General features: G+C 45.8%; 7 protein-coding genes across 11 annotated transcripts in view; 4 read left to right on the forward strand and 3 right to left on the reverse strand.

Moving 5' to 3' along the window:
• The window catches only part of YPEL4 (yippee like 4), a 17,558-nt gene extending 14,403 nt beyond the window's left edge, over positions 1 to 3,155 (reverse strand). For both annotated transcript variants that reach the window (XM_045858358.1, XM_045858357.1), the window contains exons 1-3: positions 2,960 to 3,155; positions 278 to 602; positions 70 to 113 (exon numbers count right to left, since the gene is read on the reverse strand). In XM_045858358.1, coding sequence (XP_045714314.1) covers positions 70 to 113; positions 278 to 418 — 185 coding nt within the window. In that variant the 5' untranslated portion in view covers positions 419 to 602; positions 2,960 to 3,155. The remainder of the gene's footprint in view (positions 1 to 69; positions 114 to 277; positions 603 to 2,959) is intronic.
• A 4,411-nt stretch (positions 3,156 to 7,566) lies between these two features.
• On the forward strand, positions 7,567 to 10,556 carry CLP1 (cleavage factor polyribonucleotide kinase subunit 1). Of its 2 annotated transcripts, none has more exons than XM_045858322.1 (3): positions 7,567 to 7,692; positions 8,428 to 9,055; positions 9,447 to 10,556. In XM_045858322.1, the coding sequence occupies exons 2-3, from the start codon at positions 8,450 to 8,452 to the stop codon at positions 10,116 to 10,118; spliced, it is 1,278 nt and encodes a 425-aa protein (XP_045714278.1). In that variant the 5' UTR covers positions 7,567 to 7,692; positions 8,428 to 8,449; the 3' UTR covers positions 10,119 to 10,556. The 2 variants fall into 2 exon arrangements, with proteins under 2 accessions (XP_045714278.1, XP_045714279.1); XM_045858323.1 differs by having other exon boundaries at positions 7,594 to 7,697.
• Positions 10,557 to 16,438: 5,882 nt separating this feature from the next.
• On the forward strand, positions 16,439 to 38,933 carry ZDHHC5 (zinc finger DHHC-type palmitoyltransferase 5). Of its 2 annotated transcripts, none has more exons than XM_045858283.1 (12): positions 16,439 to 16,751; positions 19,810 to 20,977; positions 27,994 to 28,115; positions 31,511 to 31,668; positions 32,627 to 32,799; positions 32,954 to 33,056; positions 33,679 to 33,770; positions 34,191 to 34,323; positions 34,771 to 34,894; positions 35,693 to 35,805; positions 36,261 to 37,120; positions 37,627 to 38,933. In XM_045858283.1, the coding sequence occupies exons 2-12, from the start codon at positions 20,874 to 20,876 to the stop codon at positions 37,790 to 37,792; spliced, it is 2,148 nt and encodes a 715-aa protein (XP_045714239.1). In that variant the 5' UTR covers positions 16,439 to 16,751; positions 19,810 to 20,873; the 3' UTR covers positions 37,793 to 38,933. The 2 variants fall into 2 exon arrangements, with proteins under 2 accessions (XP_045714239.1, XP_045714240.1); XM_045858284.1 differs by lacking the exon at positions 16,439 to 16,751 and adding an exon at positions 16,825 to 16,969.
• A 132-nt stretch (positions 38,934 to 39,065) lies between these two features.
• Positions 39,066 to 45,390, reverse strand: MED19 (mediator complex subunit 19). The gene is made up of 5 exons (XM_045858285.1): positions 45,128 to 45,390; positions 41,392 to 41,648; positions 41,129 to 41,225; positions 40,702 to 40,796; positions 39,066 to 40,524 (listed from the first exon to the last, which is right to left on the reverse strand). The coding sequence occupies exons 1-5, from the start codon at positions 45,342 to 45,344 to the stop codon at positions 40,456 to 40,458; spliced, it is 735 nt and encodes a 244-aa protein (XP_045714241.1). The 5' UTR covers positions 45,345 to 45,390; the 3' UTR covers positions 39,066 to 40,455.
• A 345-nt stretch (positions 45,391 to 45,735) lies between these two features.
• Positions 45,736 to 51,673, forward strand: TMX2 (thioredoxin related transmembrane protein 2). 2 transcript variants are annotated; one of them, XM_045858368.1, is made up of 8 exons: positions 45,736 to 45,970; positions 48,503 to 48,563; positions 48,806 to 48,919; positions 49,171 to 49,247; positions 49,487 to 49,593; positions 49,771 to 49,836; positions 49,929 to 50,058; positions 50,803 to 51,673. In XM_045858368.1, the coding sequence occupies exons 1-8, from the start codon at positions 45,782 to 45,784 to the stop codon at positions 50,947 to 50,949; spliced, it is 891 nt and encodes a 296-aa protein (XP_045714324.1). In that variant the 5' UTR covers positions 45,736 to 45,781; the 3' UTR covers positions 50,950 to 51,673. The 2 variants fall into 2 exon arrangements, with proteins under 2 accessions (XP_045714324.1, XP_045714325.1); XM_045858369.1 differs by lacking the exon at positions 50,803 to 51,673 and having other exon boundaries at positions 49,771 to 49,825; positions 49,929 to 50,021.
• Positions 51,674 to 52,107: 434 nt separating this feature from the next.
• Positions 52,108 to 53,879, forward strand: SELENOH (selenoprotein H). Its single transcript, XM_045858370.1, has 4 exons — positions 52,108 to 52,398; positions 52,486 to 52,631; positions 52,740 to 52,870; positions 53,688 to 53,879. The coding sequence occupies exons 1-3, from the start codon at positions 52,277 to 52,279 to the stop codon at positions 52,838 to 52,840; spliced, it is 369 nt and encodes a 122-aa protein (XP_045714326.1). The 5' UTR covers positions 52,108 to 52,276; the 3' UTR covers positions 52,841 to 52,870; positions 53,688 to 53,879.
• A 765-nt stretch (positions 53,880 to 54,644) lies between these two features.
• Positions 54,645 to 60,359, reverse strand: BTBD18 (BTB domain containing 18). The gene is made up of 2 exons (XM_045858367.1): positions 60,194 to 60,359; positions 54,645 to 56,653 (listed from the first exon to the last, which is right to left on the reverse strand). Exons 1-2 carry the CDS (start codon positions 60,315 to 60,317, stop codon positions 54,645 to 54,647), a joined length of 2,133 nt encoding a protein of 710 aa, XP_045714323.1. The 5' UTR covers positions 60,318 to 60,359.
• Between the last annotated feature and the right edge of the window lie 2,703 nt (positions 60,360 to 63,062).

Here is a 63,062-nt window from a genome sequence, read left to right on the forward strand (position 1 = left end):
CTCATTCTCCACAGAGGAAGATTATGCACACACGCAAGCACACTCACGCAAGAAGAGAGGTGGACTCACACGGAGTTAAACAGGTAGGCTCGGCCATGGCTCCCTTGGAAGGACTGCGGAGACACAGGACAGACAGTGACTACTGGGTGGCCCTTGCCCCCACTGCCTGAATCCCCAGGGCGTGGAGGAGGGAGGGCAGGCAGCCTTTGCCTCACCCCAGGTGAGCTCAAGCCTGGAGGAGGGGAGGAGGGGAGTGGTAGGCCCCCACGTGGCGTACCTTGGAAATAAGCTCGTCGTGTTTGGCCAAGTGAGCACGGCAGTGGACGCAGCTGTAGGTGCGGTGGCAGCGAGGCAGGTAGCTACGGAACGTCTTGGTGGGGAGGCAGGCGGGGCCAGGGCCGGGGTCACAGCTGGGCATGACGGGCTGGAGGACGATGCCCTGGCGGGCTGGAGGGGCTGGCGCGGTACAGCCCCCACACAGGCGGTCGCAGGTGAAGCAGCGGAGCAGGTTGGCTAGAGCCGTGTTTCAGGGCAGGAGAAATGTGGGGGGGCTGCCCGGCCAGGGCCCCCCCAAACGTGAACCAGGTAGAAATGGAAGTCACCTGGGAAGAAGAGAAGGTGCGTTAGGAGAGCCGTGATCTCGTGCGGAGTCCCTCCTGAGGGAATGGAGAACACGGGGCTCAACTGTCCCGGGTCCTCCGTCACCATCGACTCGGCATTCAGGCGCTCGGAGCATCCCTGTCCACGGGTCCCCATAGTCTCTGGCAGGCCTGGAAGCAGCTCCAGGCCTCCGGTGCCCTAGCTGGGGAGGCGGTCTCTCCTCCCTACCCCCGGGGCGGGAGCAGCCTCCCCCATTTCCACGGGGAGCAGCCTGCTGGCTCCCTGCTGCCATGGGAGCAATGTCACGTGCCAGCGCTCTCCTTGATTTCGGTGCTTCAGTGAGGACCTGCCTCCCACAGGCTCCGATAGGTGCTAAGGCTCAACGCCTTTTAAAAGCTGGGGATGCCTGGCAGTTTTTCTGTTTCATCGCCTCTATTTACAGCACTTGGTCCTTCAAACAGTTCGTGTGGCAGGAGGGGAAGATGAGACGGGAGGAGGGAGAGCAAGCAGCCAGGCGCACACACCCCGCTTCAGCGCTTTCCCGCAGCCGGGGGCCCGTTCCCTAGGGACTAGAACTTCACGGGTGTCTCCTTCTGTACCAAGATCGATCCTGCCCCTTGGCCCACTTGTTTTGGCACAGAAACAGTCCCTGGCTGTCTTCTCAGCCTCGGAGCCCCTTGGTCTCTTCCTGCTGCTCTTTGCTGTTGCCTTAGCCCTCAGTCAAGGACTTGGGCCCCGGGCTGCAGGGGAGAAACGCTCCCTCAGGCAGATCTGACAGCTGGAATCAATGGGGAAAGGGGCCCGCAGTAGGGAAGGCAGAGCTCCTGGGCCGAGCAGGGCTGAGTGGTGTAGTGTGGGGGCAACGTCCTCAATGGGCAGCAAAAGGGGGACTTGCATTTTCAAAACCTGTGCTTTGGGGCAGAAGGCAGAGAATGTTTCCATCTCTCCCAGGGGCAGGGACACACAGCAGTGCCCCTGTGGGTGACAGAAGATAAAATAATCGCTGGATTCTGACCAGGAGTCTTGAGGAAGATGTTGACATCTGTCCCAACTCCAGCCCCCAAGTGGCCGAGGGTGCTGGAGGCAGAGGATAAGAAGGGAGGTGTCCTCGGTTGGCCCTGATAAGCAGGTGAAGTGCTGCCCTCTCCTTCGTGGGGCCTTGAGGTCTGTTGTGGGTGGTTAGCCCGTCTGGTTCAGAGGTGCCAGCTGGGTGCTCTGGCAATGACAGGCCGAGAAGCAGAGCAGGGCTAACAGGCTGTCATCCTGTCCTCTGTGGTGGCCGCTAGTGCCCCAGCTGTTCCAGTCCTTACTGGGGCCGCTGGGCCGTCTCTCCGCAAACCTCCCGACAGAGACCAGTTTCAGTCTGGGGTCCTGCCCTCCTGGCTGGGCCCCAGAGAGACACCTTGGGCTGAGTTCAGGGTGACATTGGGCTCTGGCCACAGGAAATGGGCCCTCCTCACCGGCACGACACTCGTCGGCGTCCACTTCACAGGTCTGCCTCCAACTTTGCCTGCTGTGCCCCTCGGCCGCTCCGCCTGGAACACCTTCTTCAAGGGCTCAGAGGGGCTGCTGGGCCAGGCTCCGGCTCGGCCCCCTTCCCAACCTCCGGCACGCCTCTCGCCCTCTCTCGCCCTCTCTCGCCCTCTCTCTCCCTGCTTCCCCATCAAGCCAAGCAGAGGCTGCACAGAAGGCCAGAGAATCACTCACGGGAGGGGGAATAGGGGTCATTTCTTCACCTCAGATTACGGGGAGAAGCAAGTTGGGCAAATGATGGGAAAAAACAAAGGCAAGCTGAGTACTGGGGAAAGGATGTTCCCCAAGTGAGCCAGGGCTGGACCGTGGGAGGCAGGGGAGAGGGAGGGTTGGGGGGGGGGGCGGTGCTGAGCAACCATCACTGACAGCAGAGGCCCCAAGGCAGAGGCTCCAGGAACCAGGTGCGAATTCCATGCCTCTCAGGGGGGAAAAAACGGGAGGGGGCCACCTGCTCACAATGGATTTTCTCATCTGCTCTGAGGCTTCGGCCCCCTCTGGGTTGGCATTCTCGGCATGGTATGGTCCAAAATCGTTAGCAGCGCAGCCAGCTCCCAGGGCGGGCTTTGGGGGGTCTGCACCAGCAGCAAAACAATAAACAGTGATGCCTGATGCTGCAGCCAAAGTTACCGGGAAATAAGTGTGGGGAACCATCAGAGCTTGGAGAGGGATGGAGGAGCTGAGAGAGGAGCGGAGGCAGCGGGGAGGGGGAAGGGAGGACAAAGGGTGGATGAATAATGCTTTTTGCAAAGGGGAGAAAGCAACCCGCAGCAGGAGGAGGAAATTTGCAAAGGGGAAAAATTCGTTTGGAGAAGGGCTGCCCCCTCACCTTGAGGTCTGCTCCAGAGATCTCCGGCTATCTCTCTCTCTCTCTCTCTCTCAATCTGTCTGCTCACTCTTCTCTCTTCTCTTTCCGCTCCTTCAACGGGGAAGGGGATGGGGACGGGGTAGGGGAGTTAGGGGCTCAGGACTGAGGTTGCAAAGCTGGCCAGCTGCTTGGGGGCCAGAGGTTGTCTCTCGTCTGTACCTCGGTCTGTGGGTGAATGTAGCTGTGTGTTGTGGAACTGCATCATAACACTGTGAGTCATCCATCCCCCCACCCCCTCACCTCCCACGTCAGAGCAGGGCTGGGAGACACAGGAGGCGGGTTGGGAGGGAGGGAGGGGGCAGGCATCGAGGGATGGGGCTGGGGGAATAAGGCTAGGGTGGGGACCTAGGGGCAGGACCGGGAGGATCGCAAAAGAGGAAAGGCTAGTAGCTGAGAAGGAAGGCAGTGTGGCTAAGGAGATGGAACCTGAGGTGAGGACAGGGCTGGGCAAGGATGGAGTACGAGTGAGGGCTGGAGGAAAGGAGGTGGCAAGGTGGGGGTCGGTGAGATGGATGCAGAGCATCAGGTATGTGCACACCCATTCAAGATAACAGTTCCCATTTCAGCTCTGACCCCAGCCTGATGGAGAGAAAAGAAAGACATAGTAATGGTCACGTAGGGCAAATTGTGTCCCCAAGCTCATGCCAGTCGCTTCTATGCCTCAAAGCCTCAGCTTAATACCCCTGAAGGTGTCATAGACCAAATATGACATCTCACATGCAGGAGCCTCTTATCAACTACCTCCAACTTCCTTGTGCTTTGTGAATGGAGAGACATCCACATTATATAATGTTCTCTTTTGGGCAGCAAACTTTCTGAGGCAGGTCCTCTGGCCAACTTCTCTGCATCCCAGGGCTGCAGTGCCTAGCACAGAGCCGATGCTCCCAAATCAGCAAATGAGTTGCATCTTTACACAAGTGTCTGGCTTTGGTCTCAGAGATCCGAGTTGGCAACCCAGATCTGCCAATACACTTGCCAGCAACCACTGGGCAAGTTACTGATGCTCTTCGTGCCCCCTTTCCCCTCACTAGCTAAATGAAGCTAACAATATTTACCCCGTGGAGATGTGAAGTAAAGTGTTCTCCACTTAATATCCTGAAACCCCAAAGGATTTACTATTAAAAATTCTGATAGCTCAAGAGACATGTGCCAAGTTTGTGTCTTATTAAGAACTTGTATCTTTCTTTCAAATTCCAGTTATATTTCATTTGACTCAGAATATTTCTCATGGGGTGCTGCCCTGTGCACCTCACTAAAGTATGTGGTCACAGAACACATCCTCTAAGATGGAAAAAAAAAGCCAGTTTCTACCAGGCTAACATGCAGAACATGACGTGTGATAAAGGTAGGGGCTTACAGAAAGGGCTGCTTGTGGGGAGCTGTTTTTCTTTTCCTATGGAAGGAGGGGACAGAGTTAAGGTAGGGAAATATAGTGGGAGGCATTGCTAGCTGGGTATGAAGAAAGGAATTCTGGATATTTAATCAAAAGATTCTGGAGTTTCAGGTAAATTCTGAAAGCACAATGTGGGTATCTCAAGTGATAGTACCACAGGTTGTCGTTGAGAGGGAGAACTCAGTAGAGAAAGAAGAAGAAGCCCTGGCTGTTGTGGCTCAGTGGACTGAGCACCTGCCTGTGAACCAAAGGGTGAGTGAGCAGTTTGATTCTCAGTCAGGGCACATGCCTGGGTTGCAGGCCAGGTCCCCAGTTGGGGGCGTGCGAGAGGCAACCACACGTTGATAGTTTTCCTCTCTTTCTCCTTCACTTCCCCTCTCTCTAAAAATAAATAAATACATAAAAAGAAAGAAGAGGGAAGTATTCTTGTCTGGGCAGCTGATGAGAAAAGGAAATGGAAGTGCAGGAGGAATACAAGGAACCATTTTTCTTTCTTCCTTTTTTTTGAAGAAAACAGTGGGATGTGGGGAAAAAAGAAGGTGAGTAGTTTTGGGGCAAGGATTAAGAGTTTGGAAGCAAAAAAGGGGTATCAAATATACTCAGGTAGATAATGACCAAGGATTTGGCTGGAGAGGAGACCGAAAAAGACTCCTGAGGACAGTGTTATTTGGGGGTGGGGTGGAGATGACTAGAGGGCTCGATGAAAGTGAGAAAGGGGCGTGTAGGCAAGCACTGATGCTTGACATATTGTGCTCTGACTCCCCGAGTGTGAGAAGCAGAATAGAGAGCAGCCTAAAGGGGGTGGGGTGGGTTGTCCCTAAATTCAGCTTTGGATAGCGATACAGTATCCAAATAAAGATGACCTTCAGATAATTGGAAGACATTGCCTCTAGGGAAAGTGAGTGGAGGCAAAGAAATTCATCTTGAAGTAGCATGCATGGAAACAGGAGAGGATGAGCTCACTTGGGGAGAAATTTTGCGAATGGAAGACCGGAATCCAATATTTGAAGAATGGTGAAAGATTAGGGGCTACCTAATAGCTGACTGAAGAGCTAATACATGCATGGTGAATGAATGAAATAATTAAAGCAAACCATCAAAGAAAGAAACTGAAAAGTGAGGAGTGAGAATGGCATTCTTAGAAAGTGGGTGCTCAGGTAGGGCCAGTGGGGGAAAAAGGCAACCCAGAAAAATCTCCCCGGGTTTCTCAGTCTGGATTAACCATGTGAGCGGGACTGAAAAAAGTACTCATCTGTAAAATGAGGATGACAGTGGCAGTGTGTACTTCACAGGATTCTTGTGAGGATTAAGTGACTCGACACCTGTGAAGCCCAGAGGACAGCACCTGGCACTACAAACGTGGTTGCTGTTATTATAACTGGACTCAGACTCCAAAATCCTGGGTCTGAGTCCTAGCTGGGGCTACTTCCTTCACCCATCTCTCCTCCCTCATCTGGAGCTAATAAAACTGACTTGACTGGGTGGCTGTGAAAGAAGGTACCTGAAAGGGCTTTGAAAAAATGTAAGGCACTGTAAAAATGAAGGGCATTGTCATAGCTTCTCCTCCTCAAACTGTAATAAAAACTTGAAAGCTAACATCAGATGCTTTCTATGAATTACAGGCATTGTGCTTAGTACTTTATGTGTATCATCCCATTCAATCTTCAAAACGGCTTTAAGACGTCAGGTACTGTTATTATCCCTATTTTACAGACAAGAAACTGGGTCTCAGGGGGTGTAAGCCTGTCATTTGTCCAAATTCACACAGTGAGCCAGTGGCACAGCGAAGAATACAAGAGTCCAAAGCACAAGTTCGCGACGAGAGGCTTCTAGTCGTGGCTCAACCTGTTGCCTGCAGGGTCAATGATTGGTTTTGTGTAACTGCCAGGGATTGTGGGAAGGAGCAAGTCCTCAACAACACTCCCTGCTCGGTAAGAGAGAGGTCATTGGGTAATGACCGACTGACTTATAGAACGCCTGGAAGAACTTCTTGAATTTCTATTCTTTTTTGTATTTATTTATTTACTTGCTTACTTTCTTACTTATTTATTTTTGCCCTGGCCGTCGTAGCTCAGTTGTTTAGAGCATTGTCCCCATAGTCAAGGTTGTGGTTCACTCTCTGGTCAGGGAACATACATGCATCAACCAGTGAATGCATAAATAAGTGGAACAAGAAATAGCTGTTTCTCTTTCTCTATATAAAATCAATAAATTCATAAAAAAACTTTTTTTTTTTTAGCCCTGGCTGGTATGGCTCAGTGGATTGAGCGCTGGCCTGAGAACCGAAGGGTCACCAGTTCAATTCCCAGTTGGGGGTGTATACCTAGGTTGGTCCAGGTCCCCAGTTCAGGGCACGTGAGAGGCAACCGACTGATGTATCTCTCACACATTGATGTTTCTTTCTCTTTCTCCCTCCCTTCCCCTCTTTCTAAAAATAAACACATAAAATCTTAAAAAAAAAAACCAAAAAACTTTTTTTAACATCCTCTAGGTGCCAAGCACTGGTCAGGTAGGGGATGACAGTCAAGGTGGGCCTCTGAGAGGCTGTCAACTTTCCCTGCCACTAGGTTTCCTGTCTACAAAGAATTTGCTGCCCTGGCTGGTGTGGCTCAGTGGACTGAGCACCTGCCCTGAACCAAAAGGTCGGCTCCATTCCCAGTCAGGGCACACGCCTGGCTTGCAGGCCAGGTCCCCAGTAGGAAGCACACAGAGGCAGCTAATCGAAGTTTCTCTCACACATTGATATTTTTCTCCCTCCCTAAAAAAATAAATATTTAAAAAGGTGTTTGCTAATTTCCTCACTTCCTGGCTTGTGGTCCAGGCAAGCAGGTTATCGTGGGTACTAGCTAGGGAGTCTCCAACCCTTCCTGCCGCCCTTCCCCTGCCAGGGTAACAGGTGAACTGAACGGGGTGGGCAGTCCGTAACCGCCGCCTGGCAACCCTTGGTCCCTGGAGCCTCCCCGCCCGGAGCCCGGGGCGTAACCTCCACGCCCACTGAGGAACGGGTACGGTTGGCGAACGTAGATCACCGTCACCCCGCCCACTTTTGGCGTCACAATCAAAACAATCCTTTAACTACAACTCCCAGAAGGCGCAGCGGCTGCGCGAGCTCAACTGCTCACGGCTGTTCTCTCACAACTACACATCCCAAGGGGTATCGCGCGAGCACCGCTTCTCTACTGCGCAAGTGCGGAACCTCGCGTGTTTCCGGCGTGGGTCCGGACCCCAGTGGCTGCAGTTGGCTTTGGGTCCTGCCTGGCGGGGCTTTTCGGTTTACCACTTGGAGGTTTGGGCTGTGCAGGTGAGGTAATGAGCTCAAAAAAGCAACTGTCGTCTCCTTGGGACTTGGGAGGATTTCGTGTCTAGGTTTGCTGGGTCAAAGGCCACGCCTAAAGCTGCTGTCTTTTATAGGAAAAAACTTAATTATTTTTTGGCGCTTTCTAGTTTACGAAGTGATGTTTTCCTCTAACAGTCCCTTCTAATCCCCATATCAACACTTTGTGTGAGGAAGTGTGAGTGCCTCCTGATGACATCTGAGGGAAAGGTTCAGAGAGGTTAAGTGATTCGCCTAAGGACAATATTTGTCGTTGCTGAGCGGGGCCTTGAAATGTTTTCTAAGTCCAAACCAAGTTTTCTCTGTTTTGTATCGAATTGCAGACGCCCTTTCTTGTTAACTAAGAGGGTAGAGGAGAGGGCGTTTTTTGTCTTCTCAAGTCTAGAGTATTCCAATAGAGTGAAGAAGGGAGCAATGAGATGATGTAATCAAGCCTTCTGTCATCCTGTAGATAGAATTTTATTCTAATGTCTGAGTTGTTTACTCACTCGGTGTACTTATTAAGGTGCTTGTGGGTTATCAAGGCCGGTTCAAGACACTAGATAGAGATAAAGCAGCAAACAAAAATACCCAACCTCAGTGGGCTAGACAGATGGTCATTAGAGATAAGGAGAAATAGCAGGGTCTGGGAAAACATTCATTGGGGGATTTTCAACAGAGTTTTAACCTGTATTTAGATCTGATATTTAATTTGTGTCCTAGGCACAGCAGCTACACAGAAAAGATGGGAGAGGAGGCCAATGATGACAAGAAGCCAACAACTAAATTTGAACTAGAGCGAGAAACAGAACTTCGCTTTGAGGTGGAAGCATCTCAGTCAGTTCAGTTGGAGCTGCTGGCTGGCATGGCAGAAATCTTTGGCACAGAACTGACCCGAAACAAGAAATTCACCTTTGATGCTGGTGCCAAGGTGGCTGTTTTCACATGGCATGGCTGTTCTCTACAGCTGAGTGGCCGCACTGAGGTGGCTTATGTCTCTAAGGACACCCCTATGTTGCTTTACCTCAACACTCATACAGCTTTGGAGCAGATGCGGAGGCAGGCAGAGAAAGAAGAAGAGCGAGGCCCCCGGGTGATGGTAGTGGGTCCCACTGACGTGGGCAAGTCCACAGTGTGCCGTCTGTTGCTCAACTACGCAGTGCGTTTGGGTCGCCGTCCCACTTACGTGGAGCTGGATGTGGGCCAGGGCTCTGTGTCCATCCCTGGTACCATGGGGGCCCTCTACATTGAGCGACCAGCAGACGTTGAAGAGGGATTCTCCATCCAGGCCCCTCTGGTGTATCATTTTGGGTCCACCACTCCTGGCACCAACATCAAGCTTTATAATAAGGTCAGAACCAGAGCCAAGGTGGGATGGAGGGTAGGGTTGCTATCAGGGTAGGAAGCTGTGCAGAAGTTTGCTAGTTAAAACTGTCTATTGCCATTCCTTTGCTCCCTCTGAGCTGATATTAATTGCCACGTGATTTCGGAAAAGATAGTTTCAAATATAAGTCAACATCAGATTGTTAAATGTTTCTGTGGGCCTATTAAGTTATTAAATTTCCACTTAGGAGACAGAGAAGAAGCAACATAAAAATTAAATCCATGTTATGGTGTTAAAACCACAGCCATTTAAAATGTTTTTCTTGTCTGTGATACTGCTTATTCTAAGGGACAAAATAGCTATGGGTTTTCTTTGTTTGTTTTTGTGTTTTTTTCCTCATCTTCATTGTCTTTTGCAGATTACATCTCGCTTAGCGGACGTGTTCAACCAAAGGTGTGAAGTGAACCGAAGGGCCTCTGTGAGTGGCTGTGTCATTAACACCTGTGGCTGGGTCAAGGGCTCTGGTTACCATGCCCTGGTGCATGCAGCCTCAGCCTTTGAGGTAGACGTAGTTGTGGTTCTGGATCAAGAACGACTGTACAATGAACTGAAACGGGACCTGCCTCACTTTGTACGCACTGTGCTGCTCCCTAAATCAGGGGGTGTGGTTGAGCGCTCCAAGGACTTTCGGCGAGAATGTAGGGATGAGCGTATCCGTGAGTATTTCTATGGATTCCGGGGCTGTTTTTATCCCCATGCCTTCAATGTCAAATTTTCAGATGTGAAAATCTACAAAGTTGGGGCACCCACCATCCCAGACTCCTGTTTGCCTTTGGGCATGTCTCAGGAGGACAATCAGCTCAAACTAGTACCTGTCACTCCTGGCCGAGACATGGTGCACCACCTGCTGAGTGTTAGCACTGCCGAGGGTACAGAAGAGAACCTTTCTGAGACCAGCGTGGCTGGCTTCATCGTGGTGACCAGTGTGGATGTGGAGCATCAGGTGTTTACCGTTCTCTCTCCAGCCCCCCGCCCACTGCCTAAGAACTTCCTTCTCATCATGGATATCCGGTTCATGGATCTTAAATAGAGAGCAGGAAGCCTTGCTGCACGGGGCATGGAGATGTGGCTGTCACCAGAAGCAGATGGGCTGAAATGTGAGAGCCCGGGCAGACCAGTGAATGGTGGACTAGTAATAATGGACAATTCTACCTCTTCAAACGGGTGGTGGTAACCTAACTCTTCTGATCTCGAACTGATTGGAAAACCATGAGAATATAATTGGTTTCTTAGATCACCTAAGGTGCCACTTCGAATTCTCTCAGGCCCTGGCGATTCCCGTTTCTTTCACTGTGCTAGTATGTGGACTAATTTTTAGGAGAGGTTTTTTTTTTTAACTCATTACTTTGTATTCTATATATAGTATTTGTTATTTCATTTATCCAGGATGAAAAGTGCTTTAGAAGAACTTCTTACAATAAAGTTCAAAGTTGGAAGTTCAAATATTTATTTTAATAAATATTTTTGCCATATCACAGACGTTGGTATATTTTTTAAAATTTTGTTTCTTCCTCTAAGAATTAATAGAAACATGATTGGAATGATCCATTGCTAAGTGCTTAGAAAAGAGGAAGAGCCCACTTGTAAGCCAAGCAGGTGAATTTTTATGATGATGGTTCCCCTCTCTTCTGCACCTAGGTAAATAGATGCTGAATCTGTTCTCAGTGCAGGAGCTATGAGGAGCCAGAGAGGCCAGTGATAAAGTTGGGGGTGAGATTTAAGATCTAATCCCTTCCCAGAGATAGGTATATTTCTCCCAGCTGCAACTCTTTCCTATTGTCTATTTGCTTAGAATCACAACCTAAGTCAAAGTGTAAATTGAGCTTTCAGGTGGTAAGAAGCCACGACAGCCCATTCTCTGATCTCGTGCAAATGATTGGTGTTCCTAGTTTGGACCTGGATTATTGAATAAGCATCTGACACCCTTTGTTCATTCTTTCCACAAGTGCTTATTGAGCTCCTACTGTTTGCTAGAAACTATTATAGATGGAAGACCAAGGTAAAGTTTTATCGGAGCTTGTATTACAGAACAAAGGCAAAAAAGAACATTGCTGTTCAGGGACTTTGGTTGATACGGGACAGTGACTGAGAGGCTACTTTAGATTGGATGGTCAGGAAAAACCTCTCCTGAATTAAGACCCAAATGTCTGTAGAATTTGGCCAAAATCTTCCTGGTAGAGGAAACTGCAAAAACATAAGGAGAAAGCTCAATGTGTTTGGTGAAGGAAAGGCCTATGTGGCTGGAGTGTAGTGAATCAAGGGAAGCATGGTAAAAATTCAGGTGGGAAGGAGCAGCAAAAGTAAGATACTGTAGGGCTTTTGCAATCCCAGAGCAGTGGGAAACTGGGTGTGGGGGTGTATCTTAGTCCTTTAGGAATTCTGTAACATGCTATTATCTGGGTAGCCTATAAACATCAGAAATCAGAATTCTGGAGGCTGAAAAGTCCGAGGCACCAGCATGGGCATGTTCTGATAAAGGCTGCCTTCCAGGTTGTTAACTGCCACCTTCTAGCTATGTCCTCGTAGTAGAAGGGACAAGGGAGCTCTATGGAGGCTCTTTATTCCTGACCTCAATACCTCTTAGAGGCCCCACCTCCTAATCCCATCATCTTTGGGGATTAGGATTTCAGTATATCAATTTTGGGGGACACAAATTCAAAAAATTTGATTTACATTTTGAAAAGATCATTGCTGTATGGAAATGGGTTAAAGAGGCAAGAGTAGCTCTGGCTGGGTAGTTCAGTTGGTTCGAGTGTCCCAGTACACCAAGGTTGCCAGTTTGATCCCCAGTCAGGGCACATACAAGAATCAACCAATGAATGCATAAATAAATAGAACAACAAATTGGTATTCCTCCCTCTCTCTCCCTAAAATAAATAAAATAAAAGCAAGAGTAGAAGCAAGGACACAAGTAAGATTCAATGTGAGAATCAGTGGGGAATTAGAGTAGGGCAGCAAAGGTGGAGTTGGTGAGTAGATTGCCTTGGGATATCTTGGATGTACAGTTGAAGGGACTTGCTGATGGGAGCAGTGAGGAAAAGCAAATGGAATCAAAGATGATTCCTACATGTTTTACTTGAACAACTTATTTGGCTATGAGATGGGGGAAACTCAGGGAGGGGATAAGGGAATATTGTATCCTATTTTGGCGCTAAGATTGAGCTATTACTCATCCATTCAGAGTTGCCATCCATATCAACGGCTGGAAACATGTATCTGGAGAGTTAGGGCTGAAGGTTTGTGGGAGCTGTTGGCCTATTGAAGGCATTTAAAGCAGCGATATTAGATAAAGTCACTTAAAGACTGGAAATCAGAAAGCAGAAGATTGACTTTCAGAGCACTCCAAACATAAGAGGTGAGGTATAATTGGAGCTAGCAAAGGAGACTTGACTGTGGATCTGGAAGCATGGATGTTGGTATTGACCTTGAGGCGTGAAGACTACACTTGGAATGGTGGGTATAAAAGTCCTGTTGGAATATATTGAGATAATATATATTGAAGAAGTAAGGATTATAATAGACAATTCTTTGAAGAAGTTTTGCTAAGAAAGAGAGTAGTGGGGGATATGGAGCCAAGGTAGTGTTGTTAGTTTTTTAGATAGAATACTCACCCTAGTGGATTCGAGAGGGAGAGAAATTTAATGATGGACATGGTATGTTCTTGACACTATCCTATTTTTTTCTGTATGTTTTTCATTTTCAAGTAAAACGTCAAAGGGAAAATTCAGAATATGCAGGAATGAAGGGAATGGGATCCAGAGCACAAGGGAAGAAACTGTCTTTTAACACAAGCAGAGACATTTTGTAAGGACAGTAGGGAAGGCAGCCATTGTTGGGATCTGCCCTGCCTGGTATCAGAAGCTGTAACCCCCACCAAGGCTAAGGCTGAGGGAATGACCTTGGACTGTAAGCCAGCAAGGAGACAAAAGCTTATCTCTCTGGCAGGAGCACTGCTTCTGCTCCTTTTACTTCACCCTGCCTGGCCCCCAATGCTTGGTCGGTTAGCCAATGACGGGTAAGATTCCCCAAGGGGGGAACGATCTAAGACAGGCACGATCACGTGGGAGGCCCCCAAGAAAGGACTTTGAGGGGTACAGCAAAAGGGGGTGATGGACCCTCACCCCTCGGCTTTGACATAGCCTGAGTCCTCATTGCCTGCCAGAAAAATCTCCTAATCTCTTGGCTGCCTTACTTCCCTTGCTCCACCTAAGCCTGAAACAATGACAGGGTGGTGCAGCTCTGTGCTGAAAAAGTCGGTTCCCCGGGTGATCAGGCCTAAGAAAGAACATGTAAAATCCTGTGAAACCTGCTTTGTTTAGAATGCTCTCAGTTGAATGATAAGGGTCCAAGGAAGAAGTAAGTTTGTTCCTCAAAGTTTTACAGCTTTTTGACCTTGACTCAAAATAGGCCCTCAGACTTCCTTGTTATCTGTTGTTTGATCTTTACTTCCTAAAAATGAGTAATGAGCTTTACCTGAATTCTTATGCAAACGAAACCAATAAAAAGCCTCTCTGGCGGGGGAACAGGGCGCTCCCCACTAGAGAGAGTGGCCATTCTGTTCCTACTTCCCCACAGGACCTGGTTGTCTCTGTGTTTTTCTCGAGTGTTGACGAGCCATCCGCAGCATTCCGTGGTCACTGTCGGTCAGTGATCGCGTCAAGCCATATTTAAACATAAAGAGGTGTTGGTGCTGAAAGACAGGTCATTCTTTTCTAATTGAGTCTAAATCCAAGGGTAACATTTTGTTCTTGTCTGCCTGTTTATTAGTGAGTTGGACTAAAAAGTGCCCCTGTGGTTTGCCATCCATAGGCATGAGGAAATACAAGTGAAGAGGATTAGAAAAAAGTATAGGTAAACTACATTAGAAAAACCATAAGGTATTTTTTGATTATATATATATAAAATTAAAAAAATATATGTATCTCAAGTAATTATTTGAAGCCTGATGGTCTGGATATCATTGTTTTAGCCTAGATTTTACTGTGCAATACTTTTCAGACGTGGCTTGTAGTTTAAACCTTGTGGTCTATTAAAAATTCTTTCCAGGAAATATCTTGTGTGATCCTAAGGAAAACTGGATCTAAGAAACTGGAATCTCTAAACCTTGGGATAGTGATTATGCTGCTGTTAGTGCTCATCCATCCAGCTAAGAGTTTGGCATCCAGTAGTTGAGTGTCCCAGGGGACTTCAGAATGTGTGCTTGGATGGTAAAAGATCCAATTTCTATTCGCATTTAGCACTGTAGGTTCTTAGACTGTCACAGGGGAAAGAAAAAGTTTCATCTGTGAAGCTGGGGAAATGAGGAAGTCTTAAAATCCAAGAAAAACATGCAATAGAAAAAAATAAAATTCAACTTCTTCCTAAGGAAACAACCTGATGGAAAAGTCTCTGTAAATAAAAGAAATATTCTGTCTCCAGTAATACCTTAACTTTACCTTTCATAAGGTCAAAGGTGTTTAGAAGATACCATTTTTTCTTTTTTTAAAAAGATTTATTTATTTATTTTTAGAGAGGGAGAAAGAGAGAAACATCAATGTGCAGTTGCTGGGGGCCGTGGCCTGCAACCCAGGCATGTGCCCTGGCTGGGAATCAAACCTACGACACTTTGGTTTGCAGCCCACGCTCAATCCACTGAGCTATACGCCAGCCAGGAGATATCATTTTTAAAAAATACACACAGTCACTAAATAGAACTCTCGAGTGTTTTTTTATTATTTTATTTTAATCATTGTTCAAGTACAGTTTTCTCCCTTTTACTCCCAATTCAGCCTGAGTGTGTTTCAATAAATGGTAGATTGGAGGCCTTAGCAAGAATAAACTAGAACCTGATGTATATGCCATCTCAGATAAGAAACTAGACTAGATCCCAGAAAACAGAAAGTAGACCTTTCTCCATCTTGCTGCCTGGCGCTGAAGTATCAAACAGCAGTGAAACTAGCAACATTTGATACCAAACCCAAGGACAGACCACAGGATTTAGAATTACACTTTGCAAGTGAGGAACCTTGGCTTCGGAGAAGTGGCTGGTGGAGCACTTTTGGGAGACAATTACGTAATAGCAGGAGCGGCTTTCAAAAGAATAATGGCCTCGAGCTAAATGAGGAGTGAACACCTGGCTTTGCTTTTGAGTTAACAGCAGTGTGGGGCTAATTAGGGCAAAGTGTGGCGCTGTGATCTACCTAGAGTGGGCCCATACCTTGCTAGGGACACGAGCTTCTAGAGAACCTTTTCCTTACAGCGAGGTTAGGGATGTGGCGCCCACTCTTTGGGTTGCAGTGAGAAACTAAGGGAATTAATGGTATCCTAGAACGGGATCGCATGCTGGGGTGGCGGGCGGGGGGTGGGAGGGCTACCACTGCTTCAGACGGCGCGCACTCCAAGCGCCTCCTTCCATCGATAGCACTGCTGCCTCAAGGCTCGGGCCGCTCTCCTTCCTCTTTATCCCCCGCCTTTGGCAGGAGCGTCGCCCCACACGGCCTCTTCTAGTCCTGTCACCTTCTCCATGCAGGACCCCCAGCCCCAGCCCATTTCATTCTCCTGTGATTCTGCTGGTACCACGAAACGCATTGGACTGACTACTTCACCAAAGCTGGTTTTCATCTTTGGTTGGTATGGCTCAGTGGATTGAACGTCGGTTTGTGAACCAATAGAACAGAAAGCTCATCGTTCGATTCCCAATCAGGGTACATGCCTGGGTTGCAGGCCAGGTCCTCAGATGGGGGCGTGCGAGAGGGAATCAATCGATGTATCTCTTGCACATTGCTGTTTCTCTCCTCTTTCTCTCTCCCTTCCCCTCTCTCCAAAAGTGAAGTAAATAAAATCTTTTTAAAAATTGTTTTAAATAAAGTTTTCGCCCCAATTAAAAAAAAAGTAGTGCTGGAGGGGAGGGATAGTTAGTCGTCAAAAGCTTGGCCAATGAATGAAGGAGCTGAAGCAGGAAGACGGCGGGGCCTCTACAGGTGATTGGTTACACTAGAAGCCTGTCTTGACTGTACCACATTTATGTGGAGGGGGTTTGCGAATTCGAGACGGTAGCTGCTTGCTTTTGAGTTCTTTCAGTACACACATATAACTGCTTTTTAGTTCCAAAGATTTATGCTTGGCTACAGTAGAAATAGGAAGTAACGCGCAGGAAAAAGGAAGGCTCACTCAGTCATTTCCCCATTTCTGACTCCTGCGCAGTATACGAACCCCCCCTCCCAATCTTCTGCTGAACCCCACGGCCTTGCGGGCGCGTTCTCGCTCTCTCGCGTGCGTACGGCGCTGTGCTCCTGTAGCCAATCAGCCCGCGAGGTCGCTGCGGTCGCCGGGGTTCGCGCGCACGCCCTAGAGCGGAGTGGGGGTGGGGGCTATGGGTGAATGAGCGAGTGAGCGGGGGCGGGCGCGGCGGTAAGAGCCGCATGAATGAGAGAAGCGTGCTCAGCGCGAGACGTCGTGCGCGCCCGGTACAGAGAGCCAATGGGGACGCTGGAAGGGTTCGAGACCCGGCACTAAGGGCAACGGCCGCGCGCCGGCTCGAAGACGAGCGTCGCTGAGCGAGAGCGCGCGGAGCAGGGCGGGCGTGGAGCGTGCGGGGGCCGCGCGCTGCCTCTCAGAGGCCGGACGGCACTGCCGAGAGGCGGTAGCGATAACGAAGGCAGCGTTGACGGGAACCGCTCCGGGGGTGAGTACCGAGGACACGGCCCCTGCGGAACCGGAAGTGCGGGGCCAGTGAGGTGGGAGGGGAGAGTGACCTCTAGGGAAGGGGGACCGGGGAGGGGGAGGTGGTTTGAGGCCCCATTCCTTCTCCGGGCCGGGTCATCCAACTGCGGCGGGACCTGTGGGCCCGGAAACGGACGACAAGGAGAGGCCGGGGATCCACGCCGCCCGGGCTCAGAACGGGTTAGTGCAGGGCCGCCTGGTCCTAGCCCGGGACCCTGGCCCCCCTCAGCTCCTGACGCCCAGCCGCCACCCCTTCCGCCCCCGGCCCTGCGCCGCCCGGCTCTGCAGTCTCCCGCAGCCCCAGTGGGCCCTGCCGCCGCGATCCTGTCTTCTGGGTCTCAGTCAGCTCTGCCCCATACGGGGATTCTCTTTGCCCCAGCTTCGGGGTGGGGACTGAGTGCTGTTCCTCTTTTACCTCCCTGCGTCTCAGGTCCCTTACCCTTCTCACTCTGCTGATACTTATTTTGGCTCAAGCTTCATCCTGTTACCTGTTCTCTCCCATCCGTCCGCTTCCTCACCGCCACTGACCGGGTGCTCCATGCTTTTAGTACTTTGTACTTTTTACAAGTGGAACTCGAATGTGTTTGCCAATATTTTACCAGTAGGAATCTGGCTGTTCGTGGGACAGGGAGTTGAAAGATGTTTTTCCCACTTGGTCGAATGAAAACATTGAGATGAGAAGTAGGGAAGTAACTTAAAGTTATGAAAGGAGATGTAGGATCAGATATATATTATATTGTAGACCACTTTTCTGCCTTGGATTTTTCACTTCCTGATTAATGTCATCTTGTCTGGGTTGATCTTATATTTGTATCCCTCTCTACTGTATGAGATCTCTTCAGAATGCTCATTATAACCCATTCTTCAAAACTCACCTAGTGCTTACAAGAATTACATATCTGTGTACTTTCCTACCTCGATATATAATGATAATACCCATGTTAAACTTCTGTTTGACTCTTCAGCCAGTACCTTGACATGTGGATGATTCTCTGATACCTTGATTACTTTGTATTCAGATATACTCTGTTATACTATTACATCTCTTTATTTCAGTGAACAATACTTGTGCTGTTAGTGGTACTGTTCGTACCCATTCACCCATTCACCCCTTTAAAGCATTCCTTGCATTAAATCTTTATGAAAGCCTTCAAACCATATATTTTCAAGTTTCTTTCATACATACTATTTCCATTCCATAGATTACTCTGTGCCTGTGTCATACACATGCTTGCACACCGTTCTTAGACTGCTGGCTCTGATGAAACACACTCACCCTACAAGCTTATCCTTACTACACACAGCACATCCTTCTGCTAAGACTTGGTATGTCTTTATTGTACCCAGTACATTCTTAGGTTATGTCTTTTGTACTTCTAATGTATGAGTATATCCCCCAAATCTCTCAGATGCTGAACTCTTGTTTCTCAGTATCATACTCCCCAAATTGCATGGTCTTTTATGATTCTGCATTACTGTGGCAGTATTAGCTGAGATGTGACTTACCGCCTATTAGAAAATGTAATCCGAAATAATGTATGGTGTCTAAATAATATTCTACTTTAGATAAAATATAAGAAGTGCAATTTTCCATTTTCTCTAATCTTTGGGGTTTTGAGGGGAAAGCTAACCATATTGTGTACAAATCAAGAATTGCTTCTCATTGTTAACAAAGTTACTTTGGCCTACATTCAGAAGATTGGGATTTGATTCCTATAGGAACCCGAGAGTTAAATAGTTACAGAATTGGAGGCTAGAGAGGATTTATATTTTTTAGGATGCTAATAGTATTTTGTAATCTCTGGGTGTTCACTTTGTTCTATTGCTGTTTGGCCCTCTAAAACACTTTAAAAAAAAAAAAGGTAATTCATCTTTTGAAGGAGAGCTCCTTTGCTTTCCATGCCACAGGTAAGAGAGGAAATAATAAATTCCAGGGCACATTTGTATTTCATTATTTAAATCTTCTACTACTTTAATCTCTAGCTTTGGTATTAAGGGAAATACTAGATCACTTGAGTGTGTTAAAACTTTATTTTTAAGTTCTAACGAGTAAATTTTTGGTCTGTAGAAATAGGTAGATGGGGTTGAGGCTTGCAAAGGGGCCTGTGAACTCTTGAGCTCTGAACTTGACTGCTCAAGTGATTCAGTGGAATAGCCTCAGGCATTCTCCAGCCTTCAATTTTGTGGGGTGGGATAAGGGACTCTGTCACCATTAATGTGAGTTAAGTGCTTTGAGATCACTAGATGAAAAGCATCCTATAAAATCCAAAGTGCTAGTGTTATTTTGCTACTACCATCAACATAAATAATTGTTACTTTTAATCATATCCGGGAAGGTGGGGCTCAGTTCACTTCCTAATAGGCCAGTGTAGGAATAAAAAACTGTTGAATGGGGAAGAAAAGGACCAGCCCCTAGGGTTGACTCAGTCTCTCACAGACAGTATCTCACCTTTCAGTGCAAGAACGTTTCTCACCCAGGTCCTTTCATGTGTTACTCTGAACAACTAAAAATTTAGTTTCTGCCTCTTCAGGGTTATAACTAAAAAACTATGGGGGATAAGAGAGAGAGGCATACACAAAAAGGAAATGAGACTTACTGTCCTAATTTGAGGTTATTTTTTTTCTCTTTTCATTGTAGCAATAAACACTTTTCTTCCAAAGAGAAATCTATTTTCTAGGACTGCCTTTCAGTCCTGTGCCCTTGTTTGTTTTTAGATTGTGATATTTATTATTGTTTGTGTCAGGTGAGCTGGGCCCTTTACAAGAACTAGTTCTTTGATGACCTTAGGCCAGGTGAAGCCATGTTCTTCTCTTTCAAGTATGAGCAGCACTTGGAAGAGTGAAGGATTCTGGATCCATTGCCCTCCTAATTAAGAGCCCATCTTATACATAACTGAACTGGAAACTAACTAATCTTTCTTTTAAAAGGCCTGTGGGGTTTTAGCCTTGATGTGTTTAGGAAATGCTCTGGAAGAATTTCTTTGGTAAAGATATTTGTTTTTTTGTTTTTGTTTTCCCAGGTGAGGCACTGTAACCCAGTTGAACTCTGCATTCAGATAGCCCAGTACTGAAGATCAGAGACATTGACTAACCTGGAAACAGGGACCTCTTTGGAACTTCGCTTTCATCCACAGTCACCTTTAAAAAGCATCGAGTGGAATTGATTCTTCATCTTATTTTACTTATTGGGACGAACATGGCCTCAGGGATTTTATGTTTCCCTTTAGTTTTACATGAACTCTCTAGGAAACGGAGCCCTTAAAGGGCTTGGGAATAACAAGAAGAGATTGAAGACAGACAAGCTTGCTCTCTCTCTGTTTTCCCTCCCCCTTCGAAGAAAAGGATTTACAACTCGATCTTGTAACAGCTGCTGCCCAGTTTTAGCCATCAAAAGAAAATAAATAAAGTTAAACCACCATCGCCAGACTACCAGCCCTAAAGTCAAGGTGTGGAAGTGGTGGCTTTGAGAAAACTGCCAAAAAGACAAGGACTGCAGTAAAAAACAGCTTCTCCTGAAAAGGGGCCCCAGGTTCCTTCTTGGATTAAAATAGAAACAGAGCACACTTGTTTGGGTGCACTCACGTTTTGTGGAAGTGTGGTAGTTGTGGAGGTACTACAGTATCTCTGCAGAAGAATTTTTCCTTGCCTGAAGTGTTCTGTCCTACCCCAGTCTGCTCCCCTTCTTTCGTTTTGAAGACTTATCTCCATCCATGAGCTGTTCCCTGATCTGTCTGACTGCCTGTGTTCTCTACCTGCAGCCACTTGCATGTGTACAGCCTCCTGTTTGTCTCCAGTTTTTAAACTGTGCAAGTTGTGTTTCTTAATCTCTTCTGCCTCGTTCTGGGGAAGTGGTTATTCATTGTTTGGAATCACCTTTCCCCCTCCCATGTGCTTTCCTTCATTTGAGATCTTTTGACCTTTGGTTTTATTTGGGAGGGGGAAGGGTGATAATTTTACATTTTCTCTTTCCCTGGTGTCCTGTGCTCTTCTCTCCGTGGTTGCCCTCATCCCATTTTCTTGTCTGTTCTGCCGTTGTGTGGGCCTGGGCTATGCGGCAGGGCAGATCTCCCATCAGACCTCCAACATGCCCGCAGAGTCTGGAAAGAGATTCAAACCCAGCAAGTATGTTCCGGTCTCAGCAGCCGCCATCTTCTTAGTGGGAGCTACGACCCTCTTCTTTGCCTTTACGTGAGTTTTCTCCCAAGCGGTGGTATTTGGGGGGGCACTCCGTGGGAGGTGCTGGGGTGTTTCTTCTCTTGAGTTTTGCTTTCAAAACCAAGTGACTGGGTGTTGGATGTCTGATAGAGGTAAATCCAGATCCAAGAGATGTGGTAGGGAGAGCGAGGGAAAGGCTGTTCTCTCAGCTTTGTTATAAGTTTTATGCCATTGAATCTTCTGTCTTCCCTTGCCTCCCTACCTCTGGAATCACAAGTGTTCATATTTTCCTGCCCAGCTCCAGCATTAGATGATCCTGATCTAGGAAGGAAGTGGGAGGAAACCACCAGAGAGGCTTGAAGTTTCTTAAGCAATCAGAGAAAAGAGAACCTGACTAGACAAAAGGTTTCTCAGATAGCAGTGGCTTTTCCCCGGGATACGTGAAGCTTAAATTTAAGATTGTGGGAACTTAGAGTATTGGAGAATTTCAGAATTGATTTAGAAGATACACCAATGAGAGAGTTTTGGTTTTTAGTGTTACCTAAGACATGAAGGCCACTGGGAAGTGAAGGCAAGTTTTATTTAGGAAGAGAGTTCTAGAAGACTTCTTTTGTATTAGTTCCTGATGAAGGGAATGGCGGTCATTCTCTCATTCCCCAGTCCCATTAGGAAAAGCAGCTGGTGATTAAAAGATTTCCCACTTGGGACATTCATACTTTGTTTGTCTGCTTGTTATTGGAGGAGATGGGGTGATTTGTTCTTCCCTTTTTCCCCAGTATTGTAACTGTGAATGGTCTGGTAAGTGTCTTTGCTGTTACCTTTTCATAACTTAACACGTACCAGCCCTCTGAGCCATAAACTGTTGTTGAGTTGGTGTTCTAGTATTTTGCTGTGTATAATGCGCACCCTATTTCCCTCAAAACTTTGGGCAAAAAAGTGCACATTATACATGGCAAAATACAGTAGTTGTAGCTCTTGAAACAATCGGCATGGTAGATTTTGCTGGAGAGTTCACTTTGCTGTGGTTCAGGCTCAGACCTAATTGTGAGGTGCTGTTTAGAGCAGTGGGGGGTTGTTGGGAGAAGGAAGAACATGAAGTGGCAGGGAAGGAAAGCAGTTTGGACTCATTGAGGGATGAATGAAGCAGGCATTGCTGGGGTGGGGGCAGTTTCTATTTTGGGGAGAAATAGCAAACTGGGATTGAATCTGAGAAAGGAGGGAGGGAAACCCCTCAAATTGAGCTGCTGTCAAAAGGAATTCTGAAAGATGTGGGTCAGCAAAGTAACAGTGATGTTTTCTACTTAGTTTTTAGGTAAGGAAAGATCTCTTACCTCAAATATGAGCATCGTGCATCACCTTATTTCTCACCTCTCCCTCTGACGAGTAGAAGTCAGATTCCTTGGCCCCCAGCTCTCCAGCCTGAACACACCTGCTGAATCCCTCAGGGATCTAGAGCAGCCCTGCTCTCCTCTGTGCTTTATAATCTTTGTCTCAACATGTTTGGTGCTCGGTCCTTCTTCGTGCATTGACTGCTTTAAGGGGGAGCGAATCTTAGTGTCAGACTTGGTTTGGTTTCTGCTATTTGGCCAGTGGGTAGAATCAACGTTTTAACCATGGGACGTGTATATGGGAACTTAGCATCCTTGTAGCCTGTTGCGGTGCTGTGTCAGGAGGGATGTGCGCAAGACCACTTTGACAGGCACCCTTAGACCTGCTTAATTGGGGAGGTTCTGTTCTTTTTCAGGGGCAACAAAAGCCTTAGGGAAGTTGTAAAGTCAGGGGACTAAGTGGTCTTTCTTTTTCAATCCATCTGCTCTTGAGATAGGGCAAGCAGAATCTTTGCTCTTAATGTGCTAATCTGGAAACATCGAAGTGCTTGGCTGGTTATACCAGTTTTGCCACAAATTGTTGTCCTGACATAGGCATTTTCTCAACTGATAGTTGAAGCGATTTAACCTACTTTTCCATTCCCTGGTGCCAGAAAAGTAGGGGCCCTTCTTATTTCATGGCCCCTGAGCCCTAGGAAAAAGAGTTTTGGAGGACAGTATTAACCCTATTTGGAATTACTGTCTCTAATCCAAAGTTAGAGGTCATAGTGAGCGTTCTCCCTGGCACGTTCCTCAGGACTGATTTCTGGTTTCTCTTTTCCTGCCTAGGGTTTCACGCCCACCTTTGGAGACCTAAACACCCTGCTTATCTTACTTTGAACCTCTGAAATTCTCATCTCTTCCTCTCTGTGTAACTCTAGCAGTTCCTCCATAAGCATGTATCTGGGCTGAAGTGCCACCGTTCTCAAAAACTGTTCTCCCACACATTCTATCCCTTTTGAGGTTCAGTTCCTTGGAGAACTCCACTTAAAACTGTATACAACCTAAAAAATAATTTGTGATTTCAAGTAGACATGAGAAAGACTTTCTGTGACCCAGTTTTGATTTGGGGCCCTCACTATGTGACTACTCTGTCATCCTCCTATTCTCTTCATGAGGCTACAGCTATCTGTGGCATCTGTGTAAGCCCCAGGTGAGAATTACTTTGGGACCTAGAGGACTGAGAGTAGGAGGAAGAGTCCCTTTCAGCTGGCAGACATAATTAGTGGAGGCATATAGGCTTCAACCAATTAGGTATAATTTACCTGCCATGTTTGTCAAGTAGGGAAAGCTATGAGCAGAAATTACCAGTTAGGCTTGGTCATCAAAAAATGGTGATCTGCCTCAGAGAAGCTTGAATTGCACAGTTGAGGTTTTTCTCCTAGAAGCCTAATCCCCCTCGTTCACTGAATTTATTCAGTATTAAAACTGAGCGGGTGAGTTATTGGGGATCATGTCTTAATTCTTTCCCCTTTTCTCTCTCTCTTTGGGAAGGAGAGTGTCTGCTAAAGTAACCCTCCCCCTCCCAATTAGGCATTAGACTCTGCATTGAAGATGATGTGCCTGCATCCTCATCTGTCTGTCTTTAGTCTTCTTTTGTGGTTGGCAAGGTGGCAGTGCTAGGTCAAAGGAATAAGCACTTGTGGGAGACTGATTTTGGTAAAGCTTGTTAAACTTTGTGGACCTGTTTCTTCCTCTGCATAATGAGGAAGTTGACCTAGAGCAGTTGGTTTAGGCAACATGACCCTTTTTTAAAATGAGATCTTATTTGGAATCCCAGTACATAGGGCATAAGAGTAGAGCTGTCTGATTCAAGTGAGGCTGGTACATAGAGGCCTGGCCACTTGATGTCTCCTCTTTGTCCTTCTGGGGACCCCTGAGACCTTTTTAGGGCAGTACCATTTGCAATAAATCACTCAATTGTATCCTCTAAAGTCGCGTTGAACTGTGAGGGAAGTCAACTAGTGCCTCATTTTGTTTAATTTTAAAGTCAGTACGTAGGGCATGGGGGTAAACCTCTGCTGCAGGTGATCTTCGGCAGGAAGGATAGAACTCAGGGTTGTGCAGAAATCTGTGATGGTCTTTCCAGTGTTGTCCCCCATCCATGAGAGAGCTTTTTTCCTTTCGGTTTCTACCTCTGGTCCCTCCCAACCCTTTACCCCAGGGAGTTGGGCAACCTGAGTGACTGGCTGTCCCTCTGGTCCTTTTTGCATGACTGGGGAGGTGCTAGCACCTGATTTGAGGGGGAGCAGTATTGTGATTTAGGGCGTCAGTTGAGCAATGGTGGTTGCTTTTCCTTTCGTATGTTGTTTTCTCATCCAGCAATAAGGTCCCAGGTCCCAGGTCCTAGGTCTTGCAATGAGCAGCTTGGAAGTCTGGGTTACAGGTACACCATAAATGAAGGGTTTTAAGAGAAACTTATCCACCCATAAGTGGAGAAGTTGTTTTCCTGTGGCATCTTGAGGATCCCCAGGGTCGGGAAGTGGGGTATTCCTTCTAGCCTTTCCTCATTAACAAGGAACACTAGTCATACACTCAAACTATGTGCCAGGTATGGGTGGAATGCATAGACCTGTTCTTTAGGAGCGTAGTGCCTACGTTTCAAGTGCTCTTGAATCTCCAGTACCTCAGACGGGGAAGTGGAATTAAGGATGAAGGTGGAGCTGGAATGATAATTGATGATGATGGCAGTAGTTAGCAATGTTCTTTTGTGTGTGTATCTTTTAGCCAGTGAATGGCCAGCATCTAGCCAGTTGGTTTAAATAGAACCCTAGGATCCTTTCAAACACTGTCTCCTTCATTCTCATATCTGTGTTATGTAGTTGAAGTAACGAACCTGGAGAGTTTTCTGCAGGTCACGTAAGGCTACCTAGCAAAATATTGGTAGAGAGAGGATTAAAATCCAAAGCTTCTTGACTCCTACTTTGGTTTCTGTACCAGGAATTGAACAATTCCTATAATAGGAACTGTTAGAGAAGGCTAGGAAACAGATTTCAAGAGTATAGGTATTGAAACCTACTCTCCCCATTTTATTTGGCTTGAAAACAGGAGGGCTGAATGGGTGGGCAGAAGAACCTGTTCTTTCTGAGGTGGTATAGGTCTGGGAGTTTCATCAGTGAGTCAGTCAGCCAGCCAGCCAGCCAGCCTTCTGGGCTACGGCCACTCCCTATGCTTTGGAGCTCTGTGATTATTGCTATAGGCTGAGGACGAGCCCCAACAACTCTCAGCTCAGGCCTCATCTCCTTCCATCAAAGGCAACAGATTCAGACAGGCTACTTGGGGTGGTCACCTAGGAATCTGACAAAAATACTATAGCAACAGCAAGCCTCTCCCAAGCCAAACAGAATGTGGGATATGGCAGGAACAGTCTCTGTTCACACATGTCTCTCCTTGGTAGGGTGTTCCTTTAGCTAGAGTGTTCAGGTTGGAAACAGTGGGTCCCTGATTTGAATCTTGGAGCAAATACTCTCTGTGCAGCTATTTGTATCATTTCCAGAAACTACTACTCTGGGGCAGGCTTTATTTTGGCAACAGATACTGGAACTCGATTCTAGGATTTCACACTTTACTTAGGATGGGTTTATATTAAGAAGGTTGTAGGGGTAAAGTTCATTAAACAAGGGTAGGTATTTGGCAGGATACAGAAGAAATTGTGATTTGCTTTGAGTGGAAATGCAGAAACTCAAGAAAGAATGGGGTCAGAACAGCTGACATTTGGGCCTGCGAGGGGGCTGACGTCTTATAGTCATTCACCTTAGTTTCCCTTGGGAACGGAGGTACCCTTGTTTTTTCAGAAGCTCAAGAGGCTGCCACAGTAGCCACAATGGCCAACTCTAGGAATGAGACTTAAATCATGATACCTCAGTGTTCTAAGGATTTAATTTCTTTTTCTCTTCTAATTATCTTCCCAGGCTGTAGGAGTCAAGTGAGTCACCCTTTCTCCTCTTTCCCAGGCGGAAATTGAAGTGACAGCTAAGTACTAGGGAGGGGCTCTAACCTGGATGACTGGTTTTCAGTTTCTCTCCCTCCCTCCTAAGGAGCCTAGGAAGTCAGGCTTTAGGTGGGGCTGTGTAAGGACTCTTCCTTCTTGCTTGTAGTTCACCCCAAACCCTGCTGAGGTAGGGGGACATCTTTTCTAAACCAAAGAACCCCTAGAGGAATAGGCTTCCATAGGAGACTTTGATTGATAGAATAAACCGAGAACTATGATGGAAGGTCTGTTTTACACTTAAAATCAGTGCCTTTACTCTAACTTCGTTATCTTCTGATTTTATGTACTGACCTACTGGGAGAAGCAGAGAGTTGATATTTACTGTCCAAAAATCTTTGCATATAATATTTACTTAAATGGTGGTGGTCAAGACTTGTGAGATGCTTTGTAACAATCACCTTTGTCTCTTATCGTTAGTTTATATCTCAATAAGGAGCTCAGTTCCTGCACACTGTCTTGAATCACACTATTCAGGGTTGTGCTTGTTGTTTTGCTGGAGACACATCACAGCAGAATCCAGGACTGCTGTGGATGAATTCTCCAGACTCATGCTGTCTTGTTCCTCCTTCTTCCTTTTCTTCAGTGAACTCTTCCTTTCCTTCTGACTGGTTTAGATAAAGGGGACAAAGACAGATGCTGTCCTAATTCTGGAGATTAAGTTCTCAGCCACAGAGCAGATTAGGGTATTTAGCCACTGTCTTGTAATGGGCAGTTCTTCCTGAGTCCAGACAGGAGAGAGAGGCCTTTTGATAATACTGACAAAGCAACCAGCACATCTATGTTTTGAAACTTCCAGCTCCCAGGATATCATCAGAGAAAGGAAGAGCACCTGCAGCTTTCCTGCTAGACTCACATCCCAACAGAAACTGAGTGTAATCCTAGACTGGGGCACTCCTGCTTTTTGTCCCAAGAAAAGTTACCTAAAGCATGTCTCTTAATTTGAACCCTGTGGAATATTGGGTATATCCAGCCAGTTTCTTTTTCCTACAGAATTGAGAGTGCTTTGGTTTGATATCTTTTCTTTTTCTCTTCCCCAGTCTTCTGCTTCATTTATAGACCTCAAGAGGTCTAGTTCTGTGATTTGATATCAATCCTTAGCTGGGTGTTGTGGGTTTTTTTTTTTTTTTTTCACTTTGAGAACGAGCCTGTGGTTGAATAAAACTCTCAGAAATGCCTGACACAGTGAAGAAACTTAAGGCAGTTGAGAGCTGTACAAAGTCAGAGGGAGTGGATGCCAGAGAGGCAGGTGGTGTCCCATGCTTTGGGCCAATGTGTAGGTCACTGGGGCATGGCTGGGATCCAGAACCCTCAGGCCACTCCAGAGAAGGGAGTGTAGCTGGTATCAGTTACATACTCAGTCCCTAATTCTTGTGCTTTGTTAAAAAGGAGATAAGAACAGATTCTAAAACATGTGGAAAGACTTACCAGGGAAAGAAGAATCTAAAGAAAATAGATCTTTGTGCAAAGGGTTAACAGTAGAGAGATTCAGAGTCTTGTACTTTGATGTACAGTGAGCATTTTGTGGGAAACGAGACCCATTTGTTGGGAAGTATTAAATAATAATTTGAGACAGCAAAGGTGAACCACACAAGATTTAAGTATAGGTACGGGGCTGAATCTTCATAAACCTTTGTATGGTTGGTTTCCAGAGTATTAGAGCCAGCCCCTCATTTTCTTTCTTACCTGTGCAGCTGTCCAGGACTAAGCCTCAGTGTGTCACCTGCAGTGCCCATCTACAATGCGATTGTTTTTCTCTTTGTGCTGGCCAACTTCAGCATGGCCACCTTTATGGACCCAGGGATTTTCCCTCGAGGTAAGATCTCCTCCTCCTTTTTGGAAGCTTCTTACTACCTTTCAAAAATGATTTTTGGATATACATTGGGTCCTGGGCCTTAAAAGTCTAAGGTTTAGTCTAATGAGGAAAAGCAGGTCAGGGCCTTCAGTGCTCTGTGTCATAACTTCTAGCCATGTGATTCACTTTGAATCAGGTCTTTGATTTTCAGTTATCTATTCAGCAGAATACATTTCGAACATTTGGGTTGGGCATTATTGCTAGGCACAGTAATATCCAAAACGAATTAGACAGTTATAACAGTATGATACAAGTTGTAATGGAGGCATGGACAAGGTTCTGTGAGACCATAGAAAAGTGTGTGCTAATATGTGCCCAGATAAATTGGGAAATGCTGCTAAAGGTGGGTAGGAAAGACTCGATCATACCAAGTAGAGGATGGAAGGGAATGGCATTCTAGGCAGAAACTTGTAGTCACAGAAATTCAGTGGGGTGGAAGATAGAGTGCATGGTGGGGACAGAAGGGGCAAAAGAAGAACTCAGTGCCTGATTGTGGAAGACTTTACATGCTAAAATAAATAGATTTTCATCCTTTGGACAGCAAGTGGTCTTTAATTGGAGGAATCACAGGACTAGGTTTCATTTTACAAAAATAATTCTTGTAAGAACATACAGATACCATTTTGGAGGCTGTTGGAATAAATGCAAACCAGATGAGAAACTGAATTCAAGGCTGGATTTACAGATTTTTCAGAAGTAGGCTAAACAGAATTTTTCAGGACCAGTTGCTTACTGGGGGAGAGTGAGAGGGTAAAGAAATTGTCCAGGGTAAATTCCAAGGTTCCTAACTTGGGAGATAAGTTTGATGCTGATTTTTATAAACCAAGACACAAGCTATAGGAATGTCGAATAGGTTTGGAGGGAAGACAGCATCTCACACAGGTTCAATTTGAGATATACTTATGGGTCATTTAGGTAGAGTTACCTGGTGCACAATTGAGTAGTCAGACTCCAAGACTAAGGTCTCCAAGTCTTTAGCCATGTGGTATTTAAAGTAAGAGGAGTAAGGTTGTCTAGACAAAGTAGAAGGAGATTAGGAAAGGACCGAGGTCAGACTTGACCAGCACTGACATTTTAGTAAGGAGCAGAGGAGAAGGAGGAGCCATTGAAGAGGGATTGAGCAAGAAAGGTTAGTAGGAGGACACACTGGACAAAGTGGGAACTAGGGAAAGTTAATGAAGTAGGTGATGGTTAGCAGTATCAGAAAATAGATTCATAGTGTGGAAACTCAAAATTTCCCATTGTTTTTGGTAATGAAGAAATTAGTGATCTGAACAAAGAATAGTTTTTAATGGTATTTATGTATGTACATGAGAGAGTTAAATTACTGAAATTGTAATGGTTTGGAAGGCAGTGTATAGGAAACCAGGAAGCAGAGTTAATGAGTATTAAGATCACTCTTTCAAGAAGTGAAGCAAAAAAGGCAAAAGATAAAATACAAGAGAGGGAAGGTTTTGTTGTTTTTTTATTTTTATTTTTATTTTTATTTTTATGCTACAGAAGGCTTGAGTGTGTTGATAGACTGAGGAACTGGAACCAGAGAAGAGGGAGAAGCTGGAATAGAAGAAAGGGGATAATTGAAGAGCTAGGAAGGGGGTACTTTCCCATGCAATTGGAAGGGTTTTGCATATAGAAGCTGTTTCTGGGACAGGAGGTGAGAGGAAGAACCATCATTAGTAGACTAAGAGGTAGAAGGAAAGAAATGGCTGAAGACATCTCATTTTTCTCTCAAATGTGGAGTTACCTTATAAGAGGGAAACAAGTGGCGTTAGGATAGCACCTTTGGTGAATTTCATTTTTCTCAGAACAGCTCATGTCACTGTGCTTCATTTGTGACTTCTGTCTCAAAGATCAGGTGAATGAAAGGAACTTGGAGTACCTAAAGACAAGTAGGGCTATCTTAGTGAGCCTTTAGTGTTCTTTCATCAAATATTTTTCTACTATATCAGCATGCCACAATAATTTTTAAAACATGCAGTTCCTGACTATTTAGTTCGGGGCATTGACCTCTTTTCCCTTAGAGTGTCAAATGAAAAAATGATAACAGCTAATAGCAATAGCTGTCCCGTGTGAAGGAGTCAAAATTATACCCCCCCCCCTTTTTTTTTTTGGTCAGATTGGCAGAAAGTACGTTTTGGTGTGCTGCAGAATTTTTGTAATTAGTATATGTGTGCCATGGGATCAAAAAGGCTGAAAATTGCTGTTCTATATGGAAGAAGGCAATATTGGCCACTTGGGGTGATTTTTAAAAAAGATCCTTGCTTTCAAATAGCTCAGTTAGAAGGGAAGATAGGAAAGATGTTTATATGAATAAGTTATAAGAATAATCAAAGAACTATATACTAATTTAAAAAGAGAATGAGCTCACTCTGGTAGACGATGGTGTGGAACAAATTTCAAATTAAGTGTTAATAAATCTTTAATAAATCTCAAGATTTATTAAATCTTTTATAGTGAATATTTGTTATATAGAAAGTACAAATAAGACAGCAGTCACCTATAATTTCACAGCCCAGAGGTAACTACTGTTTGTATTTCCTTCAGCATTTGAAGAGTTATAGTTACAACATAATAAATAGATGTGTGTATTTTTATTTCTATTCTTAAGATGGGATCTTTTTGTTTGTATAGTTCTTTACCATGCATTTTTTTACTTACATTGTAAGCATTCCCCCAACTCAGTAAAACTGGAAAATTTAATTTTTAATCCCCACACTGTTACTTAATTTTTTCTTCCCACATGTATCTTTTCTAAATTGATAAAAAAATAAAAATTGTACACTGTAGATGAGAAGGCAAATAATGTCCTGTAAGTTTTGAAGTGGGATGGTGGGTTTTTGATAGCTGAAAATTGAAAGAGGATGCCTTGAGTCAGGAAACAATACCAAATATATATGTACAGGAAATGAATAGACTAGGGGAAGAGCTTTTGGGCAAGGGCTTTGTGCACAGGGGGAAAAGTTGATGTTAGGTCCTCTCTTGGATTATTATAGTTTAGCCTTGTTCTTGTAGATATTGAACTGTTGCACAAACTCATTATATATATGTGCTTTAATGTATTTTATTTCTTTAAAAATATATCTGTATTATATAAATGAAGAATATCAGTGTAACCATATCACAGCCACTTTTGAGTCATATTCTCTTAAACCTCCTGTCCCAGTGCAGAATAAATTGCTTCCTCATCTGTGTTCTCATAGTGTTGTATATGCAGTTGATCTCATAGTATTAGAGTTACTAGTTCCTAGTCTCTCCCCTGTTAGTCTGTATTCCTCGAAGGCAGAGGCCATACTGTATCCCTAGTGTTTAGTACAGTTCTGGCACAGTTGTTTTTTACTTGACTTTCTTCCCTGCAGCTGAGGAGGATGAAGATAAGGAAGATGACTTCCGAGCTCCCCTTTACAAAACAGTGGAAATCAAGGGCATCCAGGTGCGCATGAAATGGTGTGCCACCTGCCGCTTCTACCGTCCTCCTCGATGTTCCCACTGCAGTGTCTGTGACAATTGTGTGGAGGTAAGATCCCTGAGTGGGGTAAGACTTAATGCTTAACCTATGTTATCTTCCTACTCATGTAGAGTAAGAATTGAATACTATGTATGACATACAGTCCTGGCTAACTACCTGGCTGTGTGTTCTAGCTCTGTCAAAGAGTGCTAGCAGAGATGTACACACAAGAGGTAGAACATAAATTCTGTTACAGGAGGAGCCCCAAGTGGCTGTAGGCTTTCCCAGCATCAAGATGCATAGCTCTAGCCTTGCTTGCTTCCCTTGGTTCATCTTTCTGGCTGTTTGTCCTGGCTTTATGTTATCTCGTGTCTACAGCATCATGCTGTTGCATTCAGATTTTAGCTGTGTTTCTCTTTCTGCCTGTCCTTCTGCATCTCTTGCTTTTATTTTTGACTCTTTATTTCCAATCAGTTTTTACTTCGCCATTAACTGCCAGATTTTCCTTCCACGCCTCTTTTCTTACGAATCTTGATGTTTTTGCATGTTTCTAACATTCTTCCCTTTCAGAGTTCCTTGGTCACATAGGATAAACTTTGAGAGGCAACTTTGGCCTTTGATCATCAACCTCTGGAAGATCTTCCTTACAGATTAATAGAGCAAGATAAACTGCATGAACCAGTTTTGAATTTTGCAGCTAAATGATGAACATGATCACAGATTACTAAAAACAACACTTAAGTTCTTCCATTTGTTTGTCTTCTTTTAAGATTTTTTATTTATGTTTTTAGAGAGAGAGGGAGGGAAACATCAATATGTGGTTGCCTCTCACATGGCCCCCACTGGGGACCTGGCCCACAACCCAGGCATGTGCGCTAGATGGGGAATCGAACCGGTGACCCTTTGGTCCACAGCCCTTGTTCAATCCACTGAGCTACACCAGCCAGGCCTTGTTTGTCTTCTTGACTGAAAAGTGATCTAGTGCTGTGGTCCAAGGATGCCTCTCAGTCTCTCTTTTTGCCTTTAGGAATTTGATCATCACTGCCCCTGGGTGAACAACTGTATTGGTCGCCGGAACTACCGTTACTTCTTCCTCTTCCTTCTTTCCTTGACAGCACACATTATGGGTGTGTTTGGCTTTGGCCTCCTTTATGTCCTCTATCACATGGAGGAGCTCTCAGGGGTCCGCACGGCTGTCACGTATCCTTCAAGGCTTGTGGGTTGTGGGATTGGGAGGGGGGAGAATGGGGACTGTAGAATCCTGTGGTAGTGAGGATCAAGGGAAGATGGCTACAGTATGAGCTGGGGAAGGTGACATCATGTCCCTCTGTTCTCCTTGACTGTTGGGCTTCAGAATGGCAGTGATGTGTGTGGCTGGCTTATTTTTCATCCCTGTAGCTGGCCTCACGGGATTTCACGTGGTGCTGGTGGCTAGGGGACGCACAACCAATGAACAGGTACGGGCAGAAGTGATGGGAGACCTCTACAGAGCAGGGCATGTGTCTGTTAGCCCTCGGATTAGTGTGTAGCCTGTGCTTCCACAAATGGATACCCAGAGAATATTTTTTATGAGGGGGTGGCCAAGTTCCTCATGTTAAGCATGAGCAGAGGCCCTTCTTAGTTAACAAACATTTACAGAGTAACTGCTTATACTGGACAGTTTGGGCTCTGAGCTTAGAGGAACTTAATAAAAGACCTGGGTCAGCTCCCATGAAGCTTTTAATGCTGCTTAAAGACATTTATTTTTATGCATTTAATAATAGCTAACCTTGCTTGCTCTTTTGTGTATTATCTGAGTTTTCAATGTTCAGAGATCGATTTATCCCCATTTCACATGGGGAAACTGATGTTTAGGGTGAGAAAAACCTAGGATTTGAACTGAGAGACACAGACTCTAGAGTTGCCATTCTTAGCCATCACAGGTATAAGCTGCTAGATGGCAGGATTGTGTTTTACTCTCTTTTTTTTTTAATCTCCTAGATAGTAGGTACACAATAATTTGTCACTGGTTTGTGTTTTGCTCTTTGGAAGTCAGGGTCCCATCATCTGACTTATCTGGCCCTTTCTCCCTCCCTCTAGGTTACGGGTAAATTCCGGGGAGGTGTGAACCCCTTTACTAATGGCTGCTGTAACAATGTCAGCCGTGTACTCTGCAGTTCCCCAGCACCCAGGTACATCTACCCCTTTGGTCTGCTGTTTACCCTTCATCAAAATGTTTGTCTTCTTTGGGCTCCTTCTGGTATTGGGAAGGTCTGGTGGGAGGCTGGCTTTAGGAAGAGTTGTTTTAGAAAGGTAAATGCCTGCATGGGAAAGACATGCCATCCTTTAGTAGACCCTGTGAGTTCATTTGATATTCGCCAAGTGTTATGGTTACTCTCCTCTGAGGGTTGAGGGTGAGATTTACTCCAGAGTGCCTTGAGCAAGGTATCTGAGGCCTAGTTCTTCATGGAGTCAGAGAAATCAGTTCAGTGCTGATCTTTTCACTGGCTCAGTAAGACTGCTTCTTAAATAAAAAATGCTTTATACAAGGTAGGCAACCAGTAGATACATTGGAATGAATGAATGAAAGCCCTTTCACTCTTAACACTCAGGTATTTGGGGAGACCAAAGAAAGAGAAGACCATTGTAATCAGACCTCCCTTCCTTCGACCAGAAGTGTCAGATGGGCAGATAACTGTGAAGATCATGGACAACGGCATCCAGGGAGAGCTGAGGAGAAGTAAGGTGAGGAATTGGAGGAGCAAAGCTAGGTAACTCAGAGACTCTCACTCATGGCAAAGAGATAGAAACATGCTTTTAGTTTACTTGTCTGTTATAGTATTTATCACTTTCTGATTTGTGTTCAAGTTATTTAAATATGTACCTTCTTTTCTCTATTAGATTGTAAGTTCACTGACATTAGAAATTGAGTCCATTCATTTCCATGTCTTCACTGGACTTAACCTAGCAGCTTGCAGGTGGTTGGAGATCAAGAAATAGTGGTGAAAAGGAACAAATAAGTGACAGGATTAAGCCCTTGTTGAAAACTTTTCTTTATCCAGTACTATTCCCAAACTAACTCTTGTCCCTGTCTTTCCGTCCAGTTTAGATAGAAATATATGATAATTGACTTTCCAGTACCCCTCTAGTAATGCTCAGTTCTCCAAATCTGCTTTGCCCTCCTTTACCCAGTCTAAGGGAAGCTTGGAGATTACAGAGAGCCAGTCCGCAGATGCTGAACCTCCACCTCCTCCTAAGCCGGACCTGAGCCGTTACACGGGGCTACGAACACACCTCAACCTGGCTACTAATGAGGGTAAGGGCAGCAGCAGGAGTGAGAAGGTGACTGAACTGTAGAGAAGACAGGCAAGGGCTAGGAGATAATGCTTGTGTTGTGGCTGAGAACACCCAACAGGTAGCACTTGAACCACCTTTTTTTTAAGGGAGAGAGAAACATCAATTCATTCTACCCATCTATGCATTCATTGATTGCTTCTTTTTAAAGATTTACTTACTTATTTTCAGAGAGGTGAAGGGAGGGAAAAAGAAAAGGAGAGAAACATTGATTGGTTACCTCTCACATGTTCCCACCTGGAAAATTCATCTGCAGCCCTATCATGTGCCCTGACTGGGCATTGAACCAGCAACCTTTCAGTTCACGGGCCAGTGCTCAATCCACTGAGCCACACAAACTAGGACCATTTGTTGCTTCTTGTATGTGCCCTGACAGGGGATTGAACCCGTGGCTTTGGTGTATTAGCACAATGTTCTAACCATCTGAGCTACCCAGCCTGGGCTTGAGCCACTACTTTGGACAGCTGAGAGAAAGGGAATGTTTTTTAAGTTATTGCCAGTGAATTGGACATTTGTAGCGAAACTGTCATCTCTAGACAGAGCAGAGAGCACTCTGGACCTGTTAGGTGCATTCTCTCACTCAGTTCTGAGCTAATAGGAGTCTTGAGTCTTGATTTCAGCAAAATCATGTTCCCAGGACTTTTCTTTGGCTGGGTATATCTATCTATTCCTACTTTGTTCTTTCCTATGCTTGAAGGAACTCTAGCCAGGTTAAGAGAGCAGTTTGTAAAGTGGTGTCCTCTGGGCCTTTTTCCTGCAGATAGCAGCCTCTTGGGCAAGGACAGCCCCCCCACACCTACCATGTACAAGTATCGGCCAGGCTACAGTAGTAGCAGCACAACAGCCGCCATGCCTCATTCTTCCAGCGCCAAGGTACTGAGTACTCTCTAAGAAGTAGGGTTGTATGTATGCCAGCTGTTCTGGGAAAAAGAAGATTGGGAGAAGGGAAGGGAGAGGCAGAGGGAAGAAAAAAGGTATTTTACTAATTTTTGATGTTAGTGGGATTGAATCTCCTTGACAGTGTTATTTCATTAAAGGAGGCAATGTAGCATAATAGATAAAAGCACTGATTAAGTGTTATACCTGAGTTCAAAACCCATCACAGGCAAGTTACTTAACTTGTCTTATATTTTGCATCTTAAAATGGGGTATTATTTGTTCCGACTCATAGATTTGCTTTAGGGGTCAGACAAGATAATGCATATAAAGTGGTCTAAACATTGCTGGCATATAACAGGTGCTGTCTTTGATGGACTCCTTGGGCTCTAGGGCCTAGTGTCCGTCGCGTGAGGAACAGCGCTAAGAGTCTGCTTTACTTTCTCCCCCAGTTGAGTCGTGGTGACAGCTTGAAGGAGCCAACCTCAATTGCAGAGAGCAGCCGCCATCCCAGCTACCGCTCAGAGCCCAGCTTGGAGCCAGAGAGCTTTCGTTCTCCCACTTTTGGCAAAAGTTTTCACTTCGATCCACTATCCAGCGGTTCACGCTCCTCCAGCCTGAAGTCAGCCCAGGGCACAGGCTTTGAGCTGGGCCAGTTGCAGTCCATTCGCTCAGAGGGCACAACCTCCACCTCCTACAAGAGCCTAGCCAACCAGACACGCAATGGAAGCCTATCTTATGACAGCCTGCTCACTCCTTCAGACAGCCCTGATTTCGAGTCAGTGCAGGCAGGGCCTGAGCCAGACCCACCTTTAGGCTACACCTCTCCCTTCCTGTCAGCCCGGCTGGCCCAGCAACGGGAAGCCGAGAGGCACCCACATTTGGTGCCAACCGGCCCAGCACACCGAGAGCCCTCACCAGTCCGGTACGACAATCTGTCGCGCCATATTGTGGCCTCCCTCCAGGAACGAGAGAAGCTGCTACGCCAGTCACCCCCACTCCCAGGCCGCGAGGAAGAACCAGGCTTGGGGGACTCAGGCATTCAGTCGACACCAGGCTCTGGCCATGCCCCTCGTACTAGTTCTTCCTCAGATGATTCGAAGAGATCACCCTTGGGCAAGACTCCACTGGGACGCCCAGCTGTCCCCCGTTTTGGCAAGCCAGATGGGCTAAGAGGCCGGGGACTAGGGTCCCCTGAACCAGGCCCAACTGCCCCATACCTGGGCCGATCTATGTCTTACAGCAGCCAAAAAGCCCCACCTGGCGTCTCGGAGATGGAGGAAGTGGCCTTGCAGCCGTTACTGACACCCAAGTAAGTATTAGTCCATCCTGGCCCTCAGCTGACTTAAAATCAGCATCCTGCCCTGCAGAAGTATCAGGGCTGCCCTTGTACATTGTAGTGCGAATGGACCCAGGCTTATCCTGCCTGTGGATACCTCTTCATTTCCATTCTTACTCCAGCTGCCTTCATGCCCCTTCATTCCTGTTGAAGAGACTGAAGTTTAGTACTTTTTTCTTAATCCTGTCATCCTAAAAAGTAATTTGTCTGAGAGGAAATATACAAGATAGCTGCTGTTGGAGAGGGGGAGTAAATAGGAGATAGGGAATCAGGCTTGTTTCAAGCAGGGCAGCAAGACGGGATGTTTGGGTAAGAAAGTATGTATGTGCTAAGTGGAGCAAACCATTTAAGTAAAACATTGTCCATCACACTAAAAAAAAAAGTACATGTAGAAAAGTATGTCGTATTTTAAAAAACTATCTCCCTTTTCTGTGTTTTGTGTCCCACTTCCTGACACCTCTCTCTTCCTTTCTTCCCAGAGATGACGTACAGCTCAAGACCGCCTACAGCAAATCCAACGGGCAGCCCAAGAGTATAGGCTCAGCCTCCCCTGGCCCGGGCCAGCCACCTCTCAGTAGCCCCACAAGGGGAGGAGTCAAGAAGGTGTCCGGAGTAGGTGGCACCACCTACGAGATTTCAGTGTGAGCCTTCGGCACCTCCCCTCCCCTGCACCTCTGCGCCTACACCAAAGGGCCCCCCAGTTGGCCACCTTCCTTTCCTCAAGGGGCTCCCCTCCCCTGCATGGACATTTTTTAAACCACTGATTCCAAGAGGATGAGGAGCGTTTTATAAAATGCAATGGGGCTGGGGAGTCGGAGAGTTGGGGCCCTAAGACTGGGGTAGCAACCCCCTTTACCTTTTAAGACCTTCCCTTCCTTAATCCCTGGACCAGACTCAGTGGACGTTTGTGCAATTGCTCGCCCTGGAGGGAACCAGATCATTTTTAAACCAGAAATAATTTTTTTTATTATTGTTACGGAATCTATTTTTTTCCTCTTCTGCGTTACCAGGTGTATGTGTACATATATATATATTATAAATAACAAAGAAATTATATATCTATCCTGGGATGGGAAGATGAGGGAGGGATATGTTTAAGGAGGGGGGTCTTACTCTTCCCATTCCTCAGACCAGCAGGAAAAGAGAGGAGACGTGGCTATAAGTCTTCCTTTTCCCCAGGGTTCCCTCTTTTGTCCATTACAATTAAGAAAATAGCACCGCTGTTGTTGGTGCTAAGTGATCAGGAAAGAAAATGGGGAGAGGCGAGTCTGAGGTCTTGGTCAGAGGAGGGAGAGGAGAGTTAGTTTTCTAGGCTCATTGGCACTTAGTTTCCCCAGGAAAGGGGTCACGGCCCCATGATGTGTTTGGTGGTGGGAAGGTCAGGAAGAGCCCGGCCAAGCTCCAGAAACAACTGGATAACCCCCTTTTCTTGGGGTAGAGGGATTAGAGTGGGCTTCTTCAACTAGCCCCTCAATCCTTTCCCCCATCGCACACAGTTAACATTTTTAAATCCAAGGCCAGGAGAAGAATCCAAAAAGCAATATTTTTCATCACATGCCAAAAACTGGGGATAGAGAAAAGGAGTGGCAGGCCTAGGCCCCTCCGGATGTCCCTTGGGGGTTACCCCTCAGCCCACCTCAATATGGTGCTGGGTAGAGGGGACACCTGGGTTCTAACCTCTGAATAGAGGAGACCCCAGCCTCTAAATAAGAGGCCCTTTTATTTTTTATTCTGATTAGCCATTTTAAAGCAACAAGGAATAAAAACAAATCCTGATCTAACCAGCTCCCCCTGACTTGTGTTGTTTTGTCCGGTTAAGGCAGGGTGAATGATCTCTGGTGGGGAGTTAAGAAGGAAACCTCATGAGCTTCTCCAGTCCTGACCCATCTTTAGGCAGGAAAACAGTGAAAATAACCACTTAAAACAACAGGTCTTTGTTTTATTTTTTTTCCCCCTCTTGGTGATTTAATTTAAAAACTCCTGAAAAAAATCACTTGCAACCACTAAAACTTGGCATTTTGAAGCTTAGAGAACTCTTGATATGTGCCACACTTGTTCCTTAATACAGAAATGCCTCTGGAAAGCGTGTCCATTCTGGGTGTGGCCAATGGGAGACGGTGGATGATCCAAGTATGAGAGCCTGTTGATGGCCTTCTGTACACATGGGCGGCAGTTCACTTTGGTTATCTCCCGTTTTCTGTTTGCGAAAGCAAAAGGCTGTGCCCTAGTTTTAACAGGCATCCCTACACAGTAAACCTCAGAAAACTGGCCAGAACCCTTTAAGTATATAAACACTGGCTCTGAACTTCTGGATTAAGACTGGAACTAAATGAGAGGTTTTCTGCCTACTGATCTGGGAACAACTTTGGCTCATAACAACAGACTGTAAGTGTTCTGTCAAACTTAGTTTCAAGTCAGATTACGTTAGGCTGGGTTTCCTCAGATTTCTTCAGTTACCTGGCCTGTTGTAAAGATTGAAGGGACTTGATTTTGCATTTTGTTAGTTTAGGTTGCCTGTTTGTTGCTGTCTTAGAAGCTTAGAAATGTTTTTGCATGCCGAATACTTCATCTTAACTAAGGAATGAGGCAGGTCAGAAGTTCTTATAAAGATGAGAAGCATTTACCTTTGGCCAAATAATCACTTCAAAAAAAACCATGGGCTTGACCAAGAATCAACCTGTGCTTTCTCAGGTGGCTATTCTGTTTCAAAACAAAATTGACCTAGAATATAGTTGAGCCCTAACTGGATGAGCTCTTCAGATAGAGCCTGAAGATCACCCAGGTGTTTGGTTCTCAACATTATGGACAAGGTATTATGTGTCTGCTGTGGAAAGATACTAATAAGCTTTGCTTAACTTCTGGACCATATTCCCCAATCTTTCTTTGGTTGGTTCCTTGCCTACTGATGAATCCCCCCAGACCTTAGCATACCTTCATTCAAACCCTGTCTCTCACTGAAAGGCACTTACCTCTGTTAACAGGAAGCCATACTTCAGCCACTTTGATAAATGCAATTTTTTTTTAAAGAAAAACCCTAACATCAGGTAAGGTCCTAAATCAGACACACTGCACAAAAGATGAAAGCTTCCTCGGAGAGGAAGTGATGTCCATGAAAAAGCTGGGCTGAGCCTTACAAAAGCATGGCCCTTCTCTCTCATAATGCATTACTCTTAACTGAGCACAGTAGGCCTGGCTTCCGTTCCAGCGCAGGGGATGCTCCTAAGGCAGTGTCCAAGAGCCAGGAAGGCAGCTTTTGACAGTAGGTTCAGTACAGCAGGAAAAGTCCTTCTGGCAGTCCAGTGGTCCTGTTAGCGGAGGCTGCTGCTGCTGCTGGCCTGAGAACTGCCCATACCTGGGTGGTCTGGACTGTGTCGGTTCTGGGGAAGACAAAGGAGGGATAAGAGAACCACTAGGAAACAGCCTTGGCCTTGATCAGGGCTGTATAGGAAAACACTGCAAACTGCACTGGGTTTTCAATCTCGGGCCCAAACTGTGGCCAAGGACACTACATACCTAGAATGGGGAAACACTGTGTTGCACCCATAGGCTCCTACCTTCTTTTTCTTCTTCTCTTTCTTCTTCCTCTTCCGTTCAGGGTCCTCTTCTTTTTTCTTTTTCTTTTTCTTGTGATCTGAATCAGATGGTGTTTCTGTAGGAGACATTGGGTGCCTATCAACTGTAGAGCTCAAAATTCCCTCCTAGACAGAACTCGGCAGAGTACAGGAAAAACCCCAGTCAAGGGCAACTGCTTTTGTTCAAATGGCCAGAGACAATACAGAAGCACTGCTAAGGTCTCTGTCCCAAAGGTCCTACTACTTGCCCTGGAGACCCCAGTATGTCAGTTTCTTTTTTCAGGACAATTTGGGAGTCCAGGGCTCTGTAAGGAACCTAACTTTTTTTTTTCTCAACTGGTTCTGGTTCGAGGAAGATTGAACCAGATTCAGAACAGGCTTTCTGGCTTTGAACAGAACTGCTTCTTACCTGGGGGGACAGGATCCTGGGTACGGCTCTGCTTGTGCTTGTGCTTATTCTTTTTCTTGGGAGGCTGAATATGCATCAGACGACACTGCTCTGGCAACTGAAGGAACCAAAGAAAGGTGCAGGTGAGTGAAGGGAGGAAATCCCCTGCTGCCCCTGTCTGTTCAGCTCAGTAAGTTAGGAAGGAACAGACTTGGACAGAGAAACTAGTTCCATGACTTTCAGGATGCCCCATATGCCTCCTTCCTCCCCAATAGGGGACTCACCGGGCCAGTGTGGAGGCGAAAGCCAGCCAGCATGGTCCCTGTGATAGGATTGAAAGAGCCACTAAGAATAGGGGGCTTCTCAATGAGGGAGCGGAGGCTGCTGTTATCATGGGAACCTGGCAGATCAATCATCCCTGGCAGGTCAGGCAGGAAGTTACTCAGCTTCTCTTTCACCTTCTTCCCACAGAATTTATTGTAGGCATGTTCCAGGTTGTAGTGTGTGATCAGGTTGGTACTGCCTGTCAGCTCGGTGCTGCCTAGAGGATGCAGGAAGAAAAAACTTTTTAAAAAGATATTATTTATTTTTTAGACCTAGGGGAAGAGAGGGAGAGAGGGAGAGAAATGTGGTTGCCTCTTGAGTGCCCCCCACGAGGGACCTGGCCCACAACCCAGGCATGTGCCCTAGACTGAGAATCAAACCAGCGACCTTTTGGTTCACAGGCTAGCGCTCACTCAATCCACTAAGCCACACCAGCCAGGGCAAATAAAATATCTTAAAAAGTCAGCCACGCAATATTTATACTGATAATGCCTTACATTTATACAACACTTCATATTTTTCAGTATGTTTTCACTGAAACCTTAAAAAAAATTCAGTGTACTTAAAATAGTTACTGCCACATTTCATGGATAAGAAGAAACAGAGTAGAGAATTTTCCAGAGGGAAAAGTGAAGAACTGTATTTTAGCCTAAATAAGGAATCTTTTAAGTGAGAACAACAAAACAATTAAATTTTACGCCCTGGCTGGCGTAGCTCAGTGGATTGAGCGCGGGCTGCGAACCAAAGTGTCGCAGGTTCAATTCCCAGTCAGGGCACATGCCTGGGTTGCAGGCCACGGCCCCCAGCAACCGCACATTCCTGTCTCTCTCTCTCTCTCCCTCCCTTCCCTCTCTAAAAATAAATAAATCTTTAAAAAAACCAAACATTAAATTTTACAGTGAGAATAGCAAAAGTAAACATAATAAAACACTAAAAATATAATATTTAAAAATGTGAATTAGAAAAAAAATAGGCAAAGATCCAACTAGAGCAGAGATGGAAACTGCTCTAACCCAGCAAAGGAGACACTCTTCCCTGGACTAACCAGAACACTAACTTCCATGATACTTGCTCCATGTAAGCGCTGCTCTGAGTGCTCTTCGTAAAACGGGTAGTGAGGAATTACACTCTCTGTCACAACCAGGATAATAATACCTAACAGCTCAGCCACAACCAAGCTAAGGGCCAAATATGACCCAATGGCTCCCCATGTTTATTTTTTTTCCCTAGCAAGAACTACTGATCACCTTTACACAGAAAAACAGCCAGGAGCTTTTTCTAGCTACTGCCACCTAACTTGCGTTATCACCATCTTTATTACTCCTCACAATACTGGGAATTTTAGTTGCCCAACTTCTTATCGCACATTTCTTTCTTCATTTCTCACCCTAGCTGTCTTTTATGCCTCAGCTGCTTCTTATACATGGAATGTGGTAATAACTATCTTAAGTACACTGCATTGTTTTCAAGATACAAATGAAAACATACTGCAGAGTATAGAGTACTATAGAAATGCGAGCCATTATTGGTATAAAATATTGCATGGCTTTTTCCAAAGAATATGAACTTATTAGTAATTTAACATGGATCTAGTGACAAGGAGGGATATATCTAGCCTACAACTTTTCATCTAGAGTTATGATGGACACAAAAGTTACAAATGACATAAATGGCTTGTTTATAATCATTCATTTGGGAAAACAGGTTCTGAACTGTGAGCCCTTGAGGGTAGAGACAATGTCTTGTTCATTCTCGTATTGTTGGTGTTCAAACCTACACATCCTCGATGCTCAATAACTACTAAGTGAACCAGGTGTTTTTTTAACTCCAGACCTCTAGGCTTTACTCTCTTCTTTTCCTTGATTTTTCATGTCAAACATCTCAGAAGAGTGGTCTACTATTAATGGCAGGAGTCATAGTGCCACAGTACCTCGCATAACTCAGCACTGCCTCCTGCCATTATAGTATCCTGTTTTTATCCCCCCTCTCTGTTGGCTCCTCTCCTTATAGGAGGTTACGCTCAAGGCTCAGGTGAGAAGACAGTCTGCTTTTTCTGAATTCTTAAGAGTTGGTCCAACCTTCTATTAGTTCTATGAAGATGATTTATAACTCTCTCCAGCCCTGATTCCTCTCTTGAAAACTAATCTTGCATTTCCAACTTCCTCTTAGTCAATTCCCTGTATGTAATATGTTTTTTGGTTTTTTTTAACGATTGATTTTTAGAGAAAGGAAGGGAGGAGAGAGAGAGCACCTGAGACATCGATTTGTTATTCCACTTATGCATTCATTGGTTGATTCTTGTATGTGCTCTCACAGGGGATCAAACTGGCAACCTTGGCATATTGGGACGATGCTCTAACCAAATGGCCTACCCAGCCAGGGCCAGACACTATGTTTTTATAAACTCTAAAACGTCCCCACCTCACGGTTTCTCTATTTCAATACATGGTACTCCCCATTCTCTAGATATTTTTAGAAGCAGTACTCCTCAGTTCAAAAATCTCAGTGGGGCCTGGCTGATGTAGCTCAGTGGCTTGAGCGCCAGCCTGCTAACTGAACTGAAAGGGCACCGGTTCATATTCTGGTCAGGGCACATGCCTGGGTTGTAGGCCAGGTCCCCAGTTGGGGGGCGTGTGAAAAGCAACCAAGTGCACATCGATGTTTCTCTCCCTCTCTTTCTCCTTCCCTTCCCCTCTCTCTAAATAAAATCTTTTTAAAAATCTCAATGGTTTCCTATTATCTTCAGGAAAAGGCTCAAATTTCTTTGGCACAGATTTTACTATAACTTAGCTTTGGGGTCTGCTCAACCACCAGTCCCCTATGCAAAATTTCTGATACATTCAGAAGGGTCTCCATCATCTCTTGAAAAAAATCACCCCTCATAGTGTTTCCTTTTAGGGAAACTGACCTAATTATATGAAAATTCTTTCTAACATTCTTCACCAATATAATTTCATCAAGGTCCAGCTCAAGTGACAACTTATTCTTGCTGTCATTCTGGATAACATGTTGAAAACTACCATGTAGTTCTTAACCATTGTATGTGAGGCATGACCACAAAGTAATGAGATGGGCTTTGACAAGAAATATGATTACTATCCTTACATCACATAATTTGCATCCCTAAGTAAAATAAGCTCCTTAATAGCAAGGGCCAGCCTTATTAATCTCGCTTACCATATGTCCTCCCCACCTCTTCCTACACACTCAGCATCTGCCCAGAACAGATATTCAGTATCTGTCAAATGATTAATATACAGAGGTACAAAAAGAATAGGTAAGGTTCATCAACTATTAACTAACCAAAGGAAAGTCAACCTCTCTATGCTTTTTTTTTTTAGCTATAAAATACAGATAACAATGCCTACCTCAGAGGGCTGTATTAAGTTTTCCTACATATATAACTGAGTTGTGAACTTCAAAGTATTGTACCAATATTCATTATTATTTCCCTCAACTCTTGATACAACAGTTGGACTTGAGATGAACTGAGGGCATTGTGGAGCCGTAACATGTCCAAAACACCTCTAGATTTCCACCTCCTCCAACTTGTTACACAGTGGCCTTTCGACTTAGAGCTCCAAGGTCCAGACACGGGTTGCCTGGTTACCTTGCACCTCCGTCTGCCAAAGAACCACGCCCATCACCCCCTCGTTACGATTTGATTGGCTAGCTTGGGCCTGGCCTAGTACTCACCTGGCAGTTCCCGCATTAGGTAGAAGGGACCACATCCAGCTGCTGACTTGTCTGCACCGGGAGGGGCCGTGGCCGCGGTGGGGGCCGGAGCCGTGCCGGGTCCTCCGCCTGGAGGAGGGGGAGGCGGTGGTGGAGGTTTTCCCGGTCCAAAGCCAAGTGCGGTTGGGGGTGGTGGTGGGTCGGCCTGAGCTCCGAACAGCGCAGTGAAATTCTCCATCTTTCCTTCTACCCTGGCGCTGTCAAGACATCTGGCGCTAATGGTTTTCATTGGACAATCCTTCCCCCGTGTACCGCCCTCTTCCTCCATGAGTCGCTTATCATTGGGTACTTCTGGACCGCTTGCCTTTTTCCGGAAACTACTTCCGTCGCTCTAGGAGTACGTTCAGGAAGTACTATTTAACCTTATTAAATCACCTACTCCTCTACCGCATACCCAATAAAATGACTTAGGTGAAAAAAGTGACAGCTAGATTGACCAATAAAGTATCACAATCTTTCCCACTTTCGCCCTACCATAGCGTCCAATCAGAGATCTGCTTCCGGGCTCTGAGGCGGTGCATCCGAGACTCAGCCCAATAAAAGTCTCAATGGTGAGAGAGGCGGGGCAAAACCCAGCAACGCCGGAGAGCTGCCAGCCGCCGCTGGGCCAAGAAAATGGCGGTCCTGGCACCTTTGATTGCCCTGGTGTATTCGGTGCCGCGCCTTTCACGGTGGCTGGCCCGACCTTATTACCTTCTGTCAGCCCTGCTCTCGGCTGCCTTCCTACTCGTAAGGAAGCTGCCCCCGGTCTGTTACACTCTCCCCACACAACGCGAAGACGGCAACCCATGTGACTTTGACTGGGTAAGCGACCCCCACCTTAGGACCCTGCGACCTTGACCGTTCGTTCCCCCACGGTTGCATCCAAGTGACCCGAGGTTCGCCTTTTTGAGAACGCCAGAGGTTCTGAACCTGTAGCAAACTTGCCATTGGAGTATAGGGCCTGGACCGTCATCGAATCTAAACGTCTTCGTGTTTAATTAAGATGGGACCCTGCCCAAACGACGCATGTGGGTACAGCGTTTAACAGTGTTGCTCAAATGTGAAGCCTCACAAGGAGCCAGTGAGATAAACAGGACAAGTAGTAGCATTCCCGTTTTATTGGTGAAGAAATTGATCTCGGCGTGATTAGGAGACTTGTCCAAGGTCACAACTGGGATTTGAAACCACGCTCTTGGCCATAGTACCCACACACTCTTATTACCCATTTCTGAATTCAGTCAACATTACAGAGTGCTCACTATATGTTAGGAACTATGCTGCATCCTGTCAATGTAAAAATAAATAAAATTCTTATGCGTATTGAAAAGGAATGGTAAAAAATACAATTGTAAAGTAATCTATCGCGCCCTGGCTGCTGTGGCTCAGTGGATTGAGCACCGGCCTGTGAACTGAAGGTCACCTGTTTGATTCCCAGGCCGGGCACATGCCTGGGTTGTGGGCCAGGTTCCTGGTTGGGGGTGTGTGCCAGACGAGACCAACTGATGTTTCTCTCCTTTTCTTTCTCCCTCCCTTCCCTTTTCTCTGAAAATAAATAAAATTTAAAGACAACAACAACAATCTATTGCAAGCCTCTTGATGTACTGAGTAGGGGTGGAAGGACCACTCAGACAAATGAGTTGAAGACTTGTGCTCTCTGCTGTGTAGAAGCATCTGTGCTCTGAGGAAAGAGGGTTGTCCTGAGTTTTGGATTTTTTTCCAGTCCCCAAAATGAGTCCTGACCTTTACCAGAATCCGCCCACTTACTTTTATCCTCGAATCCTTGTTTACTCTCTCATACCTCTCCTGTGCTTTCCCAGACAGCATTATTAATTAGCTCAAATGTAGCCATACTTAATAAATGCAGGGAAATTTTATGTAGTTTCTTTGAGTATTCTTGTCTAATAATATACAAAATACTGGAAGGTTATACATATATATATATATATTACTCTTATTAAAAAAAAATTTAACTGCAAATGATCCATGACTTAAGATGATTCGGCTTATGATTTTTCGACTTTAGGATGGTGTGGAAATGATACACATTCAATAGAAACCATACTTTGAATTCTGAAGTTTGATCTTTTCCTAGGCTAGCAATATGTGTTACAATGGTGTCACCTGAGGTTGGGCAGTGTCAGTGAGACCCAGCTCCTAGTCAGCCACGCCAGGAAGAGGGAGAACAACCGATACTCTACAGTGTAGTGTTAAATATGTTTTCTGGTTTAATGATGGGTTTATTGAGGTCTCTCATTTTCCCTAACCCCCCACTCTACATGACTACTTCTAAATACAGCAAGTTTCTTTTTGTTGGAAATTGAGGCTAAAAACCTGGGTTCCTGACTCCTAGCTCTAAATCACAATTTCGTGGTTCTGTCTGACAATGATTTGGCCTCTGTATTATAAACAAAGGTATGGAAGGCCTTAGACCAGCCAATCTATAGTTGTCCTCCTCCCACACTTTCTCTCACATGGTCCTTGTTATTCGTCATTGCAGCTTTTATTCTTTCAACTTATCCTGTTTTTCTTTGTCGTGTTTATTGTCTGTCTAACTTTGCTAACGTGGAGCTTACGTTCTAGAATGTGGGAAAGAACTTAAAGCCAAGGTTGCTGACAAGGGCCTGTGAGAGCTCTGGAATGCCTCCTTCAGCTCTCAAGTTATATTGAAGGTGGCACATGGATTATCACTGTATATGGGGTGAAGAGGAATGATCTAACTTAAATAAAACCAAATGAAATAAGCATATACTACATGAATGAAATATTAGTGAGAAAGTCTCCCTGGAAAAGTTCTATTTTCCCAGGGTCACAATGAGTTGGTTGTAATATCTCACAGTTTTATACATACTTACACAACTCTTCTATATTTGTTGTTATTTAATCTTCACAATAGCATTTTAAAATAGATTTTCAGTGGAGGAAAACAGAGCTCAGCAGTTGATTCACTGAAAGGCACTAGCCAGGTTGTGGCAGGGTTAGAACTTGAACCTAGATCTTTTTTTTTTTAATATAGATTTTATCTATTTATTTTTAGAGAGGGAACAGAAGGAGAAAGAGAGGGAGAGAAACATCAATGTGTAGTTGCCTCTTGTGTGCCCCTTACTGGGGACTGGCCCTCAACCCAGGCATGTGCTCTGACTGGGAATTGAACCAGTGACCCTTTGGTTTGAAGGCTAGCACTCAATCCACTGAGCTGCACCAGCTAGGGCAAACCTAGATCTTCTGACTGGTGTTTTTCATACTGTCACTTAGCCGACTCCAGGATATCTATTGGTTTTTGTTCCATATGTGGCTCCCTTACCCACCTATATTATCTCTACTGATGGCATTCTTGCCACTTTGATTCTGTTGCAGAGGGAAGTAGAGATCCTGATGTTTCTCAGTGCCATTGTGATGATGAAGAACCGCAGGTCCAGTAAGTTTAGTCTTTTTCTGTCTCCCAAAAGTAGGTCTAAAGCCCTCCAGAGGTGTTTTCATTCATTATGAGAGGGGCATTATTTACTGACTAGTCCCTCATTTCATGTCAGTGCTGAATTTGATATTGGACTTTTATCCCTCTTGCCGCTCTCCCATTTCAAAGTACTCCAGGAAAAGGGACAAAGAATGGGATGTAGGAGCATGCAACCCAGCCTGACCTGTGACATTTCTGTGTTTCAGTCACTGTGGAACAACATATAGGCAACATCTTCATGTTTAGTAAAGTGGCCAATGCCATACTTTTCTTCCGCCTGGATATTCGCATGGGCCTGCTTTACGTCACATTCTGCATAGGTAAGGAGACTGCAAGACTTGGTTGTGGGAACCAAATCCCAAACCAGTTTCTCCAGGCTCGTTTTCCATATCTGTTCCTAACTAATTATGTATGTGGCCTAGACGGTAAGAATCTTACAGAGACTTTATTTTAAGAGAAAGGGAATACCACAAAGTGTATTTTTTGGTGCTTAAAGTCTAAGTTGGTTTGAAAGTAAATCCTTGCCCAAGGCCTTATGTGTTTCCTCTGACATCTTTTTTTGTGTGTTCAGTGTTCCTGATGACATGCAAACCTCCCCTGTACATGGGCCCTGAGTACATCAAGTACTTCAACGATAAAACCATTGATGTGAGCGCTCATCCTTCTGCCTGTTTTTTGGGTCCCTTGTGGGTAATTTTGTAGTTGTGCTCCCTGCTCACTAGGAGGAGCAACCATGCTTCAGCATGGAAGTCAGGTGCACTGTGGTTCATCATGGGAGCTAAGGGAGATGGAGAGGGGAAGCCTTGAAGAGGAACTAGACGCGAAGGGCTGAACCGTTCCAGGAGCCTGTGTGATTCAGCTCGCTGTTTCCTCCTTGTGTGTTGCAGGAAGAGCTGGAACGGGACAAGAGGGTCACTTGGATTGTGGAGTTCTTTGCCAATTGGTCTAATGACTGCCAATCATTTGCTCCAATCTATGCTGATCTCTCCCTCAAGTGAGTAGTGCAGAGCAGGGGAATGACAGAAATTGAGAGGCTTTACTTTCTCTTTGTTTTTGGCCTTGGTTTTTGCACATTGCAACCAAAGGCATCCCCTTGAATAGCTGGACTTACTACACTACCCTTGATCCATTCTCTCTTCTTTCACTATGTTAAATAATACATTCTTCTCAGGTACAACTGTACGGGACTAAATTTTGGGAAGGTGGACGTTGGACGCTACACTGATGTTAGTACCCGGTATGTAAGGTCCTGGGTGGATGGTCTAAACAGGGAATCACTTGGAGTGATGTATACAGACGCATTTACAGAGTACTTTCTGGGCCCTGCAGGTACAAAGTGAGCACATCCCCCCTCACCAAGCAGCTTCCTACCCTGATCCTGTTCCAAGGTGGCAAGGAGGTCATGCGGCGGCCACAGATTGACAAGAAAGGACGAGCTGTCTCTTGGACTTTCTCTGAGGTACAGAAAAGAGTGGGCAAATGGTTTGGAGAAGGTTATGACACAGTAGGGTGGGCTTTGGAGCCCAACCTGGGTCCAATTCCTAGTTCTGCCACTTTCTACAAGCTTTAAGAATGTGGACTCTTTATTGGATCTCATCTATGAATTCACTCAGCAAGTTTTTAAAAATATATTTTTATCATTTTTAGAGAGAGGGGAGGGGGGAGTGAAAGAGGGAGAGTGAAACATCAGTGTGTGGTGGTCTCTCTTGTGCCCCCTTCTGGGGACCTGACCTGCGACCCAGGCATGTGCCCTGACTGGGAATGGAACTAGTGACACCTTGGTTTGCAGGCCCGTGCTCAGTCCACCGAGCTACACTAGCCAGGTCACTCAGCAAATTTATATTATGCTTCTACCGTGTACCAGACCTGCTAATACTGGGGAATTATGAGTTAAGATTAAGTTTCAAAGGCCTTAGTCTGTAGGCCCCAGGTTCCTTTGTGTAAATGGGAGATGGTAACACTTGGCCAACAGGGCTGTTTTTCAGATTCCATTCAACAGTGTAGCTATAATTCTTGGCAGAGTGATGGGCACATAATGGGTGCTTAAATATTACTTGACTTTTCAGGTACCCATAGAAGAGATTTAGGTAAAAGTAGATTTCGGTCCTTCGCTTTCTTTTCCTAGACTGTGCCTGAATACGTCTTACTTCCCAGCCTGGGAACTCTTCCTTCCATCCCTGATACGTACATCTCTTTTGTGCAGGAGAACGTGATCCGTGAATTCAGCTTGAATGAATTGTATCAACGGGCCAAGAAGCAACGGAAGGCCGGAGATAATATTCCTGAGGAGCAGCCTGTGACCCCAAACCCCATGGCAGTGCCAGATGGGGAAAGCAAGAAGGACAAATAGGTCCCCTGCCTTGCTAGTGCTTCCTCGCTGGTCAGTCCCAGGCACCTTTGAAGCTCTGCCCCTTCTGTAACCACAGCCTTGCTTGAGGTTTCACCTTTAATTTATGTTTGCCCTGTTTGGCTGTGCTGGATGGGGCCCGGTGCTGCTTCTGATTTTCAAGAAGCATTCAGGGAATTCACAGGCACGCTCCAGGAAGACCACTCCTGTGGCCAACTACTTTGGTGGAGGAAAGGAGAGGTCTCGTACAGTGGAGGGGAAATGCTTTCCTTCCAAGCTTGGGTCACTGTCAAGTGCTGCCCACCACTCACTCATCTCCACCATGCTCTGGTGTCTGTATTCCTTAGAGGACCTACGCAGACTTCTTACAGTAGATTGAGCCCTAACATAAGATGCCAGGGTACAGAGTCTGCACTAAAATTTTCCCTCAAGGACCTTGCTGCTGTGGGCCCTTCTGGATTGGCTTGTGGCCTTCATTAAAGATTATAAACCTAACTTTGTCACTGGACGAACCCTTAACTACAGAGCTTTCTCATTGAACATGGTATTTGATAATCTATTTTTAATGGAGGTTGGGAGGGAGTGGAATAGAAGTTTGAGACCTTCCTTTGTGTGGTGGAGTCTGGAGGAGAAAGCCCATGGACAGGATTGGGGTTTCACTAACCCTCCCACCTACCCGCCGGAGTTAATGGTTTTCCATAATAAAGAGACTGGGGTTTCCTTTTGATTCGCGCAGTCTCGTTGTGTTCCTCAAGTATTAAGAAGTAAGGCAACTGCAAAGGAATCGCTTAAGTTTTAATTAACTTCCAAGACCATTCTCATTAGTTTCACCAAATGCCAGTCATTGATACCCAGGATAAGAGAGTGGGGAAAACGAGTTTCCGTAAATCCAGAGTGCTGACCCGCACCATGTTAAGACCGGACTTGGTTCGGGATTGGGCCGCAGGTCCCAGGGAGGAGATGTTCCGGGCTGAGGATCGAGTGCGTGATGCAGGTTAATTAGCTAATCTCGCGGTTACAGAAAAACCTGGGGCCAGCTTCGTCTTCGGAGCTCCCTAAACCCCGCCCCAGCTGTACCCGACCTCAGGCCCACGTGGTTAGGTCTGGGTCGCCAGCTTTGCCTCCCCCACACAGCGTGCGGAGTGGCTGTACCCGGAGGTCCCGCCTACCCGCCGCGTGTACGTTCACGCTGCGGTTTCCGCTGCTTCGGGGAGTTGGTTCTGGTAGCGGTGTTTTTGGCCTGCTGTTCGGAGCTCGGAGTAGGGCCGTCCGCATCCCCACCCTTCTCCCGCCTTGGGTCGGCTCGGTTGCGGGCTAGGCTCCAGGTGCCATGGCTTCTCGCGGGAGGAAGCGAAAGGCAGAGGCGGCGGTGGTTGCGGCACCTGAGAAACAGGAGAAGTTGGCTGGCGGCCAGAAGGAAGTGGAGGAAGCGACCGTAGTTATCGAGCATTGGTGAGGGGCCTGGACAGTCTCGGGGAAGGGAGCAAGGGCGTCCTACACTCTGGGCCCTGGTCTCTGACTCTAGCCTTCTCTCCATAGCACGAGCTGACGCGTGTACGGGCGCAACGCCGCGGCCCTGAGTCAGGCGCTGCGCCTGGAGGCCCCGGAGCTTCCAGTGAAGTTGAACCCTGCCAAGCCGCGGAGGGGCAGCTTCGAGGTGACGCTGCTACGCCCAGACGGCAGCAGTGAGTAGGGATCGGCCCGGGTCTGGAAGGAGAGGGCAGAGATCCGAGGAGGGGAAGGGCCAGCAGTGGGGAGACGTAGTAACTTCGCTTTGTTGGGTTTTTCCCCAGGTGCAGAGCTCTGGACTGGGATTAAGAAGGGGCCCCCACGGAAACTCAAGTTCCCTGAGCCAAAAGAGGTGGTGGAGAAGCTAAAGAAGTACCTTCCGTAGAGAGATTTGGGTAGAAGTCCTCATGCTGAGGTTTGAAATGGTGAGGGGCTAGGGAGGGATTGGGTTGATCTTGATGTGGCTATTTGCAAAGCAACCCTTACTGTTACTGCGTATTTCACCCAGGAGCTACGTTTTCTTCAAAACTAACTGCTCTTAATATTTCCTCTATTGAGGATACCTCTTAACCGCTTTTATTTGTAGGAAAAACTGAAGTCAGCAAAAATTTTTTTAGTGTTTTTTATCTGGTGTGCCCTCTGCTAACTCCATGTCTCATTTTTCGTTGTCTTTGAGCCAAGTCTTAGAATGCAAGGTAATGTAAATGACTTCTATAAATGCAGCTTATATCCTTTGAAGATGCCATTAATTATTGCCCTGGGGGTATGGACGGGTTTTGTTAAAAAAATAATCATTTTCCACATCCCTGATGGAGCAAGTGTTTTGATTCTTTGAAGTGATTGTAAAGCTCACCAGTTCCCTCATTTACAAATGAAACAAAATCACTGACACGTGTTTATTTGTATGGGTTGGGATTTCCCCCTTTTATTGGCAAAAATCTTTGTAATTTCACGTATACTTACCCCTACCCTCTTGTTTTGTCCCTCTTACGGTCTGTTAATAGACCCATGTGGCAACACTGAGAGTTACTGAACTCTTAAGTCACTTGGATTTGATCTTGCCTTTATCCCTAGTGCTTCATACAGTGCTTTGGCACGTGGTCAGTGAGATGTGGGAAGAGGATGCAATCCTAGAGCTCTCCTGAGTCTGGGGTCAAAGGTTGGGGAGCATGTCTTCTTGGGCTATATGATTGCCTGCATCTCTTCTGTGACTTTTTTTTTTATTTTCACAGCCTTGTGTCTCTGGTGATGTTGAAGCATTTATGATGGGACATGGTGAAACTTCAGTCATGTGCCTGAAGCTATGGTTTCTCCCCCTCCAGAAATGAAGGTTCAGTTGTGAGGCAACCCTCTAGTAAGGCACTGAAAAGTTCTTGGATTTGGTTTGTTTAATAAAAATTGAAATAAAGTACTTGAGTAATAAAGTGAAACTTAATTTTATGGTGAAGGGTAAAAGCCAACCTTATGGGATCGGTCCCCCTTGTATTTTTTGTAGCCTAAAGTCACCACTTAACCTGGAATTCCTAGGGTGTCTGGTAAAGCATATGAACTATTTGTAAAACTTTTGGGGAAAAGCAAGTAACTTCTTATTCTTTTTTTAAAGCAACTATATCTATTTCAACTCACTTCTTGGAAATGATGATGGAAGTACTTCTTCCTGGCCCCAGCAGGGATTTTGGCTAAGACTTCTCAAACTGGGAATAAATAAGCCCCACTCAATAAGGTGCTGGACAATGTCCTTTTCACTCCCACCCACTTCATGGTTCCACCCCAGCACTGCTTCTCACCTTCTGGAACATTTTCTCTGACACAGAATTACTGCAGAGGGTGCACTTAATTTTTCCTGGATCAGCGGTGCCTCATAACCTGGGAGACCTGGCCTTGGCTGTTCTCTACTAGAGTTGGAGACCACACAGTTTATTGTTCCACTTGTCACTGGGAAGTAAATTATAAGTAAGGTGGTTCAAGTTTATAATTTCTTACCCATAGTAGTACTTGAGTTCTGCCTAACTCCCAGAAATGGGCAGGGGGTTGAGGGGGAGTGCAGGATCTACAGAACAAGGGGTATGCCTGCCTCTTGTGCCAAAAGGACAGGACATAGGACACGGCCTAGCCTCTATGCCAATAGCTCTTTTGCTAACCAACATTTCCTATCCGCCCAGTGCCCCTAAGTTGCCTTCCCCACTCTACTAGGTTAGTATGTCTACCTCTGTTTCTGACTCTGAGGAAGGGTCAGGCCACACGGAGGGAATACCGATGGGTACCAGCCTCCCCTCTGATGTCCAGTCTACCACATCAATTTCTTCCTCTTCAGGGCTGGCAGAAAGTGGGTCCATTGGTTCACAGTTGATAAGTACCTCCTTTCCTGGTTCTGGAGCAGGGTACAACACTTCTTCCATTGCTAGGGACATTTCCTGCCCAGTCTCCACCCAGTTAGAACAGGGAGGTGAGAGGACCCCATAGGAACTTTGGGGAGGGTCAAGGGAGTCAATGTGAAGTCTCTCTCTCTGACTATCCAGTGGCTGAGAGCTGGGAGTTTCTTGGCCTCGAATCCAAGAGCTTCCTATTGAAAGCACCTCCCCTTCACTAATCTTAGAGGGTATGACAAGGGGGCTAATGGGTTCAACTGGTTCTTTGTTCTCACCAACAGGTTCCTTTTCCAAACCTGTGAGCTCCCTGGGCCAGAGTTCCATGTCCGGTAAATACCATTCTTCCCCTTCCATCCAGTTCTTTCCTGTTTCTGTCAGGTGATAACTAGGAGTTCTATAGCCCTCAGCCCTGGGACTCTCCAGAGATTCTGTAGGTGGCTCAATATCCGAGCCACATAGCATGAAGTCTAGGATCTCCTCTAGCTCATTGGTGGCAGCAACGCTTGTGATTCGGTACTCTTCAGCTTCACAGGGCTGCCCCAGCAGGGCTGTATCAAATGCATATTCCTCTCTGCAGTCAATATCAAACCCAGGTTCCTTCCCTACCAGCTCTGGACTGGACCCAAACTCGGACTTCACCACTGGGTGGTCTGGGGAGCAGCTAGCAGACAGCAGAATGTCTTCTAGCCTAGAGCACCCTGGGGAGTCCTGACCTAGGTCTATTGTAGTAGATATTGCCTGCTGGTTAGCTGAGGATAGCTGAGCCCCGGGAGGCTCTCCTGAGTCTCCAGGTTCTGGGACCTGAGGGCTAACTTGAGAGGTTTTGAGCGGAGGCTCCTGCACCACCTCCCAGCAGGTCCCATTGACAATTTTCCTAAGTTTCACTCTTCCAACCTGCCCCTCCTCTGCAGAGTCTGAGTTAGGTGCCCTGACTTCAGGACTCTGTTTCTTACTCCCACCCATCTTTCCAAGACCAGATGGGCTTGGGGTGCCATGTAGAGGACTAGCTCTCCCTGGTTTCTGCTTGTCCTCTGGCACTTTATTTATGCTCTTCTGTCGCCAAAGACGCCGGCCAGGGGCTGCAGGCACTGAGCTGGGTCCGCTTAAAATGCTGGAAGACTTGGGTGTGCAGACATCATGTGACGGCTTTGAACGGCTCAGCCTGATCTTTCTGGGCAGTAGTCGCTTATCCACAGAAGGGTCCAAACTGGGTGGGGAAAGCTCTGTAGGACCAAGGGTGGCGTCACTCTTGTTCTCTTTAGACCCCTGACTGTGACTTGATGGTGAAGAGCTTTCTTCTTGTGGAGCTGTGCAGGCTCTGACCTTCCTCTTAAGAAGAGTGCCAGACAAGTTCTCTGCATTCTGGCGGTTGCTTTTGTCCTGGGGCCCCTCATCCTTCCCTGACAACTTCAATCTCACTGCTCCAAAAGGACAGGGAGTCTGAGTAACAGGCAGTGGAGTTTGAGGGCGGTGGCTGGATGCCACCACCCTGGCAGAGATTGGTGCAGCGCTTGGAGGTTGTAAACACTCCCGGTTCAGTCTTCGGCCTTGAGGGGCTTTCACCAACTTTCCACCCTCTAGCTGAAGGGATTCTAGCTCAGACACATGGAGCTGACGGGCAGCGGAAAGCACATCCTGGGCTTCTTCTTGAGATAGTTCCATCTCTGAGGTATACAGGAAGTCCACCAGCTTCCTAAGTGTCCTGATCTTCAGGCCGCCCAGCTCCAGTACCACCTTACATCCCTGAGCTGGCCTCTCCTGCTCCAGGCGCTCTTTGAAGAAGGGGCTGCAGGCAGACAGGATACAGCAATGGGCTGGGACAACCTCACCTGGAAGGAAACCCAAACACTTGGTCACCTCACACAGACTGGTATGTTTATGAGCTAAACACAGATACTACAACCCAAATGTACTGCCCCTTCTCTCATTTTCCCTCCATGGAAATTCAAGGAGAAGGAAAAAATGTGTTCCTTTTGCTTTCCTGGAACTTTCTGCTATTACCTAGCTAACCCAAAATGTAGTTTAGCCATCACTTCTTTCAGAAAGTCTTCCCCCACTGTATCCCATGTCTGGGTCAGGTGCTCTTGGGCAGAGAGGTATTCTGTAGCTGTCACAGCACTTAGCTATCTGTATTGTCCATCTTCACTAAAAGTAAGGACAGAATCCATGCCCTTCTTGCTCACTGAGGTTTACCCAGTGGTTGATACAGAGTAGGGGATCAAATACTCGCTGAATAAATTTCTGCGACTCACATGAGTGTAAAAAAATTTATACAGGTTGCTCATGATCTAACAGAAAGGCCATGAGCTTTGGATGTGGACAATTAGAGCTCAATTCTCTCCTGAGCCCTGTCCACTGCCTACAGGCAGTGCTCTATCCTGAACCACCTTCTTACTTTATGGGCACTTCTTGGGCAGTCTCAGTGTCTCCCATGGCTTCAAATATGAAAAGCTTGCTGATGATTCCCAGGTCCTACCTCTGCCCAGATACCTTTCTTGAGATACTGAAGATGCCACAGCCTGCATGTCTACGTGGATGTCCCACAAGTACCTCCAATGCAACCTTTCTAGAAGTGAAGTCATCCCTCCTCACCTACCAACACTGTCCATTTCAAAATACAGTATCATATTCACCCAGTTCAAACCTGAACACTAGAAGTTATCGTTGATTCTCCTTCACCTATCGCATCTAGTCTAAGTTTTAAAAAGCTGCTACTTTTTGAGTCCTTATTAAGTGCCAGGTATTGTTCTAAGAGTTTTACCAGTATTCATTTAATCTTCACTGGACCCCTATGAAGTAGTTGTTATTACATATGAGTAAATTTTGGCATATTTAAGTAGTGTGCCCACAATTACGTGGTTAGTAAGTAGTAAAAAAAGATGTGAACATGGGGTCTGGCTACAGAGGCTATACTCAACTGCAAAAAGGTTTGTAAATTCTTTCTATATATGTATATATATTTACACTTATACATGTAAATATATATAGATATATAACTTATTGTATTTTTTCCATTACCATTACCCCCCTTACACCCTCTTCCACCCATTCTCTTCCCCCCTCTGGAATCACCATACTATTGTCTATGTCAATGAGTCCTTTTCTGTTTTTTGCTTGATCCCTCCCTGTATCCCCTAACCACCTTCCCTTCCTCCTGCTGAGCTGTCAGCCTGCTGTCTGTCTCTATGTTGCTTCTTGGTTCAGTTTGTTCATTATGTAAATTCTCTTTAACAGCTCAAAAGCCAGAAATTTCTCTTCGCTTGCAATGCATTAGTTCAGGCCACCATTTCCCCTTTTGGGGATTACAAAAGAGCCTCCTATCCTTGCCCACAAATAATCCAGTGATCCTTGTGCAGCCTGAGTCCTGTTTCTAAAAGTAGGTATCTGACCAAGCCCCTATATTTTGCTGACCAACTGTATGATTCCAGGAAGGGTAAGGGGGCACGCAGCAAGGTCTTGATTAGAATCATGATCTCCCCCGGGGAAGTAGTTATGTTGAAAATCAGGTCTGAATTCAAGAAAAAGTATGGCAAGTCCCTGTATTATTACATCCAGCAAGACACCAAGGGCGACTACCAGAAAGCGCTGCTCTACCTGTGTGGTGGGGATGACTGAGGCCTGAGATGGCTCGAGTGTCCAGTAGTGGTGCTCTTGTGCTGCTGCTAGCAAATGATGCTAGAAAATCAGCGTGTGACTGATAGTCCCCTGTGTCCATCCCTGTGAGGATAATGTTAGCATTGCTCCTGCCCCGACCTTATTTCAGCTGCCCAAGCACTGCCTGGCTTTCCCTTCTAGTTTCTCCTTTTAGCCAAAGAAATGAACATTCCAAAGAGGTGGAAGGGAAATCTATGATGTGAAACACTTTGCCTCTTGTGTACTGTGTCATAAACAGATTAAAAAGTAGGTATCTGACCATGACCTTAAAACCTATAAATCAATTACCAATGTTCTGAGATTAACACCTACTTCCTTTGCATAACATTATATACCTCATGTGGCTGGCTGCTGCTAATTTCTCTCGCACTATCTCGTCCTTACACCTCATGTAGCCTGCACTCTAGTCATAATGGGCCACTCGCAAATCTCTGGTCACCTCCCCAGCTCTATATTGCTCTCTATGCCTGGGAAAATCTTTCCTCACTTCCTTCTACTTCTGTTTGTTCTTCAGACCTCACCCTAAGGGGTTACTTCTTCCAAGAAAATCTCCCTAACCCCCATCCCCCAAACTCCTCAAGTCTGTAAAGGATGCTGCTATATCAGCCTATACTTACCCCAATATGCTATTTATTATACTTCAGTTACTTGAATACACTGGTTATTTGAATGTCTCCCCTTACATGATTTTCTTACTAGAAAGGACGTTATTTTCATGTATACTGCATGCCCATGCCAGTACAGTGTACTATCATAAAACAGATAATTGATACTTTTTGTTTATTCTGAATTAAGGAATGAATCTCAACTCTTCACTTACTAAGAGAACTAACAGTAAGGTCCAGAGACTCACTTCATTCACCATATATATAACATCTCACAAGGCTGGTATATGAGACCTATTCTATAGTATATGTACTATGGAAACTCTACAATTAGTTTCATTTTTTAAGAGAAAAAGAGCATAGTCTAATTTTCACTCTTGCAAATATAACTGTCCTAGAAACAAACAGCTCTTTACCAAATAGCTCAAAGGTGATAACTTTTCCCCCCCAGTTTTGTCCTCCACTTCCTGGTCCTAAATTCATTTTACCTTATTCTGTGGTGAGTTTTCAACTGAGTCCCCACTACAGTAAGTCCTCAACGTCATTGATAAGTTCTCAGAAACTGCAGCTTTAAGCTAAATAACTATAAAGAAAATCAGTTTTACCATAGGCTAATTGATATAAACAAGTTCTTGCAGTATATTTCTGGTCACAAAAATGTCACCAAACTTCTAAATAAAGAACCACCAAAATACTTCAATATTAAACATTGAAATAAACGTAAGCTCTCCACACATGTAAGAAAGAGTAATATTAACAAGGCAAGTAATTCTTTTCCAGCCTGCTTATTCCAGTTTAGTGTTGTAAGTGGCCAAAGCCTGTAAGGCAGTTCATGGCTCAAGGCAGGAATCAACTCTGGACAGGCAGACCTTCCACTGAAGGGTACACTCTCAAACACATCCCTATACCCATTCAGGCTGAGACAATTCAGACATGCCAATTCACCTACATGAACATCTTTGGGATGTGGAAGAAAACGAGGACATGGGGAGAAAGGCAAAATCCACACAGTGGCCCCCAACCGGGAATCATTTTTCCCCCTCACTAATGTTATAATGAAACAATATTGAACAAAATGATGTTATTTGAGGACTTGCTGTAGTCTCTTACCTTCTGCTTGCAGAAGAACATCACAGAACATCCCACTCTGTTGCTGGTGATAAAGCTGCAGAAAAGCCAACCGGAGGAACCGGGAATTCCTGTATATGATTTTGGGACTGGCAGGAGAACACATGTTGGTCTATTAACAAACCTAGGTTTTAACAGATCAGATTCCTGCGGGTAAGACAGAATATACTTCAGAACCATAGTTATACCTAATTTTTCTCTTTTGTCTTTGAAATGGCAGGGAAATTTGTGAGAGATAACAGCATGAGTTGAGGAACCATAAGCCCAGAAATTGTACTAAGGTTATTTCAAGAAAGACTATCATAGTTGTTTCACAGGATAAGTCTAGATTTGAATCTCAGGTAAATGATGTAACTTCTGAGTCTCACTTTTCTCATCTATGAAATAGGAATGATAACAGTAGTTACCTCTTAGGGCTGTTTTAAAGATTAACTAAGTCAATGCAGGTAAAATTGCTTAACACTGTGAGTGCCTGGCACATAACAACTATCACCCCCCAAATGGTAGCTATTATCCTTGAACTTTCCTCATTCACTTTATTGCTGAGACCCATTTCCTACAGTGATGATTACCCATATTCTTCCTGAGTGCCATACTTCCGTGAGTATAATCCTCAATTTAACACTTAAAAAACAATATGGAGTATAAAATTCTCTAGTAAGTGTACACACCTTTTCTCTGAGCTGACTCTATCACACTAGCCAGCAGAGGGTGCACAGTAAAGAAAAGAAGCTGCTGGAGTTGGTGGGAAGGTCCCGCACAGAAATAAGAACATTGCCACCCTTTGTTCAGATGTTCTTCACCAAAGCAAGCCTGACTCCACCTACAAATTGGCGAAGAAATTTGGCCTTTAGGTTGGTCAGTTCTGTTGATCATCTGGCTAATAATGGTAAAAGGACAATTAAGCATCCTACCCCAATCAAAACAATCTGGATAGTCTTACTTTAAGTTGACTACATTTCCAGCATTTTGCACTGAACCTGATATACACTCACTGCGCAGCTGATGTTCCTTTCCTGGCATGCAGTTTTCTGTCAGCTGGCACTGAGGATCAGAAGAGTTAACGTCAAACTATTAGGAAAGAGGAATGAAAATGTAAATTAATATAAGGTATGTTTATAGGTCACATACAAGAATCAGCCAATGAGCCTAGCTGGTGTGGCTCAGTGGATGGTGTGCCGGCCTGCGAACCGAAGAGTCACTGGTTCAATGCCCAGCCAGGGCACATGTCTGGGTTGCAGGCCAAGTCCCCAGTAGGGGGCAAGTGAGAGGCAACCACACTGATGTTCCTCTCCCTCTCTTTCTCTCTCCCCCTCTCTCTAAAAAATAAATTAAATTAACTTAAAAAAAAGAATCGACCAGTGATTGCATAAGTGGAATAACAAATAAATGTTTCTCTCCCTAAAATCAATAAATAAAAAGAAAAGGATAGATTTAATTCCCATCCCAACCAGAGAGATAGGGATGGAAGTTCGCCGCTTGTTGCAAGGGCCCAGACTGAGGCCCTGGGAAAGCTTCCCAATCCACCAGCTCCCAACTTGCCCCCAGACCCAACCTGGACTAACTCTGCAGTGGTTGTGCCTGCCGACCTCTCTGTACTTGGGTCCTCCTACCCAGCCTACCTTGCTTCCTCCCAATGTCCTGCCTGGCAACAGGAGAATAACCAAAGAAAGCAGCACAATTAGGTGAGTCACCTGAGGTTCCGGTTCCCGTTCCTGTCTAGAACCAAGTGAATCGGAGATGACAGAGAAGCAGAGCTTCAGGGAAGGCCCCGCATGCTCTGAGTGACCTAGCCCAATTTCTTTGACTCGAGACTCCCTGGCGCGAAGGTTTCTGGGAATGGAGCGTGGGGATTCCGGAGGCCGGAATTCAGGGTTCACCCTCACCGCCAGCTCCAGCCGCAAGGGCTTTGCAGGCACTCTGTCTCTGATGGCCTCTCTTCGCAACAGGTCCCGGAATCCTCATGCACTGGAAAGTGGTGGCAGGGAAGACTTGAAGCCACGCGGCTGGCGCCGCACGGCTCGCGCCACTGCCCTCGCGCACTGTACGTCACGTCGCAGGGCCGAGGTCCTCCCTCCTCCCCAGCTCTCGGATTACGTCTGCTGAGATATGTCATCCCATTGGCCAAAGGCTTCTGGGAGAGCCAATCACAGGAGGAGGAGCACTTTGAGCGGGAGGCTAATCTCGAGGGATTTGAGAGTTGAGGAAAGAAGGTCCGGCTGCGAGAGGTAGTAGGAGGCATTCTCTTGGCTGCCGCCTTCTCTCTCCGTTTTGGATGAAAACATTCCGAAAACAGGGTCAGGGCTCTGCAGTTAGGCTTTAGGGCACTTGAGGGACACTTCCGGCTTCTCTTTGAACTGGCTGAAAATGGCGGCAGCACTGCTAAGAGCGCGCTAGGCTTAATGGAGGAAAAAGTTCCTGAAGGGATCTCCTCGCACCTCGTCCCCCAATCTCTCATCGAGATATCTTCTAAGGTCAGAAATATTCAGGAACAAGGCCATTGGGCTAGTTTCTGAATTCAGGTTTTTCCCAGATTCCGCTCCAGCCCCCAGTCTTGGAGAACTGGTGACTAGCAGGACATCCCGTCTGGAGTGGTCGCCAGTGCTTTTCCATAGATGGTTTATTTAGCACACTCCCTGACTGGAAACAGCTGTTTTCAGGGGTGATGTGAAAAATGGAGTGATGATCTCAAGATTATAAACATTTTAGAGAGAATGCTAACCCACATTGTCAGTCTGGACAGTGGATCTTTCCCCTGTGGGTTTTAGGCCCCAGTTCCTGGCTTTGGTTAGATGTCCCCTGATACCCAGCACTGGATGAAAGCTGCTGAATCCAAAGCCATTGATGACGA

This window comes from Phyllostomus hastatus, unplaced genomic scaffold (genome assembly GCF_019186645.2).
Source record: "Phyllostomus hastatus isolate PE091 unplaced genomic scaffold, TTU_PhHast_1.1 phas_scaffold_177, whole genome shotgun sequence".
NCBI classification, from domain to species: domain Eukaryota; kingdom Metazoa; phylum Chordata; class Mammalia; order Chiroptera; family Phyllostomidae; genus Phyllostomus; species Phyllostomus hastatus.

Excerpts from the sequence above, each read along its gene's own strand:
- CLP1 (XM_045858322.1), top strand. The coding sequence starts at position 8,450 with ATGGGAGAGGAGGCCAATGATGACAAGAAGCCAACAACTAAATTTGAA. Across the intron at positions 9,056-9,446 it reads ACATCAAGCTTTATAATAAG|ATTACATCTCGCTTAGCGGA; the intron begins GTCAGAACCAGA and ends TGTCTTTTGCAG.
- ZDHHC5 (XM_045858283.1), top strand. The coding sequence starts at position 20,874 with ATGCCCGCAGAGTCTGGAAAGAGATTCAAACCCAGCAAGTATGTTCCG. Across the intron at positions 34,324-34,770 it reads GAGAGCTGAGGAGAAGTAAG|TCTAAGGGAAGCTTGGAGAT; the intron begins GTGAGGAATTGG and ends TCCTTTACCCAG. Across the intron at positions 37,121-37,626 it reads CAGCCGTTACTGACACCCAA|AGATGACGTACAGCTCAAGA; the intron begins GTAAGTATTAGT and ends CTTTCTTCCCAG.
- MED19 (XM_045858285.1), bottom strand. The coding sequence starts at position 45,344 with ATGGAGAATTTCACTGCGCTGTTCGGAGCTCAGGCCGACCCACCACCA. Across the intron at positions 40,797-41,128 it reads CCAGGATCCTGTCCCCCCAG|AAACACCATCTGATTCAGAT; the intron begins GTAAGAAGCAGT and ends TGTCTCCTACAG. Across the intron at positions 40,525-40,701 it reads AAGAGAAGAAGAAAAAGAAG|AACCGACACAGTCCAGACCA; the intron begins GTAGGAGCCTAT and ends TGTCTTCCCCAG.
- TMX2 (XM_045858368.1), top strand. The coding sequence starts at position 45,782 with ATGGCGGTCCTGGCACCTTTGATTGCCCTGGTGTATTCGGTGCCGCGC. Across the intron at positions 48,920-49,170 it reads TTACGTCACATTCTGCATAG|TGTTCCTGATGACATGCAAA; the intron begins GTAAGGAGACTG and ends TTGTGTGTTCAG. Across the intron at positions 49,837-49,928 it reads TACACTGATGTTAGTACCCG|GTACAAAGTGAGCACATCCC; the intron begins GTATGTAAGGTC and ends TGGGCCCTGCAG.
- BTBD18 (XM_045858367.1), bottom strand. The coding sequence starts at position 60,317 with ATGTGTTCTCCTGCCAGTCCCAAAATCATATACAGGAATTCCCGGTTC. Across the intron at positions 56,654-60,193 it reads TGTTCTTCTGCAAGCAGAAG|GTGAGGTTGTCCCAGCCCAT; the intron begins GTAAGAGACTAC and ends GTTTCCTTCCAG.